The 72,089-nt window shown below is 37.1% G+C and overlaps 1 protein-coding gene and 2 long non-coding RNA genes across 3 annotated transcripts; 2 read left to right on the forward strand and 1 right to left on the reverse strand.

The window, feature by feature from the left end:
• Positions 1 to 27,153: 27,153 nt before the first annotated feature.
• On the reverse strand, positions 27,154 to 34,052 carry LOC311290834 (sentrin-specific protease 1-like; the record flags this gene model as incomplete). Its single annotated transcript, XM_084409547.1, has 9 exons — positions 33,973 to 34,052; positions 31,963 to 32,078; positions 31,744 to 31,785; positions 31,588 to 31,659; positions 31,436 to 31,501; positions 30,753 to 30,841; positions 30,564 to 30,672; positions 30,367 to 30,475; positions 27,154 to 27,215 (listed from the first exon to the last, which is right to left on the reverse strand). Exons 2-9 carry the CDS (start codon positions 32,074 to 32,076, stop codon positions 27,154 to 27,156), a joined length of 663 nt encoding a protein of 220 aa, XP_084265673.1. The 5' UTR covers positions 32,077 to 32,078; positions 33,973 to 34,052.
• A 12,560-nt stretch (positions 34,053 to 46,612) lies between these two features.
• On the forward strand, positions 46,613 to 48,896 carry LOC311290429. The gene is made up of 3 exons (XR_014627383.1): positions 46,613 to 46,753; positions 47,325 to 47,419; positions 48,850 to 48,896. It is a non-coding gene; the product is annotated as an uncharacterized lncRNA (long non-coding RNA).
• A 9,151-nt stretch (positions 48,897 to 58,047) lies between these two features.
• LOC311290611 lies at positions 58,048 to 62,544 on the forward strand. Its single transcript, XR_014627417.1, has 4 exons — positions 58,048 to 58,182; positions 59,964 to 60,039; positions 60,180 to 60,272; positions 62,221 to 62,544. It is a non-coding gene; the product is annotated as an uncharacterized lncRNA (long non-coding RNA).
• Positions 62,545 to 72,089: the final 9,545 nt, after the last annotated feature.

The raw sequence follows: 72,089 nt of genomic DNA on the forward strand, positions 1-72,089 counted from the left end.
AGCAAGTACAGAACTTGCTACTGCCAATACATACTCGACACGCTGCTCTGAACAAGTAAGACATGCTGCTGCTGTACAATATAGCGTACATGAATTACCCGTAGCAGATCTATACTGTAGCAGAAGGTGAGGGGTTTCTGAAAGTGTGTTGCACTGTTAAGGCAAATGCTACCCAAGTATTTGAAGGTTGAGCAGCAAGCTCATTGGCTACTGATACGGCAGGAACCAATCAGCTGTGCCCTATAGATAATGACGTGATTATGAACAGGTGAGTAAAGGACCTATTAGCCTGCACCATCTAGAGTTTCATGCCAGAACTTTGTATATATATATATATATATATATATACACTGTAAAAAAAAAAAAAAAAACATCCCCAAGTCAAAATTTTCTAGTGACTGGTCACATCTAATTTTTTCAATTAGTCTGACGTATTATTTCTCATTGAGCCAATGTTAACAGACTATTGCAACAAGAATTGCACTTGGGCCAATTTAAAAATTTAGATTTTGACTTGGAGAGGTTAGATTTTTTTACAGTATATATATATATATATATATATGTGTGTGTGTGTGTGTGTGTGTGTGTGTGTGTGTGTGTGTGTAAAAACATGTACCGGTAAAAAGTTAATAATTCAGATTTTTAAAAAATGTTTTTAAAAGATGTCTCTTATGCTCACAAAGGCTGCTAATTAAAAATTAAATAAAACATAAATATCATGAAATATTATAATAGGCAGAAAAACTTTTTCAACATTGATAAGAAAAAATTAGTGAGCAGCAAATCAGCATATTAGAATGATTTCTGAAAGATCATATGTACACGATAAGTGCACTGTATCAAATTATTAATTTAAATGTTTGTACATTAGTAGTAAAATACACTCAATATAAAGTAGGTCCCATAATACAGTTAATTAACCTAATTAGCCTAACACTCAAAAACATCGCAAATTTAAAACAGTTGTGGGATTATCAGCATTTTACAATGGCTTTAAATGCAGCATATCCAAACAGAATCATTACAGACATTTTTCTACATGCAGACTCTGATGATGCTTTATTATTAATTATTAACTTTGGAAAGTGTTTGTAATCTGATTGCAAATTGCAACATGGCATATACATTTTTCTCTGTACTACCTCAGATTGATTGAGTTTTAAGCTTCTAACCTGGTTTAGGATATTTTGTCCATTGGGATTTAAAGGGTAAACGGTTTGATCATGTAGAGGACTCTGGTGCCCACAGGTGTAACTGTGAGTGCTTCAATCTGTTAAAGTGCTCACACCTCCCAACTTTTACCCCCCACTCTCTCCATCTCATTCTATTCATCCCCTTCCATTTCCCTTTTTCTGGCCTTCCACAGGCACACTATTACCTCAGAATAAAACCATGAGGTGTCAACACAGGGAAAGCTCAAATCTGTTTTAAAGCACTAACGTGGGTAGAGGACTGTGAGAGTAATACTAGCTTGAGGCTCACACCTACTCTCTCTCTTTCTATATCTGTCATTGTATCGCTCCCTGGCACCACCTTCCGTGCCCTTCGTCTTTCCTTCGTTATGGGATCCTCTGCTTGGAAAAATTAAAAAATAAATCTGTGATAGAATTATACTTTTACTTACTCTTGAATAACTGTTTTGGTCGCTATCTTCCATGCAATTATAATTAGTGGTCAGGGCTGGGCTGTAATAATTACTAAGTTAACTAATTACAGTAATTTAATTACTTTTCCCTTGAATAAGTAAATTATTACTCTTATTTTTTTATGTCATTTAATTATGGTTACTTCTGATGTAATTGCATTAAATACTGTATAGAAAAATTGCATATAAAACAATCGTGGATTTAACATAAAAAATTTATGTTAAAATATATGTTTTTAATGTAACCTTCTCCCTTTACACACTTCAAGAATAATTTATGCAATTGTATTGTTTATTTGAAAGAATCAAAAGTGCAGTTTCGTGTCTATCCTTGAATTTTTCAACTGGTCGAGGTTGATATGGGATTTAGAAAGTAAGTATAAGTAATCCAATACTTTTTAGACAGAGGAATCTAAACGTAAAAAAAGAATGCAAATCTTACAAAGTTTCGATAGGTTGAGTTCTTACCTGCAACTGGATCTTTAAAGGCCCCGATATTCAAAGCAAATTTCTTTTTCGTTCTTCGTTTCAGGGTAAAATGAAGTTCGATATGCCTGACCAGAGGTATACTGTTATTGAAATCTGACACCACCCATAAATATGTGAATATGTGCTGTGCGTGGTATACTCTCAATAACAAAATAAACACACACCAAAACTGAAAAAACAGCAAGCATTTTTTAAATAAAGCATAAGAAAAGCATCTGATCATAGCAACGTGGATATGTTTGCAAGAGCTCTGCAATTCGGCACTCTAGTGAAGTCACGTCACACACAGACACACACACACACGCACACACACACACACACATCATTCTGATTCATGAACAAATCATTCAAACTGATTTTGAGGACTGGTTCAACTGATTCAATGAACCAGGATTCATCTCAAAATAATAATAATTAAATTATGAATTCACCAAGGAAAGCTTGGATGGATGTCAAGACCTTCAAATTCACAATTCAAAATGTAAAATCTGTACCCTTGTTATTGTATTGAATGTGATTGTACTTCAAATCTTAAAATGCATTTAAAAATGATCTTGAAATCCTAAAGAGAGTTAACATTCATTGCTACGGGCCAGTTACATAAGCAAGCTGCTAAGTTAAGAACTAGTCTGACCAACTAGCAATTAGTTAGGGTTAAACAGATTTCAAACAGACATTCAAACAGATTTTTTATTTGACTGACCTGAAGGAAAATGCTATACTGTAAATGTAGGTATACACTCTCTTCAACTAACCGTTTTTTTTTTTTTTATATATATATTATTAAACTGTTGTCATGGTTTAAAGGAGTACACTTACTAAGCTTGTCAGCACATTCGACAATAGACGTAATTATGAAATTACATATCAAGATGTACTTAAGTCCTACTTAAGTGGGTCAAAAAAGACTCTTAAATTCAACTATTTGCATTTAATATAAATTTAAGCTAATACATTTTAATTTAATTGTAAATAAAATGCAGTGAAGTATCAAAAAGCAATACATTCTATTATTTTAAAGCATATCATTTACATAATAAGTACTCGTTTTAAAAGGTTACTAAAGTGTACCTTTTGACATGAGCTTTCATTGTGTTTGCATGGACAAGAGTGACCAGTGTTCCTGTTCCAGAGAGAAATTTAAATGAATAATGACAGGTTTTTATTTTATTTTGAGTGAACTATACCTTTAAGTGTTTAATCAGAATGAAAAAAGCAGTCATACTCTTAAAAAAAAAAAAAAACAACCTTTGAACAAAGTTTTGCTTTGGCATTTGTCTTTTTTTTTTCAGACTGCAAATGTGTATAGAAAACACTTATCTCTAACATCAACTGCTGACATGGTGAAAGAGAAAAACAGCAGACCATCAGTGTGAAATTATGGTGAATGGACAAAATGACTTTCATCGTTTTTTGCTGGGGGGTTTGATCATTAGCATGATTCCCTCACACACAAAGTGCTTGATGTTTTTTTCCAGATCATAGATGCATTGCAAACAAATTCTAATGTGATCTTTAGGACAGACTATTCTCGCTGTCATTTTGAAAATTATATATTTGTTCAGACAATGTAGTGAATCCACAATGGTTTCTATAGTAATGATGCAGCATCAGCATCAGCATGATGCCAAGACGCTTTCTCCTACAAAAACTGAGAGTGACTGTCAACGTGGAAATCTGCTCATGTCAGTTTATGACATCTTGCCACAATGCTAAATCCATTAGACGTGTGTGAGAACATACAGTAAGTGACAGAGAAATTTTACACGTTCATGCATGTACTGAATTCAAAATTTGTCCACTCATTTATAATTTAATACACAGTAAATGTCTGAAAACTGTATGAGGAACAAGTCATCTGTATTCAGACACACTTTGAATGACAGTAAAGTGTTGCATTCCGAAATCCGAATGATTAAAGATACACTATGTAACTTTTTCTTGTTCAAAATGAACAAAATGTAAATAATGAGTCAATACATCATCAGTCCTTCGTCCAAATGTGTCTTTGTCTTACCCTGATTTACTATGGTAAGCCTGTTATATTTTAGACCTAGCGGGATGGTTTTCACAGGAAACTGCGTAAGTCACTCACCCGTACACGATTTTCATCATATTTCAAAACACATATGAATGTGATTGGGTTTATAAATATGAATGTTTTTTTTGCTATTTGGAAAAAACTGAAATTTCAAGTATGACAAATACCACTTTTTTGTGCCTGTCTCAACAAAACTTATTTGTGATATTTACAGATTCTGAACATTTGTTTGGTCATCACCTTCCCTTCATCTGCATTGTTCTCATCAGTGTGTACAGTACAGTCTATCCCTAAAGCATTTCATATTGAGTGATGGAGTGATAATGTTCCCACAGTGGGAAAACGGTGAGTCATGTTCAGACTTATAATGTGGCTCGTCTCTACACACCAAAGCTGTTAATCATTAGCACTTTTTGCATTCAGAGTATTCATCAAAAGTGATATTTGAATGAGGTCATATCGTAAAAGACACGCTTTTTAAGGCGCTCTTACAAGGATTGCTGATTGTCATGATAATTACAGCACAGATTCACGGTTCGTGATGATTTCTTCTTGGCACCAGTCATCCACGACTTGGGCTCTTGACAACATTTTAATACAAAGGCCAATCAAGGCATAAACAGAAGCTCAGAGCTATCAAATCAAAAAGCTTTCATAAACCTTTATGTGGCTCTTGGTGCCACCATCCGCAGTCCAATAGTGTCCTCATAACAAAAATGAAAGGAAAATCAAATCATAAACAAGGCCTACAGATACAGCAATAAAAGATAAAATGATTTGTACTGACATCTCAAAAAAATCTCTGGCATGAAAAACCCAACAGCTAGATTAAGTTTGCACTTTAAATCCTAAAATATTTGATCCAATAGCCAGGCTTGATATACATGCCAGTGTGGCCATGCAATCAAAACTGGGTAAAATGAACTATAAGGCTTTTACCGTACCTTTTTGACACCTCAGTCAATTTTTAATCTTAAAATTGTTACTTTTGTTAAACGTCCTGTGTATATGGCAAATTATTATAAGGGGCACCATTTGTGCCTACATAAGCCCCTTTCACACAGCGCGATGATCCCGGCAAATTGCCGGGAAATTGCCAGAACGCCTTCTGTGTGAACGCAAACACGACCCGGGAATGATGCCGGCATCGATGCCAGGTTGGGGACCTAGTAACATTGCCGTGTTCAGTCCCGGAACGCGCGCTGTGTGAACAAAAGCCGTAATAATGCCGTGTCGTAGTGATGACGCCGGGATCGTTCGCCAGCTGTGAAACGGTACGTAATGCGCAAGTTTATGATCGAATCAGAGCAAAACATGCACAAGTGTGGTTTCTCAAGAGAGAAATCGCAGCTCATAAGCAAACTTTAGACGCTGCTGAGACATTACATGTCACGTCTGTCACGTGTCTTTATGGGATTTTTACGGGTTGTGTGTGAACGCACTCTCTGATTCCGGAAAATCACTGGCAGTGTGAATGAACCAAAATCAAACGAACCCGGGTCAAATCCCGTGTCACTTTATCCGTGTATTTTCCGGAATCTCTGTGTGAAAGGGGCTATACAGTAGTGGCCAAAAGTGATATCCAGCCTAGAAAAATTTAACAAATTGACCCTTTATTCAAATATAATTAGAAACTTGTTAAAGATTTTGCAATACTGTAACATTTAGTGCTGTAGGCAACACGCACTAAAAATGAATACTTTACTTTAATAATAAACACAGGCGTTCGCTAGTACACAGGAGATAAACAACACATTAAATAAATATGATAACCGAAAGAGTACTGAAAAGGGAGTATATAAGCAAGAGATAACAAGGAACTTAACAAGATACAGGTGATAATTTTAAGTAACCATGGAAACAAACAGGGACATAGGCTACATCCGAAAACTGATAAATGCTGCTTTCGGAGGACACATTCCAAGGTGGAAAGCATCAAGGCCTGTCCGAATGATACCTTCATCTGATCAATTTTTTAAGGCGGCATAAACTTTTACTTCACTGCCTTTGATATCCCGATATCAAAGCTTTCCATTCTGTGACAGTTGAGCCTGAAAAATAAATATGGCATCTAAAAGTTGCGGCTGGTCATCAGTTTGTGTGTAAATCTAAATTTTTTATAAATGTTTTCCACTTATGATGTCATTTCCAGCGAGAAATGTGTATTGTAGTCATTAAATATTCACTTTTAAGTGAATTAGAGCTAGCTCTATTTTGCTGTAGATCATTGAACCGTTATGCTGCCTCAGAAGTCTGTCCTAAATCAGTTTTGTGAGGTACCTTTTTGCACAAATGCTGCCTGCAAAGTCATTGCCTGATAGGGCAGCGAGGCAACAAGTTCATATGCAGCCATATTCAGAAACCAAGAAACCCTAAACTAAACAGAGCAGGGAAACAGGAACTAAGGGAAACAGAACAGAATATCAAAATAAAAAGTCCATAGAAGAACCAAACATAATCGTTATAAATACATTACATTTTGAAATACTAGCGATGTCTCTGGTTATATAGGCAAGTAAACAACACATACTACAGTAGTGTTCCTTAACGTTTCGTTCCTCAAGTGCGGCCGGTTCGTGACACGTTCGCCTGGCCCAGAACAGGCTCTAGAACGTTCTTTTCAGACGTTTCTCTTATTCTTTTGTTCTTTCCTAACTTTCTTAACAGCAGGTAACAATAGTCTATTTTCATCATTCAAAAAGTGAAATCGAAACCAGAATTGCAGACATACAAACCATAAACAGAGCAGCGTTTGCTTACCATTTTCAATATCAATCACGCAGATCACTTTCTTCATTCCAGTCGGCTCATGTTATTATGAAAATATTTGTGCATTCGAATGCTCAGATAAGATGTCGTAAAATTATAACAGCCTTATGTCTGTACCGCCTTGACTTCTTTGCTCGCTTTCATCACTTTCACTTTTATTCTCGTTCACGGACTCGTTCACTAAACTGAACAGCCAATGAACAAACCATGCTAAATCGGCCCAAAGAAAGATACTTTCTAGCCACTACTTTCTATTACTATTCAAACAGTCCTGATCTGCCTGCAAGCAAGCAAAGATTTTTTTAAAGGTTGTCTTTGAGGGACAGCTTGGCTCATGTATTAGTGCGGATAGAGTTGGACCTGCGGTAGATCTATAGGCAGAGAGAGGAAGGAAAACAAGACAAGATAACTGATACCCGCTACACAGCTGCAAAGTCCTGGAATTAAGTAAGAAAGAGTGTTTACACAGTGGTTTAAACAGTGATTTCTATAAAACACCTTCAATTTTTACTTAAATGGTAAATTAATTCCGGGCAATGGAGGCGGTTGTAATTTCTGATGGACTGCTGGTCTCTGTGGACCTATCTGTATAGACAGAGGTGCCTCAGGCAAGATGGGCTGGACTTTGGAAAGTCGATAGCGGTTGAGAGTGTGTACCAGCGGGAGGCTACTTCGGTATCAGCGTCACACATGGATAAGTGGGTAAAGCAGCTCTTTAATCCAATGCCCTCGGTTAAAGTGGCCCTTTTAAAGGCTCTTGATGTTGTTTGCCACAGCATGCTGTTTACTCCCCACTATATTTGTCGCACCTTTCAGCCAGTCTCATTATTAGGTCGTCGCCCACCAGCGCAGGGACTCCCTGACAAAGCGCTACGCATTAACACAGTAATACCCACAGCCCCGTTCCCTCATGGTCCCAGCCAATTAATCCTAATATAATTAGAAAGTGGTGAGAAGCAAAGGGTCAGGTATTTATATCAAAATCTCAGGCTCCACTCCAGTTTTCCCCCACAGCAGCCTGAGAGCTCTTCTCCAGGCTCCTTTAAATATAAAACACACACTGCTGTTTGGCTCCTGTTCAAGGATACGTCCTCAGACCCTGCAGGGATGCAACAAGGTTGGACAGAAATTAGTTGGTTGTGAGAAGAGCTCTGTGTAACGGTCCTCTTCCTCAGTGGGTGGAAATTATTTTTTTTTTTTTACGGACACATTTAGTGAAGCACTCAAGTGCTGTGTCATACAAGTTAATGTTAAATGACGATATGAAATATTTACAGTGTTGGAGCCCAGATGCAGGGATGCATGAATTGCAAAATAAATTAACAACCAAATGGTGCGTGGCATGAATTTATATGCAGATCGAGTTGCACAGGTGGAATTACCCAAGCCCAGCTCTTGTACAGTCAGCAAGGGATGGGATTCAGTTTATATTCCTGAATCCCATCTACCTTTTGAAAATTACACGGCTTCATTTCAAATGTAACTTTTATTCATTGTGGAAATGGGCTGATTTACATGCTGCTGATATTTGAGAGCTGTGCTGACAGTGTGTGGATTCAAATTATGGTGACAGTGAAGTGAGAATATACTAAAGTGTGACTGACCTGGGTTGATGGGGCCATTTTGGACTAGTACCTCTCGTCCATCATAATGGTGCTGGTGGTGCTCAGCTAGTTTGAGTGTTACAACATAACCAGCCCACAATCGGACATGTTGCATCCCACTATTTGATTATAAGTGTCACGAGTTTTGAGAATATCTTTTAACATCCAACGTTAAAATATAATTTGAATTTAGTTAAGATTTCATCATGGTGTAAACTTAATGTTAACACTGGCCACAGACGTTAATTGACCCTGGTTTGGGACCTGCAAAGGTAACACTTTCTTTCAATAGTTGAACTATACTACCTATAAATAACTACATGTCAACTACCAATGAATTGGGAAAAAAGTTTAACTAATAAATATCACCATACTTTTCAAAATTGATTAATCATGGTACATTAAGACAATTGTTCTGTGTTACAAATTTTTATAAAAGGTTGTGTTTAAATTAGTACATTAAATATGCACTAATTTGCATACATTTCCAGAACAGAAATCGAGAGTTATTAGAGTTACATATTAGACATATTAGAGTTAAAAGTTTTTAGATGTCCTTTTTATCACTCTTTCAGAAAATATTGTCAAAAGCCAGAAAAAAAGGCAAGGTTTTAGGAATAAAGTGTTATATAAAGTGTAATACAAACCCGGCAAATTATGAACAAACCCCTCTGGAAATGCCTTCAGATTTTAGATTTGAATAAAATTGGAAAGTGCTACTGAAGTGGAGATTTCTGGCTCAAAAACTAACTTTGAGAAAATGGCCTTTAAAAATCTCAATCTCAAAATCTCAAAATTGACCCTGTAGTGTCTTGCCTTAATACATATTTATGTTTTACTCAGACAAAAATATATATTTTGTCATCAGTTCATTCACTATTGAGCTTCAGCTCATGCAGCTCAAACTGGTCAACAATCCCTGACATTAATGATTTTAATCATTGGATTATTTTCTTCAGAATCATTGTTAGTGCTTTTGGTTATATATATATATATATATATATATAATCTGGTTTTGAATATTGTCATGATTAACATTTTTGGTTTCATCCTTGTTGACAAAGTAAAAAAAAAAAAGAAGCTCTTTAATTTACTCTTACAGTGGCCACAGATTCTTCCTGGTTTGGGACCTAGATCTTAGTCTGAGTCTTAGACTTTAGACATTCTACTAACTATAAGTAACTTTGCAACTACATGTCAAATACCAGTCATTAAAGTATTAGTAGACTGCAGTGGCGGCTGGTTATAATTATTTTTGGGGTGGCGTTTAAAAAATTAAATAAAATAATACAAAGCCGTACCAAAATGCACGTTTATTCCTCCTTTCTTTCTGATCAGCAAATTTCTCAATGACTCTCTGATTAAAGTCAGTCATCTCAGTAACAAGTCTCTTTTCCATGGACAGCAATGCCAGTGCATTCAGCCTCTCCTGGGTCATGGTGTTTCTGAGAAAAGTTTTTATTCTTTTCAAGGTTGAGAAGCACCTCTCAGCTTCAGCAGTGGTCATGGGTGTGGTAATGAGAACTTTTAGGAGAGTCACAGTTTCAGAAAAGACTTCTTCGAGATTATTCTCCATAAACAGCTGGAAGAGGTATATTTTTCCGATAGATGTTTGAGGTCTCTTACCCCCGTTGTTGTCCACAAAACTTCAGTGACAAAACAAAACAGGGCACTGCTAACATCACATCCAGCCAGCCACCTCCATTTCTCATAACAAGCGCGGGTGAAGCTCCGGGCATAGCGTTAGCTTCGTCCTCTGTCACTGGCCTGCTACTGGATTTGTAAATCTGGATGGTCCGGTCCGAATTCCTTTATCCTTTTTTTTTTCTTCCAGCGAAAGGTAAATAAATTACAGAATTTGGATTAACTGCTGCCATTATTTCTACCAAAGTGGTCAGCCTAGCAAGGTTTTGACGGAGTCGGAGTGACTGTGTCGCCCGCGCACTCGCAGTAGTGGCCAAGAGCGTAAAGTTGAATGACAGGTGACGAGAACCAATCAGATCGGATAAAATAACATGTATCCAATTCTGATTCGCCAGGGACGCAACGACCTGCGTCCGGAGGAGAATCTTGAAGAAACCAATTAGAGACCAGCTTCAGGTCACATGCTACCCGAAAATTTAAGGACTCAGATAGACATCTGTGATGGCTACGGCCACACAGGGTAACATCACCTCAGTTCTAAATATTTGATTACCGTTTTATTATTTCACCTCTTTAGTTTGTTGCACTGATTATTATTTACAGTCATCTAAACCATGATATCTAAATAACGAACACAATACAGTTTTTTGATTTGGTTTATTTTGCTTTACCATTACATTGATTTACAGGGAGTGCACTAATCACATGTTTTTTTTGTGTTGAGTTACCTCAGAGAATGTCTAATAAGGCGAGAAGTTTCACTCTCAGTACACTTCCGGCTTCTGAACTGGTTGCAGTTCCTCTCTGATTCCATATGAGGGCGCTCACAGGACGAGTGCAGAATGAATGGAGGTCTATGGCGCTATACCAATAAAAATCCACTTTTCTCAGGATATAATTTTTTGTCTAGTAATTTGAATGTTGTATTCGAAAGGAGATGCAAATAAATTACACATTGCTGGGTGTTAGATTTTTTTTTAGTCACTTATTTGCTTTAAAAAGTCTTTTAAAGTGTCAATGACGTCATACACATGTACGACCAGAGATACTGCTTTACGGCAATCCTTCAGTCACTCTGGTGCTTTCGCGCTCTGCACTTTCTTTTCTCTCGAGGCATCGACAACACAGCTGACACAGGTAAATACACGTGCTAGAAGAGTTTTTGTTTCGTTTGTTTCTGGTCCCGCTTCGGATGCCACGATGCCATCAAGCGGTATCTCTGGTCGTAATCAGTCCTTCACTGACCAATCAGCGTTCATTAGCAGAATGCTAGCGTGTTATGGGCAACAACAACTCAACCTGTAAGAAATCGAAAGGACATAAGTACTCGTTCATTCAACTTTCGACCTAAAACCCATGTTGAACTTGCAAAATCTACAATCAGATCTGAGATGTCTCAACTGCAATCGGGTGAAAGAGACAAATTTAGCTTTCTAGCCCCATTGACTCCCATTCATTTTGCACTCATGGCGATCGCCCCCAGTGGAACTCTGGTGGTACTACAACCAAAATTCGGTACAACAGGGCTTAATAGGGAGTGGGCAGGCTCTCCGTAGACGGGCTCTGGTTACCTGGACCTGTTGGGGGCGGTCCCTTCCTGGTTGGGCGAAAGGAGTGGCTAAGGGCTGAGGAGACCTATATCCGGGAGCCAGCTCATTAGGCCATACCATGTCTCACCATGTGCCAGGGGAGATTTTGTCCTTAGTTAGCTCTTGAGTTCTCAAGTGTTAGTTTGTTTACCCCTTCTATGTTATTTGGTTTTGTCAAGCCGTTATATAAGCTCCCTTCTGTGTCCTTGTGGCAGGTCAGTTATTTGTTCAGTTAACCTTGTGTTACGAGTATATGTACTTGAGCCTATATTCAGTTACTTTTTTGTTGACCTCTTTTTAAGGCCTAGTTATTAATTTTGGTCCTTATGTAACTTCTCAATATTTTGGGTAATAAAACCCCACTTTTTGAGAAACAGCCTCCTGTGTCCTCTTGCCTCACTGCCTTGGTCCCTGACAACATCCATTTGTCTGGCGTCCCTCGCTCTTGAAACCGCATGAAACATATTGAAAAACATAGAAAATAGTTAACCGATTAAAGCCAGTTTTTATTAAATGCTGAGGCTCTTCTTACTACCAGCCGGCACATCGTATGAGTAAACTATTTTATTTTTGTATTTTTATATCATTTTTGTACATGTATATTTCTGGAATTTTGATGGGGGCGGCTCCCCAGCGCCCTCTATTGACAAGCCGCCACTGGTAGACTGTCTGATAATATCTGATAACTCTTTATTGTGATGATCCCCCAACAGACATTCTACTGACTATAAGTATCTTTGCACCTACATGCTAACTTATTCTACTAATCATATCCCTAATCTAACAGCCTACCAATGCTATAATAAGAGTTAGTTTATATGTAGTTGCAAATTAATGAGAGTTGATATTATACATTTGCGAAGTTTCCATTGGTTAGTGTCTAAAGTGCAAACAAAGTGTAACCCCTGCAAAATTGAAAAATTGAACAATTTACAGACCTGGCTTTTCTGTGGTAGAAACCTTCCAGATTGGACACCAATTCTTGCATCATTTTGGCATAAAATTGACATACAGTAGGGGGCCTATCAGAATTGCAAGTGCACCCTAACTACGTACCATATTGGAACAAGCTGTGTGAACCGCCCTTCTCGTTTACCCTCTATCAGTCCCTCTGTCGGTCCATCTGTTGTGGGTTGCACTGGTGCGAGAGGTGATTCCTGCATGGCACTGGGTGTGTTGAAGACTGTAAGGTAAGCTCTTTCACAAAAGGACCATGGTGACATCTGTTGTCCAATGTCCCAGACCAGCTTCCCTCACTGGTACGTGGTGCAACTCATGTCAAACAGATAAGTGTAATCTGTCTATCTTGTGTGTGAATCTTATTCCTCCGGTCATCGTGTCCAACTTGTCCTCGTTTTTTAGTCACCTAAACCTCTCAGCTCCTCCCCGAATCTCTCATTACCTCAAAGTCTCATGTCCCAAAAGTCATTAATCATGCTGTTTGGACACCTTCCTACCCCCCTCCTCTCCCCTGGCAAAAGCATGATTTCCAATTAAATCTCCTAACTGCAAGGTTAAAAGCCAATTTCATGCACTTTACTCTTGATAAATGGGTGATTGACTCAGTCTTTCATTCGCTCTTCTTCCTTGGGTTACCTCTTGACATTGCAAAGTTGAAAGACAATGACCAGATGTGATGTACTTTGTTTATCTTTGGATTTTGGTGACCCGAAGGCTTCCGCTCTCACTGTATTCCTTGTCTATTATTTTCTTCTTTGTTTATCCTTATCCTCTTCCCAAAAAAAAAAAAAAAGAGAGCATTAGTAATTGGACTCATGCCATTATTTGCTGTTCATAATTCAAAGCATGCTATCTGACTTTCTAATTATGATTTTCTAAAAAGAATATTAAAAGAACCACAAAATACTGGATACAAGGTAATTGTTATGAAAATTATTAAAATAATATTTATTATTTTTTCTGAATAATTTTTTTAATGAATATCTCTCTAGCTGGGCACACAAAATATTGCCAATTAAAGTGTTTAGCAATCCACAGAATATAATTATAGTCTCTCTGCAGGCAGCACAGTATACCTTTCAAATATAATAAGGCCGCTAACAGCCATGAACACAAAATTGTTTCTTTTGTGGCTTTTAGTTTATGAGAACTATTGAATTCACTTTTAAAAGAGGTACATTTAAAATGCACAGTCTTTCTTTCAGACCAAAAACATTTAAGGCTCTTGCTGAGGACATTTTTGACCAATAATGAAAATGTCTTTTATTTAGTTGTATGGACTACTTTTATGGTGCTCTTTTTGGTATGTTATAATAATAATTATCATTATTGTAATTTGTATCTTGATAAATGTGTGTCACTATGAACTATCTGTCATTATATGCAATAAGCTGAGATTCTTAAAGAAATCTTCTTTTGTGTTCCTGTCACGAGCACGGCAGGCTCTCCCTAACTCATTCAGGGACACAACAATGATGTAGCCTACTGAAAAGATTTTCCTCTGCGTTTTTCACGTACAGGCGACAACGTCGTCAAATTGATCCCGTTCATGGGGATCCGCAAAAGCGACTAAAAACGCTGCAGTATGCATGCCAGGCCAGTGGATGGCAATGTCACTTTGTAAAGAACATTACAGGCCTATAGACTGAATATGCGCATGACGTCAACATTTTCTCAAATTTTTGAATTTTACATTGAGATGATAACGGTGTTATTTCCAAAAACTTGCACTTTGAAACCTGTTTTCAAAAGTTTGCGTTTTCAGGCCCCCAAAATGCCATTGTCATGTAAATGAACTGGCAAACCGTAGATAAAGTATTCTGTTTTTAGAAAACGGTGTCATGTAAACACCCCCTCAGCCTTCAAAGTCACCAGAGTACTAGCACCTGCCACTCACCAGCCCTCATAAACAGTGCAATAAAGCGAGCACACACACACACACACACACACAATCTCTAGTTGTTTGACCTCGCCATTACCTGGAAACTTACCTGGGAAGTTCCTACCGTAAGCTTCATTGATCTTCTGCATTACTCAATGCTGTTACTTTGTTCCAAGTCATCTTCTAGTGATACAAGTCATCTTCATGTCACTCAAGTCGTCTCCTCGTCTTGTCTGCTACCTTGTGTGTGCCCGGTAAATCTTTAAAGGACAAGTTCGGTATTTTACACTTAAAGCCCTGTTTACAGATCGTATCTGATGAAATAGAACGGTTAAGATTAAAATTTGGACACATGCTCCTGTCCCGAGAATTTTAGGTTTATTTCGCTTCCCCCCCCACCCCCACAATGGTTGTCTAGGTGCACTGGAACATTCCTTCCTAAAACACATTAAACTTTCGTTTACAAAGACGTGAAACTCACCGAGTGGTCAGGGGTGTTCACTGGTATGCTCACTCAAAAATCGCTGAAAAAGATGCATTCCAACAGGTGTTTTACCATTAGTTGTAAAACTGTGGACCTATTTTTCCAAACGTCTCACACCTGTAGATTCTTCCGTTGAGAGCTTGAATAATAGACACTCCAGCCCAGTTGGTGGCGATAATGCACCTTTGCCAATTGCAAGCAAACCACTGGCATTTCATTGAATACACAGAAGAAGCAGAAGAAGAAGCGGCGGAGTAATACCGTACCTCACACAGCTCTTTCAATACAACTCAATGGAGTTGGACAAAAACTACGATAAAACCTGTTGGAATGCATCTTTTTCAGCGATTTTTGAGTGAGCATACCAGTGAACACCCCTGACCACTCGGTGAGTTTCACGTCTTTGTAAACGAAAGTTTAATGTGTTTTAGGAAGGAATGTTCCAGTGCACCTAGACAACCATTGTGGGGGTGGGGGGGAAAGCGAAATAAACCTAAAATTCTCGGGACAGCAGCATTTGTCCAAAATTTTATCTTAACCGTTCTATTTCATCAGATACGATCTGTAAACAGGGCTTAAAGTGTAAAATACCGAACTTGTCCTTTAAGACAAATCCAGCTATCATCGTCACAGTCTCCATTGCTTAATATTTCTTAAGTTCTTACCTGCATTGGATAGTGTTCCTGCCGCCTTATTAATAAAACTTACCCGTTTGTTATTCTTCAATCTCTGTCTTCATCATTGTGTCTGAGCCTAATCGTGACAGTTTCACGGTAAAATATAACAAGAGAGTAAATGCAACTGTTTTTAACTGTTTGAATAAGCCACCAATTCACCAAAAACTTAAAATAGTTCTGAACTGCCATGTGATTGTGTAAATGACAGTTTTTTGGGGTGAACTAACCCTTCAAGCCATTTCATGGGGTGTAAAAACCAAGCTCAGGAAGGAGGAAACCTGCCTATATCTGACAGTAATTACATTTCAGAAGTTTTATTTTAAAGCAGGACCTGAATGAATAGTATAGTGCGGTCCTCGTATCCCCAGAGAAAAGGCCATGCCTCAGAGCTTTTTGAAACTAATGATTCATTACTTTCCTTCAACCTGGAAAACGAAACATTGATCTTAGCATGTGACAAAGCGGAGAAGATTAACGGTGTTAGCGTCCATTGATTTACGAGGACTGTCCATGCTGAGAAAAATGCGAAAAAACAAGTTTGTTTTTCTCTGACACTTTGCCAGTCATTCTGCTCTAGGGGATGGTGCTGGTATTTATGGTTCAGAAGACTCTCTATTGGCCCAGCCAGTGTTCAAGCATGCAAAAGGGCACAAGATCCACCAGGAATTATGCTGCCAATGGAAAATTATGGGTGCCAAGGCAAGAAATCACTGTGGTGGAACGAGACTCCAACTAACCGACTGTCCCCTTCAGGTCATTTTAACAGGCAGCAAAGTGCAAAAAAATAGTGTGATGGTCTTTAAAATACAATGAAAGAACTCACATGGAACAAATGTATTTCCCAGCTGATCTGGATTTTGCAGTCTTAAGAATGTAAGTCTTTACTGTTGAACTCACCTCATCCTAATTGGAAGCAAGCGATTTTTCTGTTCTTACTGAAAGCAAAATGCAACTCAAAGCAACAAATTCACTGCCAATCAGAAGCATATTTGAAATGTAGTACACAGCGCCAGTATGTAATATCAAATTGTCATCAAATTGGTTTGGACCGGTTCGTTTTGGTGCCGTGACCCGGACGTGAGTGAGGTTTAGGGGGGTGAGTGTAATGGACATAGGCCAGTAAGAGCTGTGTGTGTATAAAGCTCACTCCCCTGGCCTCAAAAGGAACGGGTCGAGTAGGACTGGTTACACAGTCACTGACAGCATTTTAAAGAGCCAAATCACGAGCCTAGTTTATTGTGATGGGGCGCTGCTGCTGTGAATATATTTCACCCCTCAGACTAACAAGGAAAATATGCAGTTTATCTGTGATTATGACAACGTGTTAATTAGAAATATGGACTCTGAAAGTGAAAGTTTTTGTCGTTCCTAATTTTCTTCTAAAGTTGTTACATTATGGCCTATTTCATCCATATTCAAATGAATGATTCAGGATATTCTGTGAAGAGACAGATGGTAATGTGGGGCGTGAAATGCATAAATAGTTTTCTGAGCCAATTAACCAGCGCCAGCATACAATTCTATGTGATGAGACTAACTCAGTAGAGCAAAAAAAAAAAAAAATCATTTGTGCCAGAGTTTGCTGCTGGAGAAATCTGGCCAGTTCTGAGGGCTTTTGTGTGCTGAGGTAACGTGTATTAATTCACTTGGCATTTAACGGGACATTCTGTTGATGCAAATATATTTCTGCTTTAATTACTATTTGGTTTTGAGACATCACATTACAAAAAAATTATTTTAGCTGAAAACCATGTAGAAACGTGATGCAATATTTAATATTTTATACCAAATATCTAACCGAAAACAAGAAAAGTATTAAAAAAGCTCAACAGATTTCCCGTCCACTGAACGCTGGAAGCGAAACAAGTGTTTCTAGAGATACTGTTAGGGATTTGTGAGGTGAGAGTCAGACAGATGGTATAAAATTTGCTTTTCAGTTTTCCATGTGACACCAGCCGTTTTCATGTCCAAATGAATTTTATCTGCGCGTCCAGCTATTTGCTGATCATTAACCGTGGCGCTCAAGCCCCTGGATTGCCACGAGACCCGCTTCGGCCTTCACTCCGGTTTGTTTACTCATTCATTTATTTATGCAATTCATATCTCTGCCCCGTCACTGTTCATTTGGGAGGCTAACAAACTGGTTCAAGGTTGCTGAACCGGGACGTCAAAAGCTAGTGCAGCACGCTGTGCCAACTTGCTTAATTTCCGGGGTTTTTGGCATTCTCATTCTCCCCTAGTATCCTCAATCTACTTGTGCGTAAAATGTTCATAACATTGTGGAAATTGGAGTTGCTTGCCTGCCAAATGCAGGCCAAAAAGGCGACTTGGGGAGTGGGTTGCACTGATGAACCGGAGAGAGCCACTTGCAGCTGGATCCGTATGTGAATGCCAGGGAGCGCGTGCCAAGAACAGCCCTCCACTTAGCACGACTTCTGTCGACACTCACAGATCTAACAATGGAAAAAGCCCTTCCAATTTGTTTTTGTCCTACAGAGCACCACTTCTCTGCATAATAAGCCATTATAGCCACTGCTTTATAATGAAGATGACTTTGCTAAGTGGTGATTCAATGAGTAATTGAAAACTGAGATCATAATTTTGTGCTCCACATAAAAAAAAAAAAAAAACATGGCCATTTTTTTGGGAATGGTACCTTGCTACTATATAAATACAAAGGTACATGATTAGATTAATCATTTGTCTCACAAGCCATGGTCTGTACTGTATGATGATCTTATAAGTGGCCCAAGCGGAATCTGTGAAGTTTTTATCATTTGTAATAATTGTAATATTATTACAAATTAAAATAACTTTTTTTCTATTTGAAAATATTTTAAAATGTAATTTATTCCTGTGATGCAAAGCTGAATTTTCAGCATCATTACTCCAGTCTTCAGTGTCATATGATCCTTCAGAAATCATTCTAATATGATGATTTGCTGCTCAAGAAACAGTTCTTCTTCTTCTTATTATTATTATTATTATCGATGCTGAAAACAGTTGTGATGATTAACATTTTTGTGGAACTGGTGATACTTTATTCAGGATTATTTGATGTATAGAAACTTCAAAGAACAGCATTTATTTACATTTATTACTAAAAGTAATGTATTTATTAAAAGTTTTAAAGCATTTATTAAATGTAAATCTTTTGTAACATTATAAATGTATTAACGGTCACTTTTGATCAATTAAATGCATCCTTGATGAATAAAACTAATCATTTCTTTCTCTTCTTCTTCTTTTTTTTATTTTTTTTTTATCTTACCACAAATGTTTGAGTTCGTTGTTCCCATCATTGCAATCATTGTTTCCACAAAAATACAAAGCAGCACAAACTGTTTTCAACATTGATAATAATAATAATAACAACAATCAAATGACAAATCAGAATGATTTATGAATGATCATGTGACACTGAAGACTGGAGTAATGATGCTGAAAATTCAGCTTTGCTTCACAGGAATAAATAACATTTTTAAATGTATTAAAATAGACTAAACAATAAACTATTTTCAATTCTAATAATATTTCACAATATATATTTTTTATTTTTATGTTTATTATTATTATTTTTTTTATTACATAAATGCAGCCGTGGTGAGCATAAGAGACTTCTTACAAAAACATTAAAAAGTTGTAATGTTTCCAAACTTTTGACAGGTTACTGTACAGTTTCTCTTCATTGTATCACAATTATGACATTGCAAAACAATCTAAACATGTATAACTAAAATAATGGTCACACATTAGATTAGGGTCCAACTCTCACTATTAACTATTGACGTTTGCCTCAATAAACTCCTAATTACTGCTTATTAATAGTTAGTAAGGTAGTTGTTAAGTGGAACATGTTTATGCAGAATAAGGCATTAATATGTGCTTTATATATAAAGTACTAATAAACAGCCAACATCCTAGTAATATGCATGTTAATAAGCAACTAGTTAATAAACTAAAGTGTTACCAAAATATGAATTGATAAAACTTAACAGTAAGGTCCCAGTAGTTAATTAATAACTAACATTAACTAATGATGAGCGGTACATTTATTACATAATTTATTCATCTTTATAACATTAGTTTAATTTGAGTTAATCTCAGCTCAGGTCAATTAAATGATAATAACAGATACAACAGAAATTTTTAAATTTATAAAAAATAAAAAGTATATATATATATATATATATATATATATATATATATATTAATACATGCTTTTGACATGTTTCATTGTTAATGTGTGAAATGCAAAATATGGACTATTATTGCAGTTTGACTCTTAACCCATTCTGAGTAATATATGGGAAATTTACTGAATTGTCAGAAAATGGAACAAAGGAGCTTATACCAATGCATAGATGAATACCACTTAACAGATTCATCTAAAATAATTCCTTTGTACATAAACTTTTTTTTCAGTTCTGTATAGTGTGCTTTGTCCCAGTATTTAAGAATCAGTGGCTAGGCTCATTAGCTGTCAGAGATGCATTGAAATGGTGCCATCTTCTTTAGAAAGCCCGTTGAATGATTTAAGCATCTTTTCATAACACGGCTGATCGATTGCTCCTTTGCCAGCTTTAGAGAATCACACCCAGCCATGCTCCCATCTGTGATAGATCAAGCCTGGGGCGAGACACGTCTCAGATGCAGAACTCCCACTGACCACAGAAAGGCGCTAGTGGGCCACTCTAATTTCTCATGCCAGTCAACACATTTTTATCTAGTTAAATGAATGTTACCACAGCATTTGTCGCATAATGATGATGATTAACATAAAATAATTTTGATTTGTCCCTCAATAACAGTTACAGTAAGGTTATTACAATAAAAGTATGCAGTACCAACTGTATTGTTACTGTATTGTATAACACAGCACAATAGACCAGTGATATAATTGCCTACAAACCATATCTGTGTAAATTATATCCAGTCTGCAGCTTTGTTGCCATGACAACACGAAATGCACACTTGTGAAAAAGAAGTGTGCTTAATTGTATTGAATGTGCATTTTAGTGTGCTTCAGATCTTAAAAGCACATTTTTACAAATCTGTACTTGCAGATAATATACTATTAATTTGAGATACTATCCCAGCTGGCACACAACATCATATGACGTTGATATTCGGTTGAATTTTGGTTGCGACGTCGGATGAATAGAATCCAACATCACCTCAACGTCTAATGTCAACGTTAAGCTGACGTCCAATACCGACGTCAGCTGAAGTTGATATTTTGTTGTTTTTAGGTTGTGTTGTAAAGTTACCAAAATCCAACGTCTCTATGACGTCACAATGGTAACGTCCACACAACGTCAAATTCTAACATCATTAGACGTAGAAGTTGTGTTGGTTTTAGGTTGTGGTATTTACTAACCAAAATACAACGTCAAGCCAACGTCTCCTGACAACGTCACATTTGCGTCAAACACTGACATTTAGTCGTGAGGTATGGTGACCAAACCCCAACGTCATCTTAACGTCGTAATGGCAACGTCCACACAACATCAAATTCTAACACCATTGGACGTTGATATTTTGTTGGTTTTAGGTTGTAGTATTAACTAACCAAAATACAACGTCAAGCCAACGTCTCCTGACAACGTCAGATTTGCGTCAAACACTGACATTTAGTCTGAGGTATGGTGACCAAACCCCAACGTCATCTTAACGTCGTAATGGCAACGTCCAGACAACATCAAATTCTAACATCATTAGACGTTGATATTTTGTTGGTTTTAGGTTGTGGTATTAACTAAGCAAAATACAACGTCAAGCCAACGTCTCCTGACAACGTCAGATTTGCGTCAAACACTGACATTTAGTCTGAGGTATGGTGACCAAACCCCAACGTCATCTTAACTTCGTAATGGCAACGTCCACACAACATCAAATTCTAACACCATTAGACGTTGATATTTTGTTGGTTTTAGGTTGTAGTATTAACTAACCAAAATACAACGTCAAGCCAACGTCTCCTGACAACGTCATATTTCCGTCAAACACTGACATTCAGTCTGAGGTATGGTGACCAAACCCCAACGTCATCTTAACGCCGTAATGGCAACGTCCAGACAACATCAAATTCTAACATCATTAGACGTTGATATTTTGTTGGTTTTAGGTTGTGGTATTAACTTACCAAAATACAACGTCAAGCCAACGTCTCCTGACAACGTCAGATTTGCGTCAAACACTGACATTTAGTCGTGAGGTATGGTGACCAAACCCCAACGTCATCTTAACGTCGTAATGGCAACGTCCAGACAACATCAAATTCTAACACCATTAGACGTTGATATTTTGTTGGTTTTAGGTTGTAGTATTAACTAACCAAAATACAACGTCAAGCCAACGTCTCCTGACAACGTCAGATTTGCGTCAAACACTAACATTTAGTCGTGAGGTATGGTGACCAAACCCCAACGTCATCTTAACGTCGTAATGGCTACGTCAAGACAACATCAAATTCTAACATCATTAGACGTTGATATTTTGTTGGTTTTAGGTTGTCGTATTAACTAACCAAAATACAACGTCAAGCCAACGTCTCCTGACAATGTCATATTTCCGTCAAACACTGACATTCAGTCTGAGGTATGGTGACCAAACCCCAACGTCATCTTAACGTCGTAATGGCAACGTCCAGACAACATCAAATTCTAACATCATTAGACGTTGATATTTTGTTGGTTTTAGGTTGTGGTATTAACTAACCAAAATACTACGTCAAGCCAACGTCTCCTGACAACGTCATATTTCCGTCAAACACTGACATTGAGTCGTGAGGTATGGTGACCAAACCCCAACGTCATCTTAACGTCGTAATGGCAACGTCCAGACAACATCACATTCTAACATCATTAGACGTTGATATTTTGTTGGTTTTAGGTTGTGGTATTAACTTACCAAAATACAACGTCAAGCCAACGTCTCCTGACAACGTCAGATTTCCGTCAAACACTGACATTCAGTCATGAGGTGTGGTGACCAAACCCCAACGTCATCTTAACGTCGTAATGGCAACGTCCAGACAACATCACATTCTAACATCATTAGACGTTGATATTTTGTTGGTTTTAGGTTGTGGTATTAACTAACCAAAATACTACGTCAAGCCAACATCTCCTGACAACGTCATATTTCCGTCAAACACTGACATTGAGTCGTGAGGTATGGTGACCAAACCCCAACGTCATCTTAACGTCGTAATGGCAACGTCCAGACAACATCACATTCTAACATCATTAGACGTTGATATTTTGTTGGTTTTAGGTTGTGGTATTAACTAACCAAAATACAACGTCAAGCCAACGTCTCCTGACAACGTCATATTTCTGTCAAACACTGACATTCAGTCATGAGGTATGGTGACCAAACCCCAACGTCATCTTAACGTCGTAATGGCAACGTCCAGACAACATCACATTCTAACATCATTAGACGTTGATATTTTGTTGGTTTTAGGTTGTGGTATTAACTAACCAAAATACAACGTCAAGCCAACGTCTCCTGACAATGTCATATTTCCGTCAAACACTGACATTCAGTCATGAGGTATGGTGACCAAACCCCAACGTCATCTTGACATCATAATGTTAATGTCCACACAACGTCAAATTTTAACATCATTAGACGTTAATATTTTGTTGGTTTTAGGTTGTGGTATTAACTAACCAAAATTCAACGTCAATCCAACGTCTCCTGACAACGTCATATTTCCGTCAAACACTGACATTTAGTCGTGAGGTATGGTGACCAAACCCCAACGTCATCTTAACGTCGTAATGGCAACGTCCACACAACATTAAATTCTAACATCATTAGACGTTGATATTTTGTTGGTTTTAGTTTGTGGTATGAACTAACCAAAATACAACGTCAAGCCAACGTCTCCTGACAACGTCATATTTCCATCAAACGCTGACATTGAGTCGTGAGGTATGGTGACCAAACCCCAACGTCATCTTAACGTCGTAATGGCAACGTCCACACAACATCAAATTTTAACATCATTAGACGTTGATATTTTGTTGGTTTTAGTTTGTGGTATGAACTAACCAAAATACAACGTCAAGCCAACGTCTCCTGACAACGTCATATTTGCATCAAACACTGACATTCAGTCATGAGGTATGGTGACCAAACCCCAACGTCACATTGACGTCATAATGTTGACGTCCGCACAACGTCAAATTCTAACATCAATAGACGTTGATATTTTGTTGATTTTAGGTTGGGGGATTTTCTAACCAAAATTCAACGTCAAGCCAATTGTTCCAAGACAACGTCAGATTGACGTAAAAAACACTGGAATTTAGTTGTGAGGTTTGGTGTAGAGGTCTTCTTGGATCCTAAAATCTGTACCCGACCCAAATCACTTCTTACCCGAACCTGACGTGCATAAATAATTTTATTTATTATTTGGCCAGCATCCTGGCCAAATTTGCCCCTTGGCCCCTGTCCATCATGGCCTCCTAATCATCCCCATATACTGATTGGCTTCATCACTGTCTCCTCTCCACCAGTAAGCTGGTGTGTGGTGGGCGTTCTGGCGCAATATGGCTGCCGTCGCATCATCCAAGTGGATGCTGCACATTGGTGGTGGTTGAGGAGATTCCCCCCTTCTATGTAAAGCGCTTTGAGGTCTCAGAAAAAGCACTATAAAAATGTAACGAATTATTATTATTATTATTATTATTTAAAGAAAAACACAACCCGAGTCAGATCCGAGTCCGACCCAACCCGACAGCATTTCTTTCCTAACCTGACTGGACCCAAACATAAATGGCACTGACGTGTACACAGCAAAGTCTGTCAAGAAGAATCCCAGTGTCTTGCTGACTTATTTGGCCGCTGCTCCATTATTCATATATTTATTTGAATCCCTACATGAACACGCAGTGTAATGAAGCGAGTGCCTTTGCCTGATGGATCTCATAGTTACAATGGATTTCTGTGTTCAAGGTTACAAACATTTGTTCCTTTTCTATACACATTTCTCAAATTTGCACTTGACATGAACGCACAAGTACGTGCAAAGTGCTGAAATGTCAATTATTCATCACTGTAACTTCAGTACATCCTATAACTTAATTGTATCTTATACCTGACCTTATGATGATCGTTGGAACGGTAGGCAAAAAAGTGGAGCAACGTCTAAATGCGCAAGCAACCTTACGTAGAGTCCATTGCATGTAGAAGTGCGGATTCAGAACTTAATAACGCTGTAATAGAATTGTTTTAAATAGCTAATAAAGTTTTGTTAAATGCCTGACAGTTTAAAAGGATTCGGGTCTTCTCAGGTCCATATTGAAAAAGCACATTTAGATGCCAGAGACCCGAGGCCACTAATACCGAACCCGACCTGTGTCCAAGGCACTCGTTTAAGTTTTAGACCCAAACTCGAGTTTTCGAATCAAAGTGCACCCGTGAAGACCTCTAGCATGGTAACCAAAACCCAACGTCTCCTTAACGTTGTAATGGTAACGTCCACACAAGGTCAAATTCGAACATCATTAGACGTTGAAGTTTTGTTGGTTTTAGGTTGTGATATTAACTAATCAAAATCCAACAGATATCCCAAATCCTCAAGATAACGTCCTACTGACGTCAAAAACTGACAGTTAGTCATGAGGTATATGATGACCAAAACCCAAGGTCTCCTTAACATCATATTGACATCAAATACTGACATTTAGTCGTGAGGTATGTTGACCAAACCGCAACGCCTTCTTGATGTCATTATGGTAACATCCACACAGCATCAAATTCTAACATTATTAGATGTGACATTTTACAATTTACTTGTGACATTAACTTACCAAAATCAAACGTCAAGCCAACGTCATATTCACGTCAAACACTGAAATTTCGTCATGAGGTATGGTGACCAAAACCCAACGTCACCTAAACAACAATGTTAACATCCACACAACATGAAATTCTGACATCATTAGACACTGATATTTTTGGGGTTTTTAAGTTGTGTTGTAAAGTAACATATATTCAACATCTTTCCAACATCAACATCTGCTACATACAGTACACCTAGATATTTTCTTGGTTTTAAGTTGTGTTGTAAAATACAACACAGTGCCAACGTCTCAAGCTAACGTCATTTTTAAATTTACATTTTTAAATTTATGTCAAACACTAAATGTGAATGAATGTGTTGTTGGGTCACAATCTCACTTCTAAATTGTTGTGAGGTGTGGTGGTCTAAACCCAGCTATGTCACAATGTTAACATCTAGACAAACAACATTCCATTATTAGATGTTGTTGTTTTGTTGACTGCAAATCATGGTTACTAACCAAAACAAAAACGTCAGCATGCTAATGTATATACATCTAAAATAGGATACAGGCAACATTAGACATATTTGATATGATTTCAGTTGTGGTGTTGGGTAAGATAAATCTCATACTTATGTATAATACAGACTGAAGTCTTTGTGACCTAGTAAACGTCAAACTTCCTGTAAGCATGGCTCTTTATTTTATTTAAGGTGATAGTTCAGATTATCCATAGATTTTCTGGTCCATGCAAGTGTAATAGATCAAGTTGACCCAGTGTGTTCCCTGTCAGAAGAACAAGCTCGACTTCACCAGGAGTGTGCTGATCTAAAACGAATCAACTACCTGCAAGCAAGCAACTAAAAGACTGTTGTGCGCACAACAACACACATTTGGGTTTTATTAATGGTTTATACTTATTTCTACAATTATTTAATGAATCCTAAACCACCTTGGTTGTTTTGCATTTTTTTAATATAAATATATCAGCTGGGTTGCTGCTCAAAATTATGTTGTTTCCAGGTGTATATTCATTTTGGAGCAGCACATTCCCAGTAAGGTGTTCTCACAAGAGAAAATACTTTATGGTTCAAATTGGGATGATCTACATTATGGAACAGCAAAAACATTGTGTGGGTGAAATGTGAACTACCTCTTTATGTGCCTTTGGGTAATGATCAAAATCTCCTAAGTCACAATACAGCAGTTTGTCAGCGACTAATGAATAGTGACAGCATAACAGTAATCAACATCTGTATAGCATACGTCAACCACCTGACAATAGCTGTTTTATCAGCACATTGATGTTAGAATTGTATATGCTTCATAACAGTGCAGCTGTCAGACAAACGCAGTAATTATTATTAGTATACAATAATGATGATAATATGAACAACAATAATAATAAAATCAATTTAGCCTAGTGACCTGTGTAAAAAAAATTGCAGGCAACCCAAGAAATTTGAAATGAATTCCTAACCAATCACAGTTAGGCATCAATTTGAAATTAATTCCTAACCAATCACAGTTATAGGCATCAATTTGAAATTAATTCCTAACCAATCACAGTTAGGCATCAAATCTCACGTTTCCTCTCCAGCTGTTGTACTGCGCGGGCTGGGCAGTGGGCACTGCATAGTGCACACATTTCAACATCCTGACACACCTTCTGTGGACGATGAGTGAACAGGTAAGGAAAATATAAATAGATATTGGTGTTTATTAGTTTTTTGTTGATTTTTTTCTCGGTTTTTTTTTTCTTTCTGTTGGGCAGCAATGGATTTTTGTGAACTGGCACGATTTTCCACCTAGCCTACTATTTAACTACCAGAGTACCTTTAATAATGTAGTTAAAAGTGACTTAAATATAATAACTATATAGTACAAGTAGTGAGGAATGTCGCCTCAGCGCACATTTTTTCTGACTGAACTGCACGTGCGCCGGTGTTCTGTCGATCTGTCCTACCTTGTCAGATTTTCCTACCGTAGCGCATAATTATAGCCATATCTATCGGTTCATCCTACCTCGTCGTAAAATCCTACTGCGCGTTTCTGCTTCGTCTGTGACTACATAAAATAATTCAGTGTAACTTTGCCGAAGATTCTTATTAGGCTATGGTAGGGTGATTTAACAGTGCAAAGTAACGTTACCTCGTCAGATTGTCCTATGAAATAAACGGGTAGGATACTTTAACAGTGCAAAATACCCCATCAGATTGTCCTACCAGTATGAAATAAACAGTTGGGATGATTTTACAGTGCAAAATACCCCATCAGATTGTCCTACCAGTATGAAATAAACAGGTAGGATACTTTAACAGTGCAAATAAACGAGTAGGATACTTTTACAGTGCAAAATACCCCATCAGATTGTCCTATCAGTATGAAATAAACAGGTAGGATGATTTTACAGTGCAAAATACCCCATCAGATTGTCCTACCAGTATGAAATAAACAGGTAGGATGATTTTACAGTGCAAAATACCCCATCAGATTGTCCTACCAGTATGAAATAAACAGGTAGGATACTTTAACAGTGCAAATAAACGAGTAGGATACTTTTACAGTGCAAAATACCCCATCAGATTGTCCTACCAGTATGAAATAAACAGTTGGGATGATTTTACAGTGCAAAATACCCCATCAGATTGTCCTACCAGTATGAAATAAACAGGTAGGATACTTTAACAGTGCAAAATACCCCATCAGATTGTCCTACCAGTATGAAATAAACAGGTAGGATACTTTAACAGTGCAAATAAACGAGTAGGATACTTTTACAGTGCAAAATACCCCATCAGATTGTCCTATCAGTATGAAATAAACAGTTGGGATGATTTTACAGTGCAAAATACCCCATCAGATTGTCCTACCAGTATGAAATAAACAGGTAGGATGATTTTACAGTGCAAAATACCCCATCAGATTGTCCTATCAGTATGAAATAAACAGGTAGGATGATTTTACAGTGCAAAATACCCCATCAGATTGTCCTACCAGTATGAAATAAACAGGTAGGATGATTTTACAGTGCAAAATACCCCATCAGATTGTCCTACCAGTATGAAATAAACAGGTAGGATACTTTAACAGTGCAAAATACCCCATCAGATTGTCCTACCAGTATGAAATAAACAGGTAGGATACTTTTACAGTGCAAAATACCCCATCAGATTGTCCTATCAGTATGAAATAAACAGGTAGGATGATTTTACAGTGCAAAATACCGCATCAGATTGTCCTACCAGTATGAAATAAACAGGTAGGATGATTTTACAGTGCAAAATACCCCATCAGATTGTCCTATCAGTATGAAATAAACAGGTAGGATGATTTTACAGTGCAAAATACCCCATCAGATTGTCCTACCAGTATGAAATAAACAGGTAGGATACTTTAACAGTGCAAAATACCCCATCAGATTGTCCTACCAGTATGAAATAAACAGGTAGGATACTTTTACAGTGCAAAATACCCCATCAGATTGTCCTATCAGTATGAAATAAACAGGTAGGATGATTTTACAGTGCAAAATACCGCATCAGATTGTCCTACCAGTATGAAATAAACAGGTAGGATGATTTTACAGTGCAAAATACCCCATCAGATTGTCCTATCAGTATGAAATAAACAGGTAGGATGATTTTACAGTGCAAAATACCCCATCAGATTGTCCTACCAGTATGAAATAAACAGGTAGGATACTTTAACAGTGCAAAATACCCCATCAGATTGTCCTACCAGTATGAAATAAACAGGTAGGATACTTTAACAGTGCAAAATACCCCATCAGATTGTCCTACCAGTATGAAATAAACAGTTGGGATGATTTGTAAGTTTTTAATCTGTAGTCCGTGGACAGATGTTACAAATTTACCCAAAAACAGATGATAATGTAAAGTGATTATGTAAATTGAAATAAGATTAGTTATTGAGATAATTTATAATCAAGCAGAACAATATAGAAAAGAGATAATTAATCAAATTAATTTCAAAAATTCTAAATCATGCAACAGAGGCACAAAACAAGTAAAACAAATAAATTAGTTATTAATATAAATATGAACTAAATAGGACTACATTGTGCTGCAGAGTGTTATCAATGCAAATACACTCAAACTAAACCAGACATTTTTTGCACATAAACACATTTAGGCTATTGAAGTTGCAACATTTAAAATGTGCCCATCTATTGCAGCTCTCACACTGTACCTGAAAATAAAAGAGATGAATATATTTGTAAATTAGTACATCTAAAACAATATAGAATCTAAAAATATGAAAAGATTTAAATAACAAAAGATTCTACACACACACAAAAAAAAACATGGCACATAAAGTTAAACTATTGCTTTTTGGGTGTGTGTATTGTAAGTTGTATGTACCATTTCAATCATGCTTTCGTTGGGGTCGTCTTCCAGCATGCTGCAAAGCACACAGTACTCCTCTGCATTACCTATAAATTTGTTAACATTAATAAGATAAATATGAATTCATTGGGCAATCATATCATAGTGTACTAAATGTCAACATAAACACCATGAAAAATACTATGTCAGACCTGTTCTGAAATTACATTAAATCATTCTTGGATTACTTTTTGCATCCTTCAAGTTATTTTCTACTCTATGATTTTCTTCTCTATCCCCTCTGTATATTTGGATATTCTTACTTGATTAAATACAATTTTCAGAGTGAAGATAGCATCTACAGAGGTGTACTACATGACATACTGTACATTACAATATTACTACTGTACTACAGAATTAAAACAGCACTTGCCTCGACATCCAAGAAGTGTGCAGGCTACTTTCATGCGTGCTGAGCTGACCGCTTCAGGCGTAGTCTGAACATTGCTGATCGTTCCTGTCAGCAGGTACTGTTCAGCAAACTGAAACATTAATTGACAGATGATTTAATTCAATTCATTACAACATTTCCAGATCTGAAGCCACTTGTGCAAATATATGAACACATACATTCAATACCAAAACTCCACAACTGCTGGAATCCATCTGCGGGTCGTGCTTCAGGGTCCGTAATTGCCACTGTGCTGTTTGCTCATCACACCTCATTTTAAAAAAATTCCTAGATGTCGTCGAGACATTTGTACTGTTTAGAATCAAATAGCATAAACAAAAAAAGAATAACAGTTCTAACAAGGTTACCTCCAGTTCCGTAGAATTTTATGTTCGTAGGAATGTTCATTTCCCATTGGATCAATCAGAAGGAGTGTTTTTTCAGGCATGTTGATAATCTAAAATATAATGTCATGTAAATATTTTTAGATCACCACTAGGAAGCTGCTTGGTATAGACACTATTAATCTCTGAAATACTTCTTATGTAGATGGAATAAATAAACCTTTAAATTATTGACCTAAAGCATTAAAGAATGTCTGAAGATTATGGACAAAATTGTTAGGATGTGACAGACTTTGAGAGAGTATACAAACATATACATTGAATATAAGGCCCTGTCCCAATAGGAGATACAGATAACAAAGGCTCTTTGCCTTTGTCAGAGAACATAGCCTATGTGCGTGTGTAGCCTATTTCTCTGCTCACAGCTTTAAAACTTGCCGTGTGTCATCTTTGACCCTGCAAGACATTTCTTAAACTTATTTAAACATAACATGACAAACATTTGTGAAATATATCACAAACAAAACAAAAAAAACCTTGAATTGCTCTGTTAGTTAGATAACTCGAACTCCCCCACCATCTAGCTTTTTTAAAAACAATAGAGTATTCTATTGGACAATAGCCCAATATCACTAAAGAAGAAGAAGAAAAAAAAAAACATTTTCTATAATCTCACTTGCAATGTACTTTGAAAAATACACACGCACCACAAGAATCCAATGTGCTCCAACGTTCACAGGGCACAGCCAAATGTCCTCAATGGGAAACTTCATCTGTGAAAAGTGTTTAATAAGTTTTCTGATGGTTCCAAAACACGTAAATAATATCACCTTTATTCCTTTATAGAAAGCTAAATTACCTTCCCTAGGCATCTGAACTGTCCAGTAAACAACGAACGTCCAACAACTGCACAAAGCTGGTGAACGTGGTTCTGAAAAAAAAACAAAAAAAAAACATTTGGTAAGTATATAAAATGAAATGAGTGTTCCTAAATAAGTAGACATTCTATACATACCTGTTGTTTTTCAATGACCAGGTGCAGGTATGCATCAATGACCTAAATTAAGAAAAATAAACATGAATATAAACAAACTAAACTTTTTTTTTTTGTGTGAGAGGAAAAAACTTTTTCAATTGGGTGACTCTTAAAATCATGTTCTGGGTTTACAAGTAATTTAGACAACCGGGTGATTAGAAAGAACGGCCACCCATAGTATAAGAATAAATAACTTACTTCATCAGAAAGCCACTCGGTCCCTTGCAGTGAGTGAAAAGAAGAGTCATAGAGCTTATATGGCCCAACAACTGCTTCAACCTGACCAGTGACATTTGCAGCCCAGACCTTCATTACTGAAAAAGAAAGACAAAGTTAGTGTTGTAAATAATTTTTCTAATTAATCAACTTTACAGGGCCAACGAGCCAACATAAAATGAACTTGGCAAAATGAACGTGCCAAACAGTCAAGGCCGTAGGTTTGGTCTTTACGTTAGAAGAGACAACAATCTCTACCCCCACATCGGTAGTATGTAATATGAAAAATAATGTGATCGAGTTCACTGAAGTACTAGGAAGGACAATTCTGTCCTCCCAAAATATTGGTAGGAACATGTCCCTACTATCCATATGCAAACCTACGCCCTTGCAAACAGTCATCATATCAAAAGTGTACAGGACAGCTAGAGGAAGTGGATATAACTTTAAAAGAATGTATAGTATCTATATTAAATAAGAAATTTTTTATATTTTGGTGGCATGCATTTTTAACTTTTTAGGCATATATATATATATATATATATATATATATATATATGAAGAGTTCAGATGCAATTTGCAAAAACCTCTAAGTGCCATCTGAAATTTTCTCTTCAAAAATGAAATTTTTATCAAGCTCAGTAGCTTCATAGCTTCAGTAATTTCACTTAAATGGCAATTAATAGGTAATTTTTTATTTTATTTTTTAATGGGACTGAGTCTTTTTTATGATCTATTGGTTATTATGTCCACTTCCTATAAATAACGGTGACCTGTGACCAACAGGTCAAAATGGCCACCATGATTTAAACACTGCAAGCAACCAACCATAACAACAAGACCAAACTGGTCAGGTAGGCCAAACTGGCAACTAAGGGTGAACTGAGATCTCTGTAAATATAAAACCTTGTTTCTCTGAGGTTTCGTTTACATCTGATGGGAACTTTATTGCTGGCTCTTCATCTGTTGGGGTTAATTTTACCTCCTTGATGTAGCCATTTGTTTGGTCAAGCATTTTAGGGGCAACTTGAATAACAGAAGGTCTTTGTAACGCTGAATCTTCTTGGAGCTTCTCAGAATCATTTACCTTGGTCACAGAATGCTGAGGGCTGAGTGCAGGTGCAACAGTGCAAGGAGGCATCTTGCAAGAACTGTTACTCTCAGTAGACCCACTGGAGACTGAGATACCAGAACAGTCATCAGGCACCTTTCCAGTTTGCCTTCTTCTGTATGGTTTAATGTGACTAATGCTATATTTAGTTTTTAAAGTAATCCCTCCAGGTTTGTTTAAAGTGACAAGTTTGCCACTGAGTCTCTCAATGATGTAGGGTCCTGAGAAGTCAGGTTCAATCCTTCCTCCTTTTCTTCCACGCTTCCTCATATTCACCAGAAGAACCTCGTCACCAACATTGTAAATCAAGTCTTTGTACTTCTTCTGGACCTTTTTAGCATATGATTCCTTCTGTTTCTCCTGTGATTTACCAATGTTTTCTTCTGCCTGTTTTTTGGCCTCATCTCTCTTTTTTTTATCGGAAACTACATAATCGCTAAAACTTGATTCCACAGGGAGACTGATGGTGGAAAGCTAAAAAACAAGGCAATATAAATTCAATTTTTAATGTGCATGTATGTAATGAAAAGCCCATGGTAGCATGAGAAGAGGTCCTTTGCTAAAAACATGGTTGTTTACTATTCACAACAAACTGTTAGGAATATTAGTGACCCTTATTGTCTGTTGTGGAACAAGGTCCAAAAATTATGATCATTACCAGTTTAAGATCAAAGGTTTTATAAGTTAATCAATCCAGCCAATAATAAAAACGATATATACTGTATGATTAGTTTTGTAAAAATAATAATAAAAGTTTTGCATCATCTACTACAGTACCCATTGGAAATGATTTCAAGGCTAAATTTACTTTAAGCACAATTCTTCTGACATAGGCTATATGACAAAATTGCTGAAATTAATGACTCCATAAGCACACTCACCGGCATTTCAACAGGAATCTCTGCAGGGAACACTGCCTCTCTCCCATACATTAAAAGAAAAGGGGAGTGTTTTGTGGTGGTGTGGACCTTTGATCTTAAAGAAAACAAGGTGGCATCCAGATAGACATCCCAGTCATTCTCCTAGTCGTTAACCAATTTCTTGAGGGCTCTAAAATGAAACATAAGGGGGAGAGTTTTTTGTTTTTTAAAGGCTTATAAACTTGGCGTATGAAAGCCTTTTTAGGAACGCATTTATAACTTATTTGGTGCCTTGAAGCAAAAGATGGGTGAAAATGTCATGGGGGGTGGGGGTGCCTTAACTTGGTACTAGGGATGCACGATGATATCGGCACAACATCGGTATCGGCCGATAAAAGCTTTAAATGACCATCATCGGCATCGGCCAATATGAATATTTCTGCCGATGAGCCTTGCCGATAGGGTGGCGTGTTTCCTATGTGCACGTGACGACCGTGAACATAGCATGAGTGCCAGCAACTTAAACTTCCAACATGTGGAGGCATTTCTAGCATGAGCGTCAGTTTGGTTTGAGATGTGCTGGGGACAGAGACGCATTCGCAAGTGCATTTTCAGAAGTGCTGGGTAGAATGCCGCAGTATTTTTTTTCTCTTTCGTGCAGGTCATGTTTCGAAAGACGATGTCCTGTAGCTTACTTATGTAAACTCTCCAAGCTTGCTCTCCACAGAGCATAAAATATTCATTTTATTTTATTTTTCGTGTTCGCATTTATAAGGAAAAACAGTGACAGTTCTCGGTTACGGACGTGAGCGCTCTGAAAGCGGCACTGATAGAGACTGCTTTAAAACTTCCACAGAGACCTCAAACAGAAAGCACAAAGCCTTTCTAAGTGAATTTCGTTTTGTATTAATTGTATCTTAATTTTAAAAAATGTTTCATCAACCAATTGCCTGGATTTAGCCTAATAAATAATAAGTAAACCAGATAATAGATATCACGACACAGAGGCGCGCGCGTGAACTGGAGTTCGTCTCATAAATGAAACGAAACTCAGCATATAGCTTACTTGCCTCACAGACCTGATAAATATATCTATTATCTACAGAACGTTTGAAATCATATTTTTTAAACATAACAATTCAAAACGAAAGAAAACTATGTAATCCGAAATGTGCATTTCTCCCTGGCGCGTTCACTGTGTCGGCTGCAAAGATGAAGTTGACTGAGTCGCGAGCCTACTCCGAAGATCGCGAGTCAGTCAACTTCATCTTTGCAGCCGACACAGAAAACACTTGTTTATTAATAAACAATTAAAATGTCTCCTTGCTATATTTGACATATTCATAATCATTACTTTTGCGCTTCTCTGTGACAACTTTTAGTTGCTTTATTGGCAGCGCCACCCTTACATGTTACAGTACATGAACGGGTCACCACTGCATCAGCACCGAAAACAGGGGAGCATTTGGTAGACCTGTTCAAGTAGGAGAAGATGTAAAAAAAAATATTTGAATTTTTTTTCTATTTATTTTACTTCTAAGGACTGAAGTTTAAAGTCTGAACTTAAAAATAAACTGTGGCAATGGCATAAATAATTTACCTATTTTTCAGGGGTGAATGTCTGTCTACATTTGTAAAATTATACTTTTATGGTAGAATCAAATGTTGTTTTGTTTGTCTTGTGTATTGCCTTATCTACAACACATGAGTGTAATACAGTAAAGGTAGTACAGGAGAGAGACTTGGATTTCTCTTCAGTAAAATTAAAGTGTAAATATATCAGGGGGAAAATGTGTATATATCGGAATCGGTATCGGCATCGGACAAAATTAGTTTGAAAATATCGGCATATCGAATATCGGCCAAAATGCATTATCGTGCATCCCTACTTGGTACTTAACCTGACCTAGGTACATAAAATAATTAAACGTACCGTTTAATGTTGTCGTTGGTCTTTTCATCCAGGCCATTGGTTTGAGGATGATAAGCTGCTGTCACACTTCTTTTGATGCACAACATTTCGCAAAGCCTGTGGTTAAGCTTAAAAAATAAAGAAAAAAAATCACTGTGAGTATATTGGTGAAAAGCTCCTTAAAACAGTAGTTGAATACATGTACTGTATGTGCAAAGGAAAATATAACAACTCTTGAAAATCTAAAAACAAAGACATTGAGGCTAAACCTATATCACTTTAATACTGATCATTTTAAATACACTTACATCATTTACAAATTCTCTTCCCTGATCTGAGAGAATTCTCTGGGGACAGCCATGTCTATAAATGATGGAACAGAGATGTCTTCCAACTTCAGCTGCTGTCTTGGTTTTTAAAGGAAAAGCCTCAACCCACTTAGAGAAATAGTCTGTGGCTGTGAGGATGTATTTAAAGCCATCTGCAGTTTCAGGTAATGGTCCAGTTAAATCAATGCCAACAAGCTCCCAAACAGCAGAAACCTATCAAGTAAAATAAAATGTAAAGTAAGTTTAGCGTGTATAAAGTAGGTTTAGTATATGTATGCTGTATGTTACTGCACTTATTTACCTTGATGCACTGTAAGGTCTGCACAGCAGTCAAAGGTTTTCCCACTTTTTGACATTGATCACATTCCAATACCTTTCAGAAATTGTTATGTATAAATATAATATATATATATATAGATAGATGCAAAAGCCTCTAAGTGCCATCTGAAATTTTCTTCTAGAATTATCATGTTTATAAAGCTTGTATATTTAAGTTCAGTAATTTCACTTAAATGACAATTAATAGGTCTTTTTCATTGCCATTTAAGAGGTGGGTAGAGTATCCAAAAACTGTACTCAAGTAAAAGTAAAAGTACTTATAGAAATATTTACTCAAAGTAAAAGTAAAAGTAATAATCTTAATAGTTACTTGAGTAAGAGTAAAAAAGTATCCAATGAAAAAACTACTCAAGTAGTGAGTAACTAGTTGCTTCGGATCATATAGGCCTATATATGTAACCCTCTTCGTCTGTGTGCTCCCCCAAATGTCTCTGCGTTGTGTTTGGATGATGGTTGAATGAGGAGGACACAAATATCGTTGTCGTCACAGCAGTGAAGCTTATTTATTGGGCTCTTCTGCATCAGCCACTTTTCACAAGGAAAATAGAATTGTTAGTTACTAATATCAAAAATAAAAATGCATACAATATCACAAAACAAAACAATACAGTTCTAGCTGCAGTTATATTAAGCCTTCAATAACAGGGGTTCTCAAAGACTGGAAAAATAACTTTCCACATATGACAATTAATGTTAAATGTCACATGCATCCAAAATACAAAGACTATAACCCAAAATACTCAGATAAATGTTAAACACAATACAATATACAGAAAAATATACCCCATCACATGGAAGGTAAAACCCATTAAATAATATCAGAAATACAAAACCATCCGTCGCAAATAACTGTGCAAATATGTTAGTTAACATTTTTAACAGCAATATATTTATTCAAATAACATGGATGGCCAATATAATTAAAAAAATTTAATAGATGTAACAGAGAACATCTTACCTTTTCACAAGGAAAATAGAACTGAATTAACAACAGCTCCACCCATGTGAAGAAGGGCTCACTCACACAGTGAAACACTCATAGAACACAGCGCCCCCCCTAAGGCTGGGAGAAACATATTACATCTTCCCTACATCTATGAAGACTTCATGATGCAAAAGCCTCTGAGTGCCATCTGAAATTTTCTTCTAAAACAATCATTTGTATCAAGCTCGTATATTTAAGTTCAGTAATTTCACTTTAATGACAATTAATAGGTAGGCTACTTTTCATTGCCATTTAAGTGTGAACATAAACATACAAGCTTGATAAAAATGCTCTTTTAGAAGAAAATTTCAGATGGTACAGAGGCTTTTGCCTCTGAAGTTGTCATATATATAAAATGATATTATTTAGATTTTGTTTATTTAAATGACTATTATTATCAGCTATCTTTGCAACAAAAACAGAAGAGAGACGTAAGCATTATTTCTGCCATCTGTATAGCTTGAAAATCATTGCCTGTCCTCTGGTTTGTATAATAGTAACTTATACAACTACATTTGGATTATTAGACAATGTCGAAATAAAGTGAATATGCAGAGTGTTGCATTCAAAGGTATTGACAGAGAAGAGTTAAAACTCTTCACATGCTCGCGCTCATGACTGCTACTGAACAGCTGAGGGTTGTTCCATAAAACAAGATTAGAATACAAGCCAGGCTTATTTTGGTTAGTCAGACTTATTGTCGGTGGATTCTGTTTCATAAAGCAAACTTAAAATAGTTCAAACTCTGTTACCCTGGCAACTTATGCTGGGAAACTAGCCTGGTCCAGGGCAGGCTAACTGTCAGGCTAAGCCTCAGCTGTTACACAGATGTTTTATGGAACAACCCTCTGGGCTGCTTAAGAAACGCATGCACACGCAGTTATCTAGACAGGATAAACCTGGATCAAATTAGTGGGATTGCGTGAACTTGAATTACCTTTTATGAAACCGCTTTAGCCCCAGTTTATTTGTTAGGTTTATTCAAGTCGGGTTTTGGAGTTTAATCCCCGCTTTTCTTAGCATCTTTTATGGAACAACCCTCTGAACACACAAAAAACAAAAACAAATAAAAGTACATCGTACCAAAATATAATCAAATGTATATTTCTGCAAGCATGTTTAAACTGGTTAACTGTCTACGGCAGGCAAAGGCATTCGTTTTCAAGTCGAGTTCGCACGCCACTGCGCAACAATATAGCCTACCCTACACAATACCGCGGGACGGTGTTCATAAACTGTGGACAATGGTAGCTTTATTTAATGTAAATTAATGTATATGTCCAAAAAACGGGTAATGTCATACTTTCTAGTATCGTGGCGTAATAATCTGTTTGGTTGTAAAATGTATTACCTGAGTGAAATTAAATCGAATATCGTTCTGACTCCTGTGGAATCATTCATTCACAGACAGCTTACGAAGATGTTCAAGTTCAACTAATAAAGATCTTCATCGCTGGCAAAAATATGATGCATTTGAAGATTTGCTCTCACTTGACTGTACTGTAGGTCCACGGCCACTTCATCCAACGCTCTTGATGTGCTTAAATCTTCCTGTTACGACTCCGAGTCGAGTGTGAATTGAAATCGCTTCAGACGATTCAGTGCGTGCAGGAACTGAACAGTTCATTCAAACTGATTCGCGAACCGATTTAGACAGATCTGCCAACTTGTTTGATTAAGTCTTTGAACAGAATCGACTCAAAAGAGTCATTCATTTGTGAATTGAGTATCGCTCAAGTCCAGAAAAAAGATACAGCGCGCTTGGAATAAACTACGCATTTAACAACACATATTGCATTAAAATAAAGTAACGAGAGGAACGTCGCCCAACGTAACGAAGTAAAAGTACAGTTTTTTCATTAGAAATGTACTCGAGTAAAAGTAAAAAGTACCCACGTTCAAATCTACTCTTAAAAGTAAAATTTTTCTAAAAAAGTACTCAAGTAAATGTAACGAAGAAATGTACTTCGTTACTACCCACCTCTGCATTAAGTGAAATTACTGAACTTAAATATACGAGCTTGATCAAAATGATCATTCTAGAAGACAATTTCAGATGGCACCTAGAGGCTTTTGCATCTGAACTCTTCATATAGGCCTATATATACATATTAAAATAACTATATAAAATAAATAACACATACCCAATTTTCAATGTCAACTGACATGCCATGCCAGTAAAATCTGGCACAGATGGCAGCACGTGTTTTACCAATCCCTGTGTGCCCACCAATGGGAGAGGAATGGAATTCTTCAAAGAGCATCCTGGCTTCCTCTTTGGTTTTGATCACTCTTTTCCCTCCATAAAAAAGCATTCCATCTACATTAAATACAAAACACGACTATATGACAAAAGTAGACTTAAAGGACATTTGGCAGTGTTGGAAAAGAAAATCAAGATGGCAACAAATTAATAATAAAATAAACATAATTGAATTTAAAGTTAAAATATCTACCCTTTAAGTTGAATTTGAGTGCATATCTTCGAATGTTCTGCCTTTTGGACTTATCATACCCTGATGGGTACGATCCCACTGACAGAAGATTATACAATGCTTCCCACTTATCTTCCATAGCTGTCAAAAAATGCAAGAAAAAAAAAACACAAATAGATATAGTGCTGTAAATCAATGAGGCATTTTTTATGTGATTAATCGTAATTACAAACATTAAAGTTTAATTTAATATATTTTATAATGTAATAATTTCACAGTTTATCTCCAAATGAATGCAGAAACAACATAGAGTATGTTTTCAATATTTGTTTAACCGCTGTCACTTTAACACCTGCCACTGTTGACGATACGCGGATCTCACACGCCTCACACTCTTTACGCTCATTTGATACTTTATTTAATTCATTTAAGACTGATCTTATGGGGACACTCGACAAAACGGACATTTTGGCATAATTGTGTGTGTTTATATTTTACACTAAAACAATCAAATCATATGGGGGCGCCCATATCTAGCCTAACGTTTTCATGAAAAATGATCAATGGTGCTGGCTTTGTATGAATGTGACCGTAAACAGTTCTCATTACTGCTATATATCTTGGTATAATAAAAATTACCACAAATAGTAAAAAACTTACCTCACATGAAGAAGTTCTCAGGCAAGTAGTAAAAAATTATGGGCGTGTTGTTCAGCGTGACAAAATTGACGCAATATTGATGTGCGCATGCGCAGTAAGCCCTGGTAGGACAATCTGACGGGTAGGATGGAATGTCAGGACACCGGCTGTCCGGTTAGGCCGCTGTTGTTGGGGGAGTCGGGGAAACGTGACTAGCACGTGAAATAAATGCATTCATTTATATCAATTTTACGGAGCCCTCCACATGACACGCATAATAGTGGCCATACGTGTCCTTTGCCGTGGATTCTAGATCACTTTATTGTGTAAAATGTGCTAGTCACTAGTGGGTCAATTTAAAGGGTCAAAAGATTTTCGACATGCCAATTTTAAAATACAAAAAATAATAATATCTATTACAATTGTTCTAACATTAAGACTGTTGTGTACATATAAATACTGAGTGTTTATTCATATAGATGAATTGGTCCTTAAAAATGTCATGTGGTGCGAACGTGATAATCTTATTTTATTTCCTTAACATGTTTAATAATTTATTTTTTTACAAGTTCTGGTAACACTTTACAATACGGGTGCACTAAGAGGCATTAATTCATTCTTAACTAATGCACAGATAATCATGAGTTAATGTATGACACAATTATTAGTGCATCAGCAACTAATAGTCTAAATGATTAATAGATGAATTAATATAATAGTAATTAATTAAAACTGGCATAATGTATTCATTCCATCAGGGCCGGCTTTGCCGACAGGCGACACAGGCGGCCGCCTGGGGCGCCATCTGCTGGACGGGGCGCAAAATTGCAGAATAATAATAAATAAAAAAAAGTTAATTAAATGTATGTATCGTATTATGAAAGCTGCGCACACGCTGTGCACTTTTACTGTGCACTGTCCACACACTGCTTGTATTTGCCCATTTCTTTTAATAGATTATACAATCCTAAAAAACGAGTCACTCTGACAGCTGTCAAACTCACGCGCGTTGCTCAGCAACCGGGAGTGACGCGAAAACATCTGACAGCTGGTTTTAGCGCTTTATATGATGGGCTAAAAGTGGCGGTTGTAGGCTATAAATGATCATATATATATAATCTTTTATGATGAAAAGAACACCCAAGCCATCGGGATCGGCTTTCTGAAAACGAAGGAAGGAGGAGGAAGAAAAACGGGCCCAAAGCAGAGGTATGTAGACTATTCAGGGCTGCCAACTCTCACGCTCAATGCTCAACGCAATTGACACTTTTCACACGCTCTCACGGCACCCATTTTCTCACGCACAGAAAAATTGCGGAGCAAAGAGGTACTTTTAATATTAAACTAATTCTCACCTCTTAGATTCCGTCAATTTTATTACGAAATTCAGACAAAAATACGTTTGGCGCTTGTAAATGTGACGTGACAGATCGCTGAGCGCCTCAGTTCAAGTGCACGTGAACCGATCATCTTTTACTTTTTTATTTAAAGATGCAGTACAACTTACCGAAAGTATACATAATATCGACCAATTAGTGTTTTTCAACCACGGAAGGAGGTCAATATAACAGCAGGAGAACAATTATGTCATATAACGTTACATTTACCTCAGGAAAGCCATTTAATGACCATAGCATGTTAATTGAATAGAAAAAATTAGCTAGAGAGGAGATTTTGCTGAGCACTATATTACATATTTATAATATTTTTACTTATGTCATTAAATAATTATTATAACAAAAACTGCATTATATTTAATTGAATTTGTTATTTTTTAATACAATTTAAAATAAACATGTATCCAAATTAGTCAATATTGAATGAAAATCAGAATCAAATCACAAGAATGGAATTGAAATCTTGAAATTTTTGTCAAGCAATAATAAAAACTGTATCCTACCAGTCATTGTACAATGTAAACATTGTAACATGTTGTCACTAAACTTCATAAAATTCTATTTAGTTACCAAATGTTTTGACAATCACAATTACACTTATTGTGATGCAATATTTGTTTTTACATACCACCCCCCCCCCTCAAAAAATCTCACTCCAAGCTAAACTCAAAAGTTGGCAGCCCTGCTATATCATTGCTGTGTTACAGCTGTTGATCTCACCACGCACAGTTCCTTGCTAGATGTTTAAATACACAATACAGTATCTCGCAACTTTTTCCAAATAAATTTACTTTTGAATCGTGTCCAGATGCAATGAGACAATATCTGCAGCCACGACAGACATCTGTTGACGCTGCGGCACTGTCTACACCTGCTGGACCTCACAGTGAAGAATGTAAGCTTTTTTCTGATTTGGAGTATGATTGCAGGACAGATCTTTCATGATTTTAATATTTGTTATATGAATTTGTATTTGTATTTGTATTATGAATTTAAGATTTGTATTATATCAGAAGAAAGCTATGTTACAAGTGGGTGTGTAGCGAAATTTCGACTTCATCCGACATGTCGGGGAGTGAGAATTGCCTATCACACTGTCTAACACACAGCATGATATTTTACGCCAGTCTCTGTTTCTTGTTTACGCTGCAGCATCTATCCAGCCATCAAGCAGCAGCAGCACATTTACTGACCTACAATCTCAGCATCAAGAACCAGGTGAGTCGGCTACTTGTTAGGCTATTTGTAATCTACAGTAGAAACGGTCTTTTTCAAATTAAACGGCTTATCACATATATCGATATATGCCATCTTAATCTATCTAAATCCACACCAGACACTTGTTTTTTCACACAATCAATGCTAAATACTCTGAAGACACCCTAACATACACATTTGAAATTGTCTTCTTAATTAAAGATGTTGTATTTCTAATAACTTCTCATTGTCAAATTATGTTGTAAATTTGCATAAAATGATGGACATTAGTTTGTGTGTTCATACTAAATTAACATTCATTGGCATTCATAATGGCATTTTCATCAATAGTTTGGCATAGTAACTACAACTCTATTACTTGAATAAGACATTATCATGGGTTAAATTTTCCATGTAACCCTACTGAGTTTACTCATTATAGGACACAGTGAACACCTGAAAACCTGGGTCTTGTATTTGAAGTAAAATCATCACTATTGCATCTACAGATATTTTTAAAGTTGCTCTATGTTTGTGTGTTTAATTTTCTCACAGAAGAAGGACCCAGCACCAGCAGACTCAGTGCTCCAATCCAACAGCCTGAAGACACATCATCAGCTTCAACAGATGTCTGTGAACCTGTACAAGCTGGCCCTGTGGATCCTGCTGACTGGCCACACCAGTTGACTGATGCAGTGAGAACTGAATTAGTTAGTCGAGGACCTTATGAAGTAAAACCAGATTTCACATTCCCTAAAAGTGAGGATGGAAGAAGTTTCCAACACCACTATGTCCACAGGCAGTTAGTGAATGGGGAGAAAATTAAGAGAACGTGGCTGATGTATTCGCCCAAAAGGGATAGTTTATACTGTTTCTGTTGCAAGCTCTTCTCCCAGAAAGCATTTAAATTAAGTACGGATGGGTTTCAATACTGGAAAAACTGTAGTGAGACTCTAAAAATGCATGAGAATAGTCCAGAACACACCAAGAACATGGGATTGTGGAAGGAGCTAGAGAGCCGCATAAGAACAGGCCAAACAATAGACAAAGTGGAAATGGCACTGATAAATGCAGAAAGAAGACGGTGGCGTGAAGTGCTTACCAGGTTGGTCGCCATCATCCAGTCATTGGCTGAGCGCAACATTGCTCTCAGGGGGACCACTGACAAATTAAATGCACCTAACAATGGCAACTTCCTGAAGGAAGTGGAGCTCATGGCTCAGTTTGATCCTGTCCTAAAGGAGCACGTTGCCAAGGTGGAAGGAGGAGCGAACCATACATCATACCTCGGAAAAAATATCCAAAATGAAATCATTGACTGTATAAGTGAAAGGATTGTGGAGTCCATTGTGTCTGAAATCATACAGTCAAAATATTTTTCAATAATTTTAGACTGCACTCCAGATTTGAGCCACAAAGAGCAGTTGTCAGTGATTCTGAGAATTGTTTCAATTGAAGGCATTCCACAAATAAAAGAGCACTTCCTGGGGTTCCTTGAGGCAGAAGAAACAACTGGAGAAGGCCTTTCAGCCCTAATTTTAGGGAGACTTCAAGAGTTACGCATCCCATTTGAAGACTGCAGGGGGCAGTCATATGATAATGGTGCAAACATGAAGGGGAAGAAGGCAGGTGTTCAAGCAAGACTACAGCAAATAAACCCCCGCGCACTATTTGTGCCATGCGGAGCACACACTGTTAATTTAGTTGTCTCAGATGCAGCAAAGAGCTCTGCAGATGCAACTGGCTACTTTGGCTACCTGCAAAAACTGTTCACTTTGTTTTCTGCTTCCACTAAAAGGTGGTCCATTCTCCAAAAGCACGTGAACACAACACTGAAGTCCTGGGCAGATACACGATGGGAGAGCCGAATTAACAGTGTGGCGGCTGTAAGGTTTCAGGCTGCCAAAGTTAGAGATGCCCTCATTGAGGTGAGAGACAGCACAGCAGACTAAGTCATAAAAGTAGAAGCACAGTCTCTAGCTGAAGAAGTTGGTTCGTACCGCTTCTGCATTTGCACTATTGTCTGGTATGACATTCTAGTAAAAGTCCAGAATGTCAATAAACTGCTGCAGTCTCCAACCATGCACTTGGATGTTGCTGTGGACCTCCTGAAAAAAGCTGAGGTCTCCCTTGTCAGTTACAGAAGCACTGGTTTTGCTGATGCACAATCCTCTGCAAAAGAATTGTGTGAGGAGATGAATGTAGTTGCTGCCCTAAAGCAGAAGAGGCTCAGAGTGACCAAAAGGCAGTTTTCCTACGAGGCTCCCGATGAGCAGCTTAGTGATGCACTGAAGAGAATGGAAGTTTCTTTTTTCAATGCAGTTGTTGATGTGTGCATTTCATCTCTAAGACAGAGAACAGAAATGATGGGTGACATTGCTAGCAAGTTTAGTGTTCTCACAAACTTCCCTGATCTCCCAGCTGATGAGCTTGTGAAGCAAGCTAAAGAACTGACCCACACCTTGACCTTTGGAGATAAATCAGACTTAGATGCGGAAGAACTAATTGTGGAGATGCAATACTTTCCAACTTGGCCGAAACCCAAAATGACGACGCTTGAACTGCTGGTGTTTCTTGAGGAGAAAAACCTTAAGGAAGCATATCCCAATCTATGGATAGCACTGAGAATTGCCGTCACCACTCCAGTGACTGTGGCATCTGCTGAGAGAAGCTTCTCCAAACTCAAGCTAATAAAAACATATTTGCGATCCACAATGTCTCAGGAACGTCTCAGTGGACTGGCATTAATAAGCATCAATCAGGAAGTGTCAAAACAAATTTCATTTGATGAAACCATACATGCCTTTGCTGCTAGGAAGTCCAGACGAGTTAAGTTTTGAATGACATTGGAAAGTGTTTGAGTTTGAGATTATCTCTTTGTGTAAATAGCCCACAATCTTTTCTAACTTTGCCAAACCTAAAATGAAAACACTATAACTTCTTTTCCTTGAGGTGAGATCTTAATGCTTCTCTATTGTTTTCTACTGTATCCTTCAGGTTGTTGCTTTTAAAGAGTTGTTGTGTGAACATTTAAAATAAAAAAAGAATAACTATGGAATAACTGTGGAGACTTTTTCCAAGGGAGGGGTTTTTTTGGGGGGGGGGGGGGGGGGGGGGGGGGGGGGGGTGTCACTCTCGCCTTGGGCACCAAAAAACCTAGAGCCGGCCCTGCATTCCATAATAATATATTTGATTAACTAATAGTGTCAATTAATGTGTTCATTACCACAGGTCAAAGCTAATGATTTGCAAAGATATCATTATGTGTCCATTAACTAATTGTTAAGTAATATGGCATAGTAAAATCCATAGTGTGGATGTCAAAACCAAAATGACATATTACAATTAGTTAATCATTTGTCTTAAGCTGTAAATTTACTCTCTGATTTTTGTAGCCCCCCGGCAAATTCAGAAGCCCATCTCAGAAAAGCAGACCAGACCACCTTCTCAGGGAGGACCATCTCTCCAAACAAAACAAAGTCGAAGATCAGGTTCACCTGTTGATCAGCAATCTACGCAAAGTCAACCAACACATGGGAAACATTCCCCGTACCCAATCCCAGAAGCAAGTAAGTATATAGTAGTAGTTGTGTGTGTGTGTGTGTGTGTGTGTGTAGAAATGTCAAATCATTTGAATGGGTTAGTGTTAAAAACTTAGACCCACTTAAGGGCCCATGTCATCCTCAGTTATAAAATAAGGGAAAAATATGATTTGTGCATTTTACTTTTGCTTTCAAATTGGCAGCAATTGCTTGAATGGTGGGTTCATTATTGATCTTAATGTAAAACAAAACAATACAGTACAATGAAAAACTTGCTTAAATAGGCACTTTTACATTTCGTTTTCAAACCTAGATCTACCGCCATCATCTCGTCAGTCAGCTCCTCACTAACGCTGCATTGAGCAGACAATTTCAGGTTTTAAGTGTAGCGTCTGTTCTCTAACTTTTTCAACCTTTTAGGACCCACTCTAAAACGTTGTGTTTTTGCTCACCCCCGAAAGTGTCAATTTTAACATGTTATAAAACCAGTGTGACATCAAGATATGACAAACCTACTAAACTATAACAACTGCTTCATAATGTGTTGTATATAATTAATTATTTGGACATTTAAATCCTCTTTCTTTTGTATCCACAGGATGATGACAAATGAGGTAATGGCCAGTTTCAATATGAAGTGTGGGAAGGGGAAGCTTGCCTTCACCAAGCTCCATCTTTACAATGTTATCACAGGTAAAAAAAAACAAAAACAGTAACCTCATAGTACCTTTCCGTTTGATATGTTTAATTTTTCAGAACTCTAACGTAGGGGTGGGCAATCTGACAATTTTATATCGTGATCGATCTTGAAGTCGTCCACGTTCTACTTTTCAAGCGAGTCTTAGAGATCGCAAACTTGTCCTCATAACAGCAGGACTTTTATTTTGACGATAATGTGTCCCCAGTGAAGCTGACATTTATTTTTACGGGCAACCCTGAGCACACAGCGCTCCTATTCTTCGTCTTCATTAGTTTATGGTCTCTGTTTAACAGTTTTGTCTAATACTTGGACCACCAGGAAGACTAGCTGTCGTCTCGGCGTCAGCTAATGGGGATCCTTTTAAATAAACAAATAAACGTTACTGGATAGAACCTGTTGTTGGATAGAACAAAAAGTAAACTGTATACGAAAAAGTATTATAAGTGTATGCTTTTATATTATTTGTAACAGAAATGCAAACACTATTAATACTTTCTCATTTACCATGAGCATTCAGCAAATATACGCATTTATATCATTTAAACAAATCTTTGAATATTTAAAAAACATTTAATTTCACAATCCTTGCAGACTTAGTCGAATCCAGCTGTCAAATATTCTGAAGTGTGCATAGACGGTCAGTCCGTGTGAATTAGTTCAGCTTCACTGGGGACTCATGATCGACAAACTTTAAACCCTTGATTTCAAACTATGCTGGGGCTATATTCAGTTTCCCTCTGTCATATTCATGTCATTTACACTGTGTGCTAAATATAAAATGAGTGTCACCATGTCTTTATTTGAAAAAATATGATTCCTAGTGCGCACAAACTTACTTGAGTGCCCAGTTAAAGGACAAGTTCGGTATTTTACACTTAAAGCCCTGTTTTCAGATCGTTTCTGATGAAATTGCGTAGAGGTATGCAAATGTATATATTGACAAACGGTAGGACATCCTATATATATATATATATATATATATATATATATAGGATGTCCTACCGTTTGTCAATATATACATTTGCATACCTCTACGCAACTTGTTTGCAAAAACAAACATGTCATCAGCGTGTTCATTGTGCAGAGAAAGTGAGAATAGATGCCAAATTCATTTTCATTATTCACATTCATTATTATTGTTATGTCTCACCAGTGAATAAGACATGAGGTAATCTAAAAGCGTTTATTCCTCCACCAACTCTGTCTCTCCTCCTGGCTCTTTGCAGAGGAGGCATGGCTTTGGAGACACTCTGAAGGGAGGGTGGGATCGTATGCTTTCAAAGCTAGCTTGCTATTGCTAGCCTCTGTGAAATTTCCCACCCTAGCTTTAAGACTGTTTGCAATATTTATTGTTTTAATGCTTACTGTAGTGCATCATATCCTATATTCCCCATACATTTTATTTTTCTAATATTTCTTACAGAGAGTGTCCAGAGGACTTCAAAGGAGATGGAGGCAAACATTGGAGCGGTTGTCACCTTATGTTTAAAATATGCCCCAGACAGGGTGGGCGGAGGAGGCAGGAAAAATAATTGTACGATTTTAGAATAAGGATAATGTTAAATATAAATGGTTATTGTTGAAATCCTGTTAAAATAATGTAAATAAAATAAAATAAAAGGTTATTTTATAATCCATTTAATTTCTTTGTCATTTATCTAATAAACAACATTTGTGGATTCCAGTTTCACTACGATTTTTAAGTTACTTTTCTGTTTGCTCTTGTCTTAAGATAAATACTTTTGGGTTGTCTTGACCTTAAAAATCTTGACCTCTGTTCGATCTTGTTGTTACATCGAAGTTTCTTTGTATGTTGATTTTTATTTTACAACGAAAACCTGGCTTTGCTAAAAGTTCGATGTCATGCCAACAAAATAACCATATATTTCTTTAAGTTGGAATTTGACAGCTGATGTTGTGTTTTGAATGATATCTGGCCCAACATGTGAGTTTGGATGTCTAGCTTAACATTGGGTTCTGACGTCAAACTGATTTCCATTTTCAACCAAAATGCAACATCCAACATGGGAGGTTTACCCAACATTGAGTTGACGTTATAATCCAACGTCAGACTGACGTTTACTTTCAATGTTGGACAGACATTGCATTTTGGTTGAAAATGATAATCGGCTTGACATCATAACCCAACGTTAGATTGACGTCTACATCAAACGTTGGATAGACATTGCATTTTGGTTGAAAATGATAATCGGCTTGACATCATAACCCAACGTTAGATTGACGTCTAAATCAAACGTTGGACAGACGTTGCATTTTGGTTGAAAATGAAAATCGGGTTGACGTCATAACCAAAAGTCAGAATGACGTCAATATCCAACGTAGGAAAGACGTTGCATTTTAGTTGGATATGAAAATTGGGTTGACGTCATAACCAAAAGTCAGAATGACGTCAATATCCAACGTAGGAAAGACGTTGCATTTTAGTTGGATATGAAAATCGGGTTGACGTCATAACCAAACGTCAGAATGACGTCAATATCCAACATAGGATAGACGTTGCATTTTAGTTGGATATGAAAATCGGGTTGACGTCATAACCAAACGTCAGAATGACGTCAATATCCAACGTAGGAAAGACGTTGCATTTTAGTTGGATATGAAAATCGGGTTGACGTCATAACCAAACGTCAGAATGACGTCAATATCCAACGTAGGAAAGACGTTGCATTTTAGTTGGATATGAAAATCGGGTTGACGTCATAACCAAACGTCAGAATGACGTCAATATCCAACGTAGGAAAGACGTTGCATTTTAGTTGGATATGAAAATCGGGTTGACGTCATAACCAAACGTCAGAATGACGTCAACTTCCAACGTTGGACAGATGTTGGATATTGACTTTAGACTGACGTTGGGTTTTGACGTCAACCCGATTTTCATATCCAACTAAAATGAAACGTCTGTCCAACGTTGGAGTCCAACGTCAAAATGATGTTGAACTGACGTCCGGTGCCAGCTGGGATTAAACTTACATGGCACTTTCTTGACTGTTTCATTTAAAAAGTGCACTCTGTAATAATGTCAAATTAAAAGTTTTACTTTTAAAGTGCATTTTGGATCATTATGGTTTAATATTTTGTCATGCTTTAAAGGTACAGCGTGTGATTTATAGCGACATCTAGTGGTGAAGTTACGGTGGCCGACAGGAAAAGATGTCGTGGTCTGAGACAGCAGAGAGTAGCCAGTTAAGCAATGAGGTTTCTTTACAAAAGATACATTAAGAAATTAGGTTTACTTAATTATCAGTAAAAACGATATGTTATTTTTACGAAGTTTTATTCGCTGACTTTATGCACGAAGAACAACAGTGACGAAACGCGCTTGTCCGTTTAGTTTAATGGCTCATTCTAAGGTAATACAAACATAACGGTTCATTAAGTAAGGTCTTTATACACCACTGAAAACATAATTATGTATATGATATTGCATTTCTGTCAACATATTCTCATATTACACAATGCACCTTTAAATGACATATTTTGACGTGTTGACTACTAAAACACATGATTATAATTTTCACTGGTGTTATTTGATATTACATTTCATACAATTACTATATTTTAATATGTACTAAATTGCAATCTTATTTCAAATTTGTAATTATAAGTATATTTAAATAAAAGACATACATGTTTCAATACAAATGAAAGACATTTAAAGACAATTAATAACATTAAAGTGTATTTCAGTTTACCATAAATGCGTGCCAGTACATTCAACGACACACTTGAACAATATATGAGACAAAAGAAGTAATAGAATTAGTCAAAAATATGCTCATTCATGCATCATTAAGCTACGCCTTTGTGATTGTTTTGAATAAGCTACATACTGTGCCTTTAAGGGTGTGTTCACACTTGGCAAGTTTGGTTTGATTAAAACGAACCCTGGTGCGATTGCTCTGTTAGTGCGGTTCATTTGAATAAGCGTGAACGCTGCCTGGTGCGCACCAAACAAGCGGACGAGGCCGCTGAAAAGATGGGTCTCGGTCTGCTTCCAAACAAACTCTGGTGCGGTTCGAATGAAATACCAACGCATCACGGACCAAAGACATGTAAACAAACCAAAAATGGGAAGTATAGAATGCTCACGCATAGGCCTGCTTGTTGTTCGGTATAGGCATCAGAACCGCGTCTCCTTGTGGCAGATCGTTTGTGAACATTGGGGGGTTGAAGTGTGAACAGGGTCCCAGGGCATGATCCTTCGTGAGATTTATTTATTTGTTTGCTGATTTATTTTTAGCAAAATGGTCTTTTGTGGTATCATCCACACATGCAAAGTTGGTTGATAACATAACTGCAATAAAGTAATAGCCTACATAACAATTACTTGTTTCCATAGGATTTTTTATGTATTTTATATTAATTAAGCATCTGGAACCGTATCAGTTATGACAGAATTGTCTACGGGAAGTCTTAACATTTTCTTATAGGTCTATTAAAATGGTTTCCTACTTCTTAACAGTTCACCAGGCTCTATAATGATTTTTGGTATACTTAAGTATATCTTTAGTTGAGCTTCAGCAGTATTTCCGGATAACTAAAGTACATCAAGTGCAAAATTAGTATATTACAGACTTTAAGTATATCAATTTAGTATACTAAAAGCACAGTTGCAGGTTATCTATATTAAGTACATATATACTGTATGTAAATGTATTTGTAGTATACTTAGCATAAAATAAATGTATTTCAAATATATTTTAGTATATTTATTTTTCACTAGGAACACCCCTGTTTGTGTGTGTCACCACTGTTTTGACTCCTTTACACATTGTACAAGCTCTTCACGAGTAGTGCTAAAACCTCCAAATGTAATCATCTACAGTATTAAAACAAAATCTGCATGGGTGGTAAACATATTTAAACATAGGCATCACTTATGTGTAAATTTAATTAGCGTGATCTGAAATGGCAATATCTGCTGCTCAGCTTTAAGGTTGTTTTGCCAAAGCCCTCATCAGTGGTGGATTCCTTTGAGCAGATTTTCTTCCGCTCAGCTCTCATCTGTGGAAGTAGTGTTTTGTACATTGCAGATTGCATTTTTTCTTTTTCTTGCAAAAAGAATGTTATATTTTTCTCACATTCTTTTCCATTCCTTTAATATGGACAGAAAGAGTCTGAGAGGAAGCGAGAAAGAGTGGGTGGTAAAAAGCATCTGTCTTTGACTTCTCATGACAAGGTAGCTCGGTCTAATTGCCCTAACGGATTCTCTTCCTCATTAGACCTCTTGACCTTGCCAGTGTGTGATAACAGAAGGTCATTGTGGATTACAGCCAAGTCCCATTCATGTCCCTCTATAGCAAATCATGCCTCTCTTTGCTAGATGTTAAAAGGTTCAGCCAAAAATGAAATTTCTGTCATCATGTAGTCAACCTTATGTCATTCCAAACCTGGTTGACTTTATGTCTTCTGCAGAACACATTGTGTAATTCCCATGCAATTACATAGCTAATGAACAAGAACAGTTTTTCAAAATGTCTTCTTTTGAGTTCCGCAGAAGAAAGAAAGCCATACAGGTTTGAAGCAAAATTAGGCTAAGTAAATGATGACAGAATTTTTATTTTTTGGGTGAATTATCTCTTTAACCAGAACAACAACTATAAGAAAGCACGCTCTTCCTTCCAGTCCCAAAAGAGCGATTCCTTCCGACTGCATTTCCTCTCTTCTGCTGCCATGTTTCATTTGCATTTCTTGCTTCAGCATCCAAGTATGGAGCCCCTGAGGGGACATGGTGATAGAAAAAAAAATATGAGATGGGAGGACAAATTATATTTCAATATAAATTTGTGTTCTCTCGCAAAAGTATTTCGTTTCCCCGAGAAACTTTGTGTTCTATCGCGAAACAACAAACTGGGCAACAAACTCAAGCTCCTCCCACATTTCTCTTTAAAATGGTCATTTTAGACTTCTAATTCATGACTGGTGTTTTGTTTTGCTCTATCCTCTGTACTTCTACGTTCGTCAATGCGTCATGCGTCATGTCAAAGGTGACTCTTTCGTTGTAAAACGATGCGTACGGCCGTCTGTTGGAAGCTAGTTATTTTAGTTGATAAAGTTTTAAATATGGAAATTTTTTTTACATAAACGCAGCACTTCGCTTCAGAAGTCCTTTATTAACCCCCTGAAGCCATATGGATATATATATATATTTTTTTTTTTGATGGATGGATGCACCTTTTTGGGCTTCAAATTTTCGGCTCCCATTTACTGCCATTATAAAGCTTGGAAGAGTCATGACATTTATTAATATTACTCCGACTGTATTCGTCTGAAAGAAGAATGTCATATACACCTAGGATGACTTGAGGGTGAGTAAATCATAGGGTCATTTTCATTTTTGGGTGAACTATCACTTTAAGTTTTGCCACTTCCCCCGAGACACTTTGCATTTGCTCGCAAAACTAAATCGTTCTCCCGAGAAAATCTGCAACACATTTGCATTCTCTCTCAAAAGCATTACGTTTCCCTAAGAAAGTTTCCGCTCTCTTGCAAAACATTTGCGATCCCTCACAAAACTTTACGTTCTCTTGCAAAATTTTTGCATTTTCGCGCGAACATTTACCTCACAAACTTTGCGTTTGCTTGCGAAACATTTGCGTTCTCTCTTGAAACTATACTGTTTCCCCAAGGAAATGTGCATCTGCTCGCAAAATATCCGCATTTTCTCCCAAAGCTTTTGAAACTGAGAAACTGCAATTGCTCTCAAAAGCACTGAAATATAGCAAATCCAACTTATATTCTTTTTATCACAAGTTTAACACAAAGCATATGTAATCCCATCAAATTTTTTTAACCACCACCATGTAACTTTAGGGGCTCTGTAATATACAGTATCATGAAATAATGGCAAAAATAGAAAGTGGTTAATTATGGAAAATTGGATCTCCCTCATGTACTGTAACTGTAAAAGCACGGAAGCTGCATTCTGGGAAGGCAGGGCTGGTGGGAGGCACACTCTTGATTTATTTATGTGCAGAGAGCATACTTAGATACTACAGATGAGTAACTAGCTTCCTTTTTGATGTCTTCATTACATGACCGCAACCTTGCGGGGTTCGCCTGACTGACACAGGCAGAAATAACAAGCAAACACGCGACGTCAGATAGACGTTCAGATCATGTCTGTATAACGTCTGTCAGTTCAGAACCACTTTTGTACGTCCTGTGGACGTGCAAAACAGGTTAAAAATTTGAACGTCTGACTAGGACCCCCTATGGACGTCTATGGACGTGCAAAACAGGTTCAAAATCTGAACGTCTGACTAGGGACTCTTTTTGACGTCTGTGGACGTGCAAAACAGGTTCGAAATCTGAACGTCTGACTAGGACCCCCTATGGACGTCTATGGACGTGCAAAACAGGTTCAAAATCTGAACGTCTGACTAGGGACTCTTTTTGACGTCTGTGGACGTGCAAAACAGGTTCGAAATCTGAACGTCTGACTAGGACCCCCTATGGACGTCTGTGGACGTGCAAAACAGGTTCAAAATCTGAACGTCTGACTAGGGACTCTTTTTGACGTCTGTGGACGTGCAAAACAGGTTCAAAATCTGAACGTCTAACTAGGACCCCCTATGGACGTCTGTGGACGTGCAAAACTGGTTAAATGTCTGAACGTCTGAATAGGGACTTTTTTTGACGTCTGTAGACGTGCAAAACTGGTTCAAAATCTGAACGTCTGACTAGGACCCCCTATGGACATCTGTGGACGTCCAAAACTGGTTCAATATCTGAACGTCTGAATAGGGACTTTTTTTGACGTCTGTGGACGTGCAAAACTGGTTCAAAATCTGAACGTCTGACTAGGACCCCCTATGGACGTCTGTGGACGTGCAAAACTGGTTCAATATCTGAACGTCTGACTAGGGACTCTTTTTGACGTCTGTGGACGTGCAAAACAGGTTCAAAATCTGAACGTCTAACTAGGACCCCCTATGGACGTCTGTGGACGTGCAAAACTGGTTAAAAATCTGAACGTCTGCCAAGGGACTCTTTTTGACGTCTGTGGACGTGCAAAACTTGTTCAATATCTGAACGTCTGACTAGGACCCCCTATGGACGTCTGTGGACGTGCAAAACTGGTTCAAAATCTGAACGTCTGACTAGGGACTCTTTTGGACGTCTGTGGACGTGCAAAACAGGTTCAAAATCTGAACGTCTAACTAGGACCCCCTATGGACGTCTGTGGACGTGCAAAACTGGTTAAAAATCTGAACGTCTGCCAAGGGACTCTTTTTGACGTCTGTGGACGTGCAAAACTTGTTCAATATCTGAACGTCTGACTAGGACCCCCTATGGACGTCTGTGGACGTGCAAAACTGGTTAAATATCTGAACGTCTGAATAGGGACTTTTTTCGACGTCTTTGGACGTGCAAAACAGGTTCGAAATTTAAACGTCTGACTGGGGACTCTTTTTGACGTCTGTGGACGTGCAAAACTGGTTCAAAATCTGAACGTCTGACTGGGGACTCTTTTTGACGTCTGTGGACGTGCAAAACTGGTTCAAAATCTGAACGTCTGACTAGGGACTCTTTTGGACGTCTGTGGACGTGCAAAACAGGTTCAATATTTAAACGTCTGACTAGGGACTCTTTTTTACGTCTGTGGACGTGCAAAACAGGTTCAATATTTAAACGTCTGACTAGGGACTCTTTTTTACGTCTATGGACGTGCAAAATTGGTTTAATATCTGAACGTCTGACTAGGGACTCTTTTTGACGTCTGTGGACGTGCAAAACAGGTTCAAAATCTGAACGTCTGACTAGGGACTCTTTTTTACGTCCATGGACGTGCAAAACTGGTTTAATATCTGAACGTCTGACTAGGGACTCTTTTTCACGTCTGTGGACGTGCAAAACTGGTTTAATATCTGAACGTCTGACTAGGGACTCTTTTTGACGTCTGTGGACGTGCAAAACTGGTTCAAAATCTGAACGTCTGACTAGGGACTCTTTTTTACGTCTATGGACGTGCAAAACTGGTTTAATATCTGAACGTCTGACTAGGGACTCTTTTTTACGTCTATGGACGTGCAAAACTGGTTTAATATCTGAACGTCTGACTAGGGACTCTTTTTGACGTCTGTGGACGTGCAAAACTGGTTTAATATCTGAACGTCTGACTAGGGACTCTTTTTGACGTCTGTGGACGTGCAAAACTGGTTCAAAATCTGAACATCTGACTAGGGACTCTTTTGGACGTCTGTGGACGTGCAAAACAGATTCAATATCTGAACGTCTGACTAGGGACTTTTTTGGACGTCTATGGACGTGCAAAACTGGTTTAATATCTGAACGTCTGACTAGGGACTCTTTTGGATGTCTGTGGACATGCAAAACTGGTTCAAAATCTGAACATCTGACTAGGGAACCCTTTGGACATCTGTGGAAGTGCAAATTTGGTTTAATATCGAACATCTGAATAGGGACCCTTACTGTGGATATGTATGGATGTGCAAGAAAGCCAGGACTCCTTTTGGACAGAAGACTATTTCAGTATCTGAACCAATCTGAAATGTGTCATTGTGAAATGCAAAAAGTTTTTTGACAAATAGTCATACGAAATACTGGTAAATAAAAAAATTAAAATAATCACATTATTATGAAAATGGCAAATGATATTGCATAATAAGTTGATATTATGCAATCATTCTAAAATGAATCAATTATTTATTTGATATATGGATTAAGTAATAGAAACTGTGAAATTTTGGATGTGAATGTGTGCTCAAACTTGCACAGTGCATGCACATTTCCAGCATTAAAAGCAATTCAGTAGAATTACAACCCACTATCAAGTGGTGCAGAGCACGCTTCATGATTCTCTGGATCTTCCAAATAGGGTTGAGCCCACAAAGGGCCTAAAATGTTACAGATTTATATAAAAAATGTTGGAGTGGGATCATATGTGTATTTTTGTTTTTGTAAAGACTCCTAATTCAATGTTGATTTAGCACATATATCTCATCACAAAATGTCCTGATGTCATTGGAGGACACAGAATCCTGTACTGATGAACAAATATAGCAAATACGTATGTGTGAGATTAGGGTTAGGGTTAGGGTTACCCTAACCCTAGCACAAAATATTTCAATATACAGCAAAGAAGGAAAATCAGAAGCTAAATCGATAATAAAGAAAGAAGTTATGAGAATGTGGCAGGAACAATAGAATAGAGGAAACAAGGGAGGGGAACTATGTTTATAAACCCTTAAGTTGGGGTACGAAGGGGGAAATCATTGCAAGGTTACAGTTAGGGCACACTAGACCAAACAAAACTCTGCATCTAATAGGGAAGCATGATACTGGTTTATGTAATAATTGCAATGTACCTGATCAGCAGAGTATTGTTATGATGTGTAATAAATATGATAGCATAGTGAAGAGGAAAATTTAGGGCATGGGAGGGATTTTAAAAGAAATATTAAATAAATCATCAGGCCATAAAATAATGTAATATTTATTTTTAGTTTCTAAGAGCTACCAAGCTGGATAAAATCATTTGTTTTATTTATTTATTTCGTATAATGACATAGCATGTAAGCCAGAGATCATTTATAACCTGAGGGTGGCGGTAATGCACTAAAACAGTTTGCGACCGCCGTTAAAAAATCAAAGAAGAAGAATCGCACGTCACACTGCAAAGTCACCAGGAAAAGTATCCTGCCGATGAAAGAGGCTGCTGACACGTGGAGAGAGACACTGCCTTAATTGGACTAAAACCCTAAAACAGGTAAGTAAACATTAAAAAAAATTTAATTTAATATGTTATTCAGTTGAGAGATGATATCAGATGAATTGGAAGTCACACATGCCCCCTAATACCTTGAAAAACTTCTTAAAACTGCGGCAATTTGCGCGGGCACATTAACCGAAAAGTCGACAAATGCGCCCGCGCGTTCTGCTGTTTTTTTTTGTTTTTTGTTTTTTCACATAGCAGCAAAATAGACTTAAAATACTCCGTCATTTATGGTCATACAGACTTGAAATATGGAAAAATAAACTGTAAAATGTCTTTTTTATGTGTCCACTTACAATCGAAACAAAACATTATGCTTTTGTGTGCTTTCTGCCTCTCCTTCTACATGAACTTTTTTTCTGGAGCAGGTCTCTAAACGTAAGCAAAACTCAGCAAATACACACTGTCAAGAGTAATCTTTATAATAATTTAAGTGTTTACTTTTTAATTATCTAATTCAAAACGAAAGAGAATATTCTGTTTATTTAATCTATATAAAAAGAGAGACGTTAGTCGTTCTCATGGCAACTCATTATCTGCTAATCACCCGCTGAAAGCGCGCGCTATTCAAACGTAAATATCTTTGTTCTAATATGAATCGCGTTTGTATGCGTGAATGAACGGCTCAGATGCTCGTTTACTACAATTACAACATGCTATTTTTACATGAACGTAACGCTATTATAGTTTAGCTTTTCCTTAACTATATTGCAATACTGAGATGAGTAAAAATCTGCTGAAATATGTTCATGAAATATGTTGTTTAAATAAAATGCAATGTTTTAAACGTATGCTATTACACTGCAAATTAAAATGTGTACGCCCTATATTAATGTATCATAAAATATATATGCTTGAGACGAAATATGAATGTTTTTAGACAATACTAATGAATCCTTAACTTTGAAATACGTATGATAAAATTTATGCTTTTTACAAAGGAAAAATTACACTTGGAATAGTTAAAATTGTAATTGTTGTTGACTTTCATATTATTGTGTTTCATTAGTCACAATTTTGGGGAGAGGATAAATATTCCAAACCTGTCTGAAAATACAATATGATGATTAACTGCACAATTACTAGAAATGTTTACATTGGATATTATAAAATTTGCTTGCATAAAAATTTGTTTAACTTTAAACCAATTCTGTAGAATGGCCCATATATCCTATTTGAACAGGATTTGTTTCCAGGTATGACTGTGGGCTTTTGACTTTCATTTATATTAGTATTATTTTGTTAACTATATGCTAAATAAATTAAAAGCAATATACTGTGTCTGTGTGTGTGTATACATTTCTTGTCAGCAGTCTTCTTAGGTGTGTCTTCTTAGCTACAATTAAGTTTTAAGAGTTTTTATCCAGTCATCAATGGCTTATTGATCATTATAGGTATTATCAATAATTAAGTTGTTGTTGCTAGTTTGAGTCGAGAAATACACATTTCAGCATTATCATCAATAATCTGTGTGTGCATTTTCCTTGAGAACCAAGCAAGTTGACTCATGAAACCATTTGTTTATTATATCGTGATTGCATATCTCAATCACAATATTGACCTCAATAATTCCAATGACAATGACATTTTCCCCAAATCGTGCAGCCCTTGCCAGAAGTATATAGCCTAGATATCTTTACACTGTCCGCTCAGTACAACAGAGGCAGGAGCTCTGCACTGGGGTTGCTCGAGTTATATGGGCACACAACTTGCTACAAGAGCTATATCCACTATTACGAACAATAAAGTAATATTTGACAAATTTTGTCTTTCAGATTCTGAAAATGTTCAAAGGCCAATCTCAAGATACTCTGGGAGGTCTTTCTCAGAGCAAATGGTCACTTCTAAGAGGTTTGTTTAATCGATTCCAGAAAACAACAGTGTCCCATGCCCCCATTTCTTTAATTCACTCTTGGCACTCTCACCCATGCTACAGTTCCTGTAGATTACCACACACATGTAATTTCTAAATGGTGAATTTGTTTCTTCAGGCTCTTTACCAACCGGCTGATGGCAAAATTCAATATGAAGGGGAAGGTGAAGAAGCAGAAACTGCCTCTGGAGACGACTAAAACTTTTGAAAGGTAAAGGTACACAAATTATGTTAGTATTATTATAATAAAATGATACCCAATTGTACTTTTTAAACTGGTAACCTACTGAACAAACTTTTAAAAAAATTGCAAATTGAAAAGCACATGCTACATGCATAAAGTTTAAAAACACAATGAACTAATTTCTTTTTTTTTTACTTTTTTTTTTACATTGTTCTATTTTAATAAATTAAAAGCACTCAGATAGACAAAAGTGAGGGTAAGCATTAAGACAATTCATCAAGACAAAGTTAATCATTCAAGGGCTGTGAGTATTTTCTCTTTGCCTTTTGTTTGATTCACATTAATGATGCCATCATCAGAAGGTTTATTAGACTGAATGCAGATCAAATAATACCAATCTCCCCTTTTCTCCAAACTATTTACACCAATTTAAGATATGAACTGTTTAAGTGAATACTCTCCAATCCGGTCATTTTGACATATTTTGTTGTGTATTTGATGGTTAAATGCGCACACAAAGCCTAAAATATAATTTCCTTGTCTAGTTGCGGTCGGTTTCGGTGCGCACACACATAAGCCACCTTGAAGTTGGAAACAGCGTCCCTTGCTCGAAATTATTGTCCATTATTACATGGCTTGGTTGAACTCTAATGTAGAAAGCGGTGTGTTATTTCTTGATAACACATCTGCTAAGTATAACACACCGTTGCCATGAAAAACAGGTTTGCTATAGACGCAGGATTCTAACCGTAGAGACGTAACTGAGTATTTTCTTTAGCAGAAGCAATACAATCCTTTTTAAATGAATAAACTCCTTTTTAAATCAATTTTTTATGTCAAATTATTAATTTATTTGGTGGGTAGCCATGTAATAAGCGGGATAATGTAGAGCGAGGCGGTTGTTATAGCGAATACAACCACTTCAGGCAGATTCAAGACCCCTCCGCATCAGCCTGCGGGGTTGTATTCGCTATAACATCCGCCTTGCTTTACATTATCCCTTACTTAAATAGCTCTTTTTTATTATCAAACAAGTAACCGCAATGCAACAGTAGAGACTGCATTTTACAACAACTCTCTTCTGCATTGCAAATATCAAAAATGCATCATAGACAGATGATTTAATATTATCTCGTATAGAAACGGCTGGCAAAGATGGAATTTGCAAGATAACATCTATATTTCATTAATAAATAGTAAGTGCATTTTCTCAATTTCTCCAGTACTGACAGCAGAACTGATAACGCTGGAGCTGGATACTTCACTGGATTACCTCTTTCTAAACTCATCTACAAGTAATCTAGTATTTGCTAAAATGGAAGTTATAGTATCCAAAAGCATTACATTTGGGCTGTGCTTGAGAAATTTTATTATATGCAGTCTCTCTCAATTCATGATTGCTATCTTAAATATCTTGTCACCCAAGGCCACTGTCTATTGCAGTCTTACACCTTCCTAACATACAGCGACGCGAGTTTACAGAACCCATTTTCAGTCATTTGTTTGCTGCCATATACCACACCAGTCACCATTGGTCACTGTAGTATTGCCACTTCAAGGATTAGTTCACCTCAAAATGAAAATTTCCTGATAATTTACTCACCCCAATGCCATCCAAGATATTCATGTCTTTCTTTCTTCAGAGGAAAAGAAATTAAGTTTTTGAGGAAAACATTCCAGGATTTTTCTCCACACAATGGACTTCAACGGTAACCAAATTGTTGAAGTCCAAATCAATGCAGTTTCATGCTGGACGTAGGCAGAAGTACCGCCCCGTTGTTTACAAAGTGAACTTGCAAAGACTAATACAAACCATTTTAAATAAACTGACAAAAATCCATAAATATGTCATTCAACATACAATAAATTTGAACAATCCTCCTCCACGCTTGTAAACAATGAGCCGGTATAAAAATATTGTATGTTAACTTGCAATGTTACTTATGGATTTTTTGTTTTTGTTCAACTCTTGCAGCTGCAGTCATAAAATGGGATAAAGAAGCTACAGAGGCTACAATCAAGCATCATGCAGCAGAACATCTTAAACGTGCCGTGGAGGGCATACAGGGGTGGAAATAATGAGGAATTTTACATGAGTACTGTAAGGCGCGTGTGTTTATTTCTAGTTTAGGGGACTTTATGTCTCTCTCCCCCTTTCCAACCACCCACCCCCAATCTTGGTCTGGAGTAATTTGTTTTTTGTTCACTTGGCAGTTCAGTGTAACCATTAGAGTTGTTTTATTTATCAGCCTGTTCATAATTTGCTGAAAACCTCATTAAAGATGGAAAAAAATTGTCATTTCAAACTATTTTTGCTTTTTTTTTAATCAATAATCAGATGTCACTTATTTCCAATTGCAAAAATATAAGGCTACTAAAAAGTATTTGCATGTTTTAGACAGGTGCATCAAAGGGATAGGTATTAATTTATTATTTACAATTTTAAAGCAGTAGTTCTGCACACTGCTTTTACTATGACTAGAATGAGTTTTATTGAATACCATGTTGTCATCCAACCTTGGAACAAAAGCCTGTTTGATGACCAAAACATGGTTTAATAAAGCTAATAGTAAAGCTAATTTCGTTTGTGCATCTTAAAATTTTGTATGAATGTTCTTTAGACGTCTGTAAGTGACGTTGAAATGACGTTGTGAAAACTTTCATTTACAATATTGTAAAGATGTTACTTGGACATCAAAAATCAACATTTAAAAGAGATGTCTAATGAACGTTCACTATGTACGTCAATAGTGAACGCTAAAAAGACGTTTAAAAAAGACGTCAAAAACTTTCATTCTGGCTCCTCAGCGGACGTCTTCTGAACGTTCACTTTTTATGTCAGTTGGACGTCAACAGTGAACGTCAAAAAGACGTCTAAAAAAAGACGTCATAAAAACTTTCATTCTGGCTCTTCAGCGGACGTCTTCTGAACGTTCACTTTTTATGTCAGTTGGACGTCAACAGTGAACGTCAAAAAGACGTCTAAAAAAAGACGTCATAAAAACTTTCATTCTGGCTCCTCAGTGGACGTCTTCTGAACGTTCACTTTTTATGTCAGTTGGACGTCAACAGTGAACGTCAAAAAGACGTCTAAAAAAAGACGTTCAAGCTGACTCTTCATTGGACGTCTTTTGAACGTTCACCTTTTATGTCACTTGGACGTCAACATTGAACGTCAAAAAGACGTCTAAAAAAGACGTCATAAAAACTTTCATTCTGGCTCCTCAGCGGACGTCTTCTGAACGTTCACTTTTTATGTCAGTTGGACGTCAACATTGAACGTCAAAAAGACGTCTAAAAAAGACGTCATAAAAACTTTCATTCTGGCTCCTCAGTGGACGTCTTCTGAACGTTCACTTTTTATGTCAGTTGGACGTCAACAGTGAACGTCAAAAAGACGTCTAAAAAAGACGTTCAAGCTGACTCTTCATTGGACGTCTTTTGAACGTTGACTTTTTATGTCACTTGGACGTCAACATTGAACGTCAAAAAGACGTCTAAAAAAGACGTCATAAAAACTTTCATTCTGGCTACTCAGTGGACGTCTTCTGAACGTTCGACAAAGACGTTGTAATGACGTCGTTTGGACGTGTCTGTGCTCAGTGGGAAGGGCTTGCTTCCGAAGGCATTTATTATCTGAATGGCTCGGTTTTGGCATTTCTGAGGACGCCGCTGCCCTCCTGCTGCGCGCATGAGTGTTACCGTGGCACATGCTGGGATTGTTCTGGGAAAAATTGCAACAAGAGCTGTTCAAAATCAATAGATGTCTATATGTGTGATGTGCTGCTTCAACACAAAAGCGGCCACATCAGACATCTCCATCAGAAACACGGCTCACTGACCTTTCACCTCACCGAGAGCTTTCAAGGTGGGAGTCTATTTAACAGGCCATGTGACTGACGTGTGTCCAGCCGCGTTTGTTGCTCACTGTGAATGCCCATGCCGAGCACAGCCTTACAGCTGCCGATGAGAAAGCTCTGGTGCAATGTTGAACATTTTTAAAGTCATATCACATTCTTTTTAACATTCTTTTTTTTTTTTTTTTTTTTTGTTTCAAGCATAAACTTCACTGGTATATTTCAGACTGTTTTGTTTTTAACCTCTTGTTACTGTAGCACTTTGAGATTTCGCTGAAATGTAAAGTGCATTATAAATAAAATTTATTATTATTATTATTATTATTATATTTATATTTAAAACAAGAGAAGAATCATCAATGGTTTAACAAAAATAACCTTAATTCAAGATACGTTTTCTGAATGTTGTCATATTTGCTGCTTGAGTAAATTTGTTGTTTTTACGCACGCACGCACACACACACACACACACCCACACACCCACCCACACACACACACACACACACACACACACAAACAAACAAAACACCCAACCAAACAAACAGAAAAACCAAACAAAAATACTTATCAAAATGTGTTCACTATTAACTAGTTGCTTATTAGCAAGCATATTACTAGCGTATTGGCTGTTTAATAGTATTTTAAAGCACATATTAATGCATTTATCTGCATGACCCCATACCTAAACATAACCACTACAACAACTACCTTATTTGCGGTCAATAAGCAGTAATTAGGAATTTATTAAGGGAAAACTCCCTTCCCGTGAATATGTGTTCCCTAAAGTGTTACCCTTTTTTTTTTTTTTTTTTATGCAATTTACAAAGATAGTCCCTTTCCCTTTCTAAGTACAGCTCTTACCATAAAAAAGGCTAAACTGTAATAAATAAATTCATATTTTTATGAGCCCAATCTCACGGGAAAACGTACAAATTCTACGAGGTGGCTTATTCGTATGAATTCATACGACCTGACTCGTACGAATTAGTACGATTTTTGCAAAATCGTACATATTTTACGAATTGGCCAATTCGTATGAATTCATACGAATGACCTACCCCTGACCCCGCCCCTAAACCTACCCATCACGTGGGTTTAGACAAATCGTACAAATTCGTACGAGTGAGGTCGTACGAATTAGTACGAATTAGCCAACTTTTTATCATTCGTACGAATTCGTACGAATTGGTCGTGAGATAGCGTTGATTTTTATGGGGCTGGTCCGGTCAATGTGCACGGTTTTATGTACTTTTATGTACTTAGGCTGAAGTACATAATATGTACGTATTCAGAAGGTGGGACTCCCTTTACTAGAGCCGCCATATATAGGGTTAATTCAGGTTTAATTAAATTTCAATTTCTCCTGTCTGATATGGTCTCTGGTATTACCTCACTGTCACTAGATAGGCCAATACCACTAAATACAAATAGCTCTCACTGATGTGTAAATGTGCGTCTAAAGGTTGACAAAGTTCCCCAAAAATCTACTTTATTCTTAAAACTTAGATGTGCGTGCAGTTAAACACTCATCCGCACACACACTCTCACATCAGTGGATAATTATGTCTGTTTCTGGCAGGTCAACAAGTACTAACATTCATGAGGAGAGCCAATCCATCTCAAGCCATAATCAGGCAGTACTTGTCCCAGGCCAGGCAGGGGCCAAATACAAGGGCCACAGAACATTATCAACAACAAAGTGATCCATAAACAAATTAAAATCCACCCTCTAAAGCCACAAACTGCGCGGATGCATGAATAAATGAATAGAGAACAAGGTCAAAATATGTTATACACCCAAATGGCTTTTACAGCAAATCGCTTTTGAAATGTTGCCTGGAAATTTACTCTCGTAGATGCAAATTAAACGTGACAGTGATGCAAAATATATAAATATAAAGTACAACATTGAACCTTAAAATAATAAGCAGAAAAGCAACAAGGTCCTAAGTTATTGATTTAGTCTGTTCTTATTCATTGCAATAAAATGCTTAAATATGGCTTGACAATTAAACTATACCAATCAAAAGTTAGGAATAATTAAGATTTTTATTAAGTTTCTTATGCTCACCAAGACTGAATTTATTTTTATTATGACAAATACACTAAAAACAGCAATATTGTGAAATACAATTACAATTTAAAAGACCTGTTCTCTGGTTTTATATATTTTTAAATGTAATTTTTCAGCTATTTTCAGCAGCCATTACTCTAGTCTTCAGGGTCACATGACACAATCCTTCAGACATCTTTCCGAATGCTGTTGAAAATTCAGCTTTGAAATCGCATGAATGAATCACATGAATTACATTTTAAAATATGAGTAGTGTATAAATATTACATTGTGGATTGAGGATTGTAATCTAACGAGAAAGACTAACCAGAAATGCATAAAAATGTACAGAGACTCATCTACCCCCTAAAGACAAACAATAATGGGAAAATACTAATGGATAAATTACTCCAGGTTATTGTAGACCTCCTTGAGATTTGTATAGACACATAGTGACTGGCCAGGCCATATGATGCTTTTAAAGGGATAGTTCACCCAACATTTTTTAATTTGCTGTTAATTTACTCCACATCAGGCTATCCAAAACGTACTGTAGGTGTCTTTTTTTTCTTCAGTAAGAAATGTATAGAATATTTTTTGCTCAAACCATGGTCCTTGGTGATTCACATTATGCAAGTCACTAGGTGCGTTTTCATAACAGATTTGCAAAAAACGTTTGCGATTTTTTTTTTCTTAATGTCGACAAAAAACTATTGCGAAATGATGCCGATGAACGATGTTATGCGACTAAAGCTTTATTTTTTCCTCTCGCGATAGGTAAAATCATTCTAAAAACCATGGTAACGGACGTTGGTAGGTTTATGTACTACATCCCAGCCACTGCACTAGCCATTATTATTAATTATGTCATTATGTTTTCCAAGCATTAATGGTAAGGAACGACCCTTATTATACTTGTGAGCGGCACATATGAGGTGTTTCTGCTTCGAGGTCTTGATTGTGGCATTTCTTTGAGGTTTAGAATCCATTATTCCTGTAATTCTTTTGTCTTATATGAATTTAATAAAGAACTCTGTCTCGTATTCTGTCCAAACATACGCGTCATCTACGTCAGGTGACCTGTGAATGCGCAAAAACTGTTTCCATTGCATTTTTTTTTTTTTTTTTTGTGAAATATTTATTTTCCGAGCGTAAAAACTTTTTTGCGAAATTGACACGTTTCCATTGGGCGTATTTTCAATTTGCAATTTCAATTTGCGCGGTTTGAAGGGTAATGGAAACGCGGCTAATGGCTACCGTCACTTTGAGAGTAATGACTTATGCACAGGAGTAAACTCACATGTGAGTTGATGCTGTGTTTGTTTACGACAGAGCGGGAAGACGTGTGTGTTGTATTGTTAATCAAAGGTGTACTTACATGTGCTTATCCTGAATGCCACAACCTATATATATATACATTTAGGCTACGTTTACACGGAAACGATCTGAAGAGAAAACGCAAAAGTGATACATTTTTATTCTGCGTTTAGATGAGCGTTATGGGGGGGGGGGGGGATCTGTGTGCATATGGTGACGCAAAAGTGTGTGAAATTCAATGTAGTATGCACTCCAGGCGGCTAGGTGGCAATGTGAAGCACTGATCGGTGCCTTCACTGTCTAGCAGACTTTTGCATTTTTACCGTTTAGACGGGAACGCGACGGTGGAGCGTTTTTAAGATTTCCACTCTGGAGGGTGGTTTCACTTTTTTGCGTTTTTAAGCCCCAAAAACGCCGTCGCCGTCTAAACGAAAGGCACATCTGATAAAATATTTTTACGTTTTCACCCGCGAGCGTTCTCGTGTAAACAGGGCCTTACATTCACTCGCGAGATCTCAATTGGGAAGACTGACTTTTCACAGTTTCCCATTATGCGTCAGGAAGCTCGTGCTCCAGAACGCGCTCAGGACCGTTTGCACTAACACATCGTTTCACTTCATAAGACCTCCCAGACAGCAACATAGTGTCAGCCCAGATCCGGGCCACATCTAGTACGTGGATTCAACGCAAACCAGATGTGGGCCGACACTACTGTATGTTGCTGTCTGGGCTCAATGTATCGCCAGGAGCCACGGTATTAATTTTGTTTTGTCTGCATATGTTTTTTGTTTTTTTTACTCGCAAAATGACGGTAGCCATTGACTTGCATTATTATTATTATTGGGTGAATTAACCATTTATTAATAAAAAAGCAGTATTTTTTGAGGGGTGGGGGCTAGACATCCATGGAGAAAGTTAAATTAAACATGCAATGTAATTAATTAGTAACCTATTCAAAGTATTGTTGAAATTCATTGTGATGTGTTGGAGTCTTCTATCCAAACACGCTGTTTGAATGACAGTGCTTTGATTACTACTTGATTAGCAGGTTCAGACACGGGAGGGAGGCATGCTAATTATTCAACTCAGTATAGCTCAACATCATACACACAAAACAGGCATCTCAAAGGCTGTTAAATGAGCATCATTTTAGCTTGTTATCATGGGAACTGATGTGAGACCTGAAGATGTAAGCGTGTGAAAGCGCAGAACTGTTTGTAAACTTTGAAAGTGTATCCTAAGTGTTCTTTAGGTCTCTGTATGAGAGAGATTGATTATCCACATACTGTACGTACTGAGACTTTGTTTGAAGTAGTGTTTGAAGATGTGTGAACTTTCAGTTGTTTCAAACAGAGGCATCACTTTGGTGGTGTTGGTCCTGCATCAGCATTTTTATTTATCCTGGAACAACATTCCAATCAACCGATCAGATTTGAGGGACAAGTTTACGGTTTGTGTCAAGTTTAGGCTTAAAACCAGGGTTAGGTGCTTCTACATTACACCTTCTACGTCTAGGTTTAGTCACATGGTTTAGTTTAGAGTTAATTGCACATAATTGTGCATTATTTAGTTTTTACTAAGTAAATACAGTACATGTAACAAGTAACTCCAGCACATTTAAATAAAATGCCATCAAATAAAATAAAATTAATAAACAAACATGCAGAAAGTAAACATGAAACAGGAAATGATATCATAGAGAGGAGGAGCCTTGCAGACCCTCATGACTGAATTTCAAAAAGTCTTTTTAAATATCAGATCATTTGACCTTTTTATGACAAGGCAAAGTTAGTTCAGGTTGTACAATGTTATGTATGACTTAATTCATGATATTTGCACAAAAGTACTTTTAACCTGTAAACATTGATTTAAATTTTTTTTTTTTTTTTTTTGGATTCTTGGGTGACATTTTTTTAAGCTTTAATTAACACTTTAATTTACAGTGTTTCTTACTATAAGCAAAGTTTAACTTTTTAATTTAAGTTTAATTTTAAGCATCTTCACAAATGAATTATTCTTGTTCATCATTACGATTGTTTACTTATATAATATACAGTGTGGCACTTTCATTATTTTCATTATTTGAGAAAATAGATGTCTCCCAATATTGAAAACCTTTACAAATATTTTGTCGGGAAGCATACATACATTAGTAAATGCTGAAATGAACACTAACTAAATGCTGTAAAAATATTGTTCATTCTTAGCTTATGTTAATTAAAGTAACTAATGTTAACTAATGAAACCTTATTGTAAAGTGTTGCCATACAGTATTATTTAAAGGGGTGGTTGATTATGATTTCACTTTTCTAACTTTAGTTAGTGTGTAATGTTGCTGTTTGAGCATAAACAAAATCTGCCAAGTTACAACGCTCAAAGTTCAAAGCAAAGGGAGATATTTGCTTTTTAAAGAAATCGCTTTTTGAGGACTACAACAAACGGCTGGTAGGGACTACACGACATTTCTCCCAGGTTAGTGACATCACCAACCCTAGAATTTACATAAACCCCACCCCCTCGATTCAGAATATGCTAATCAATGACTTGAAGATAACTACACATCAGCTACATAAATTCATCAACATCAACTAACTATTGATTTTATCAATAAATTCCACTAGAAACAAACCTTGTTGTATTATTTTAATTTAATACTGTGAAGCTGCTTTGATACAATCTGTATTGTGAAAAGCGCTATACAAATATACTTGACTTGACTTGACTAACCATTCGGAAATGTCCTGTTGCACTTTGAACATAAAAGGCTAAACGTTTTTGAAATTTCCAGTGCATGTCTGTGTGAGTGTAAGCTGTTGAAGCTCCGCCCTCTGTGCCGGGAGCAGAAGCTCATTTGCATTTAAAGGAACAGACGCAAAACGGTGCGTTTTTTGCTCACCCTCAAAAAGTGACAATTTTAACATGCTGTATAAAAATATCTGTGGGGTATTTTGAGCTAAAACTTCACACACATACTCTGGGGATATCAAATACTTATTTTACATATTGTGAAAAGGGCATTATACCACCCCTTTAATATGACTGAATTTAATCGGACTACTTTAGGTTACACCAATGCCATTTTTAAGAGTTGGATCAGGTAGAAACAGGCCCTTATGGTAATAAATGCACATTTTCCCTTTTTACAGGTAGAATATAACAAGGAACTGTGAATGTTGAGGTGGAGTCTTAAAATCCTTCAAAGCAGTCTAAATTTGCTGTGCTCCATCAGATTCCTAGGGGGAGAGGAATGATGCTGAACCGAGAGGTAATGCAGGTCTGTTCCTCTGAGTCACAGAAATCTCAGACAGGAGATCTGCGATGAGCCTCAGCTAACGAGAGCTCTGGTGATGCTGACAGGCCACAGCTTGGAAGAGATGATTTGGAAACAACCTTTACTGCTACCCATCAGTGTGATTGGAATAACATACACCTCCGTATGGCTGTGCTCATGGCCCATCAGAAGGATGAACATTTCACTTAAGGTGATGTTCTCACCTGAGCCTAGTGAGAGAAAGAGCAATACAGTTTGTGTCAGTGAGTGTGTCATATACAGAGGATTTCTCAGAGAAGTGAATCGCATGCGTTTGTGTGTTGCACTTTCAGACCGCCCATCGACATTCATGAACCGCCTGACGCATATTGCACACAAGAGTTTTCTCAAAAATTGTAGCGTTAATCTTGTCTGGCTTTCAGTGTGTTTTTATCAGTCTGCCACGCAACAAAGTCGAAGATCCCCTGATTTAGATGAAAAACAGTTGGTAAATTATGCCACAATTTTCACACAGGCTGTGAGAGAAAAACACAACCATGTTCAAATAATGTCTGTAAATCAAACTTACACTGCCTGATTTTCCAAATTTAAGCAAGGGTTTTAAGAATCTACCAAAATAAGGTTAACAAATATTAATGGAATCCTTCAAACCCTGGTCAAAGCAGCTTAATTACATTTTGATGGTAAAATAATAATACAATTTGGTAACACTTTATTTTGATAGTCCACTTTAGACATTGTACAAACTATAAGTAACTTTGCAACTACATATCAACTAACTCTCATTAGAGTATTAGTAGACTGTCTGCTTAATATTTGCTAACACTTTATTGTGATGTTCCCCCAACAGACATTCAAATGACTACAAGTGACTTATTCTACTAACCCGAATAGGGCTGTAGTCAAGACCACCTTTGTCGAGTCCAAGACAAGTCCAAGACCAGGACTAGTCGAGTCCAAGTCAAGACCAAGTCCAAAAAGGTTCGAGTCCGAGTCAAGACCGAGTCCAGGACAGGACAGGAAAAAAAGTATTATGCATGACATTATCAAGACAATCATTTTGGGTTATTATTTGTTGATCTAAAAGCAAAAACAGTGTCACAACACCCATGATTTTTAAGTATAGATATTCCCCTTGATATCATATAATCTTCTAATCTAAAGAAAACAGAATGATGACATATGGTGATACCTCATAATAGCAGTGTTAGAACTGATATACAAACACCAACCTACTACTAATACCACTGCTAGGTACTAGTACTGAGCATTTGAGCAACTAAATGACAATAGCTTCACTCCAGTAAAATATATCTGTGATAATTTCTTCACGTTAAACCAAACTT

This window comes from Rutilus rutilus (assembly GCF_951802725.1).
Source record: "Rutilus rutilus genome assembly, chromosome: 5".
NCBI lineage: Eukaryota > Metazoa > Chordata > Actinopteri > Cypriniformes > Leuciscidae > Rutilus > Rutilus rutilus.